Below are 70,273 nucleotides of genomic sequence, written 5' to 3'. Positions count from 1 at the left end.
CATCACACTCCCTCAAACCCGCAACGGCAAGCGCCACGTACTTACAATGGTGGAAGCAACCACCGGATGGCTGGAAACATATCCTGTGCCCCATGCCACCGCCCGGAACACTATCCTGGGCCTTGAAAAGCAAGTCTTATGGCGACATGGCACCCCAGAGAGAATTGAGTCAGACAACGGGACTCATTTCCGAAACAACCTTATAGACACTTGGGCCAAAGAACATGGTATTGAGTGGGTGTATCACATCCCCTATCATGCACCAGCCTCTGGAAAAGTTGAACGATACAATGGACTGTTGAAGACTACACTGAAAGCAATGGGTGCTGGGACATTCAAAAATTGGGATACACATTTGGCAAAGGCCACCTGGTTAGTCAATACCAGGGGATCTGCCAACCGAGCTGGACCTGCCCAATCAAACCTGTTACGCACTGTAGAAGGGGATAAAGTTCCTGTAGTGCACGTAAGAAACATGCTGGGTAAAACAGTCTGGGCTACTCCTGCCTCAGGAAAAGGCAAACCCATTCGTGGAATTGCTTTTGCTCAGGGACCTGGATGCACTTGGTGGGTAATGCAAAAGAATGGGGAGGTCCGGTGTGTACCTCAAGGGGATTTGATACTGGGTGAGAATAGCCCATGAGTTGAATTGTAGTATGTTAATTATTATATAATAATGTATGTCATCACTACCATGATTGCTATATATCATAGATGAAAATGGTGATTAATTAGAATGTATTGGACAGAGTGTAACCTGAGCATGACATAAATGGTATGGAATAAGGGGTGGATATCTGTCCTGGTTCCAGTTAGGACAGAGTTAAGTAGCTCATAGTAGCTGGTAGGGTGCTATGTTTTGGATTAGGATGAGAAGAGCGCTGATAACATGCTGATGTTTTAATTGTTGCAGAGCAGTGTTTACACCAGGCCAAGGACTTTTCGGCTTCTCGCTCTGTCCTGCCAGCGAGCAGGCTGGGGGTGCAGCAGGAGCTGGGAGGGGACAGACCCAGGACAGCTGACCCAAACTGGCCAAAGGGGTATTCCATACCATCTGACGTCATGCTAAACAATATATAGGGGTGGCTGGCCGGGGTGGGGGGGCCGGCTGCTCGGGAATAGGCTGGGCATCGGTCAGCGGGTGGTGAGCAATTGCATTGTGCATCACTTGTTTTCTTACACATTATTATTGTTAATACTATTACCATTATCACTATTATTATTATTATTGTTATTATTATTTTCCTGTCTTAATAAACTGTCTTTATCTCAACTCACAGGCTTCACTTTCCCGTTTCTCTCCCCCCATCCCAGAGAGGGAGGGGGGAGGGTGAGCGAACGGCTGTGTGGTGTTTAGCTGCCAGCCGGGTTAAACCACAACACTCGTGCTTCTATTTGTGAAACAGTATTAAACTCGGTGTCTTGGAAAATAAATTTTTGCTGACACAATAAAGTTTTGCTCACACTGTGTCAGCAAAATAAATTTAATAAAACATAGGACGGAAACCTGTTAGCACCTCATTGAAGAGATATTCAGTAAGTAAGATTTTAAAATAGTCTGACAGCAAATTAAAAGGCTTATTACCTTTTAGAAGAGTTTACCTCCTTTTTTACTCTTAAACTTAGGTTGCTTTTTAAGAGCAAAATAGTTCACATTAAGAAACAAAACAAAACAAAAACCAAGACTTTTCCTTTTAGAAAGGATAAAAAGTAGGCTTTTAGGATCTCTGGAACATAATGTCTTTCAGAGAAAAAGAAGTTCATTTTTCATCTGATACCATTTAGCCAATTTGAATCAATTTCTTAAGTGGTTTCTTGGAAGTTGCTGTTCCAGAGGAACGTTTCAGGGTAATATTTGACATCCTGTGACATTCGGCAGCACTGCTCAAGCCAGCCTAAATAACCATTTCCTCCTTCCCAGCTGTATGTTTCTATTCCTGTACTGTGCCTGCACTGTACAGCCACAAGCATTTGTGCAGCGTATGGCGAACTGAATTCGGGGAACTAAAGCAGCTGCTGAACAACCTTCTAAAATGCTGTTTATGAAGCTGGGCTCCACATAGCAGTAACCAGAGTCATAGTGAACGTAGCTGGCCCTTACTGAACAGCAGCAGTTTAATTTTTTAGTCAGGATTTCCCTCAATGTCGTTCATTTGGCACTTCATTTGGCGCTTCGTTATGAGTTGCGAAGCAATGCCAAGTCAGATCGTGTCTGGTTTAGGAATACGCTGGTGCCCACCATGCCTCCCTGTATCTAAACCAGATTTGCCAGCACCGTGATGCTGGCTGAAGAGGTGATTATTTTTAACATCACTATTGTAGTTACTCTAGCAGACACAGAAAGCCACAGCGAAACCCTGAGCGTGCCTCATTGCCACATGCACCCACTGTTTGTTCTCCAACAGATCCCATGTTTACAGAACCTCAGCGTCCGCATCAAGCTGCATTTACACTGCAGAGAACAGCAGTGTGTGAGAAAGGATTCGGGATGTATGAAGTGCTGAGGGTGACTCTGAGCCCTTTTCCCCTGAGAGCAGAATCTCTCCAGCTGCTAGGAGATGATTTAGGTCAAAAAACATTGTCAGCTTTTCCTTCATCTGTGGTTTGTGCATAAAAAGGGATGTATAAAATTTGCAGTGCTCAAGCACTTGATGCACAGTTAAGTACCATGCCAGTAATTACAATTCTTGTGACTCTCAACGGGCTAAACCAGAAGATTAAAAGAACATTATTTTCCTGAGAGATTAAATGTTCTGTGCTTAAATAACTAGCATAGATGATCATTGCTATTTACAGGCTAAAAGTGTTTATTGCTGGCTTTGCACTTCTCGTGCAATGATATGTAGGTCATTGTAAAACCTAGGGAACGAAGATAGACATGAGACTGAAAAAGAGGGCTGAAAATTGGAAAATACGAATCCTTGTTCTGTTTGTCTACCCCTGGATAAATTACTTGTCTTCCTTTTCCAAACACGACTGAAGATAATATTTCTCTACTGTGCAGAGGTGTTATAGCCTAAGTACACCGATACATGCAAAATGGTTGTAAATGAAGTTATGGAAGAGATTACAATCATAATAATTTGCAGATAAATGAAAGCTCTGTGTTCTATGGAGATAATAAGAGAGAAAAAAATATGTAAGGTGGTACCTCAGAGAAATCTGGGAAGTTCTGTATTGTTAGAGTCATTCGTGAAGGGAAATACCAGTAAGAAGCCAAGGTGAAATCAGAGCCTCACATAATGCCTGGTAACTACTAACATGCTTTTCATTTTGTTTGACATGTTAATTATGCTACAACATATATATGTATTTGTGCAATATATACACTACATATCTATGACAGCTTTATACCCTAATTCTGTGCGTGATACATCAGAGAGCTGTAGCGCTGTGACTGATAACGTAGCTACACAGATGACTCAGCTTTACCAAAAGATGTTTCTGAGAAAAAACCAAAGTCATTCCTGAAAATTTTTAGATGTCCTACAAGCTATATATACTTATATATATATATTATATTCAGTATATATATATATACTTATATATACTGAATTATCTCTTTGGGGGGAAAACAAGACAAAAAGAATTGCAAGGCACCCTTTTATTTATGAAGGCACCATAGGCCTGCCATAGACACTGCAGGAAGAAACAGATTGATCTCTGAGCAGTTACTGAAGGGAAAATGACAAGTGTGTGTTGTCATTGCAGGAGTCTACATTACGTCATGGACCTGGTAGGATCAGGTGAAGATGTGATGGCCTTGGAGTGGTAAGTACTGATCTTTGAAAACTAACAGAGGATGAGTGAGACTCCACAAGGCAGGAAAAGTATTTGGGCTTCTAATTTACCAAATGTTTTCCAACTTTGGAAAAATCAGTGCAAGTTTATAACTCTCTATATAATGCAGAATCTGCACCACCATCCGAGGGCTTAAAAAAGGGAATGAAGGAAGTCTTGGAGAATTTTAGATCAGTCAGCCTTGTTTCTTACATGACAAAAATAGAAAAAATAAATCAAAAAAAAATTCAAAGTATCTACTTTCAGGTACCTGCAAGACAATAAAGAACAGTTAACATAATAAATTTAAGATCAAATCAATACCCTTTCCTCTTATGACAGTCTAGCAGTCCTGGGCAGATTGTGTAAGTCTTGACTTAATATGACCTTTGATCCTGCCTCTTGTGATTTTCCCATCATTATATAAGGAAATATGATCCAGTTTAGGATTTTTCCTGTAGAGTGGTTGCTATTGGTTAACTGTCACCCAATGCTATGGAGGACAGGCAGGCTCTTTTAGGGGTCCTTGGCAGAATGAGGACTGGCCACAGGGTTGTGGTTATATTTAGAGACTTATTATTACATTAAAAATAATAATAATCAGTATAGCCTATTATCTGCAATTTATAGCATGAAGCATAGCTTACAGTTGCACAGAATTTTTGGAATTCTCAGTTCCAGATCATGGATTTTGCCATCCAGCAGCAACTCCAGTCCAAGTCCAACTTAGGGCTTGCTGCTGCCCGATTTTATAAATGGTGTTCCCTGTGCTTCCCTGTTCCATCATGGACATCACCACATCCTGGTGACCCAGCACCTGGGTCTTGATAATGCTAACGGCCTTAGCACCCTATTAGTGGGTGTCCCCACAAGCTGTCACCAGAGAGGAGGAGAGAGAAGCGGGGAGTGCGTTACGTGATCAGACCACTTCCTCAGTATGGATGGTTTCCTTATTGTTGCTCATGCTACCTGTATTACCAGGGGTCAGGAGCAGTGGGGACCAGTCACATTAACTCACAACTTTGGTACTCGTCTGTGTCTTTATTGATGGCTCAAATAATGGAATAAGCAGTGTATTTAGTAAATCATCAAGCTAGGAGGGCCTGAAAGCCCACCAAGTATCAGGATTCCATTATGAGATTACTGTGCCAAGTTGAAGAAATGGTTCCAAATGAATGAAATGGCAGGCAAGTGGAAAATTTTGAAAAGGAATGATCATGTGTATAAACACAAACTGAGGAACAGCTGGTTAATCAGGAGTTCTGGGGTAATCCTAGATCACAAATGGATCAACCAACCAGCAGGAAAAAAGAAAAAAAATCCAGTTATGCTAAGATGAATACACAGGAGCATTATACATAAGACCTGTGCAATAATCCTTTTGCTCCACTGCTAGCAAGGCTGCAATGGGGGTGCTATATTATTTGATGCCATCATTTCAAGAATTGTATGAATCCATTGAAAATAGGTCAAAGGATATTCTGAATTTTAGGAGATACGTTTTACGATTTGAAGAATTACAGTTCTTTAGGGATGTATGGGAAAGAGGAAAGCCTTGAAATATACAAAAAAAATGGAAAGAGGAGAAGAATAGCTGTTTTCTATGACCACTGCCACTGAATCATAGGTTGGCGGAGGCTGAAAGGCTCCGGTGGTCCAACCCTCTGCTCAGAGCATGAGAAGCTAGAGCAGGTTGCCCAGAAACATGTCTGGTGGGCTTTTGAGTATTTCCAAAGATGGACACTCAACAGCCTCTCTGGGCAAGCTGTGCCAGGGTTTGACCACCCTCATAATGAAAAAGCTTTCTCTTATCCTCATGTGGAGTTTCCTGTATTTCGGTTTGTGCCCGTTGCCTCCTGTCCTGTCACTGGGTATCACTGTGAAGACTCTGGCCCCACCTTCTTTTCTGCCTCCCATCAGACACTTAAACACATTGATAAAGTCTCCGCCAAGCCATTTTTTTTTTTGAGGCTAAACAATCCCAACTCTTAGCCCAGATAATACAAAAAGTAGTAATTGCAGGAAGGATGAGTTAGATTAGGCAGAAAGTGAGAGCTTGGATAAATAAGCACAGGAATAGACTGCTCACTAATATGAGCCATGCAATATTCACCACTAGTGGGTTTTAGGTACAGGTTGAGCAAGATGGGAATGAGGTAATGTGATCGCTTCCTTTTCACAATTTCGTATGATTTGTTGCAACCATATATATATATATAAAATCTTAATCTCTTTACCCATCTACACATTTCCTTAACCTTCTTCATGTCCATCCCATTCTGTCTGTCTTCTCTTGTGCGTATATCTATAAAGTACTAGCAGTGGCTCCTGTCAAAGTATACCACCACCACCGAACTGCAAATGGTTAGTCAACGGGAAATTGCAACGTTCATGCTACCTTACCCTCCTCGCCTGCTGCTCTTCTCCCAGCTGGCTTCTGAGTTTTCAGAATGATGGTTTTAGTGTCATGTTCTCACCTCAGGTCTTGTGAGGTTATTTAACTTAAACCTGCCTCATTGTCTATAATGTGCAAACTGAACTTCAGCATCCAGATTCTGCTTAGCAGTGGTATAACTGGCAAATTTCAGGACAATGAGTGCCTCTTTCCCAAGAGTTTTATTTCTTTCTGGGCTGGCTACTCATGCTGTCTTTCTAGGCATCTGTAGTCCATGCATCCTTTAAAACCTTTTCCAAAGTTTACCAAAAAAAAAAAAAAAAAAAGCTATGTAAAGAAAAAAATCACATACAGAATGGGAAAAAAAAGACAAAAAGTTGGCATTCCATGTTTTCCCGCTCAGCCACACTTAGTCCTTTACAGAACCAATCGCTCTGAATGTGCGGAGGAACAAAAAAAAAAAAAAAAGAAAAAGAGGAAGAGAAAATAAATGTGACCAAGTCCCCAAGTAACTGTTCAACAAAAATGGTTTCAAATGAGGTTTCTGAGTCCAGCTAATGCATTATGCATGCAATTGTTCTGTTTGGTTGATTTGATTTGCCTCAAGCCCTAATGTTAACTGTTGTGAAAAAGATAAATACAGACTCTGTATTTAAAATTTGCTAACAATCTTAAAATAGATGATACTACCCTGCTTTTAATCAAACATAGCATCCACAGGCAAATGCAATTTAACACTAGCAACACTAAATGTGGTCACAGATTTGATTCTCACTTGGAATATATCATTTTATGTAGCTATGTATCCTTCAGTTTCGTTTAATTTATTTGGATTCTGCTTATGGAAGATAAAATAGAAAATGATGCCCTGTCACAGCAGTATTATAATGCCTGTAGTAACAGGATTCAGAAAGGACTGGGAATCAACACCACTGGCTTACCACTCAACACCTACCAATACTGCAAATAATTTACTCCAACGCTTGTAAACCAGGATAATAGGTACATTTGTTATCCCTGGGGAATATCTTGGAGTATTTTTTGACTGGAAAGCACGTTGGAATCATATAATTAAAATACTAGCTAAATACAAATTAGAACATACGAAGTTGCCTCCTGAGAGGGAAATTCAGTGAAAAATAATCACCAGTCATTGCGATAATGGGATGAATTTGTGTAGACAGTACTCCATTATACACAGTCCGTATTTTTGCTCTGTGCTTGAATGTCCTTTGCTTACAGCCCAACTTATTTAAGAGAAGGCTGTATCACCTATTGTATCCAAAGGTTGGAGCAACCTGCAGAGTCAGATGATTTCTGACTTCTTGGCAGCTTTTGTTGCTGATATATATCACTGTGATTGTATGCTTTAAAATAGGATGTGCAAGCACTCCATTTCAGGGAAAAAAGTGGCTTATATGAATCCTGGCCTGGCCTGGCCTTGAGCTATAGCAACCTTGGAAAAAAGAAAGGCTTATTGAATAATTTATTGTGATTTTAATGTCTTGCTCTTTTAAAATAAGTTCTTTGGAAATCAAAATGTGGATATAGCAGTTGGGGTTGGAAAGGACCCCTGAAGGTCATGTAGTCCAGCCTCCCACTTGAAGCTGCGCTTTGTTAAAAAGCAGAGCTGAAAGTTTGCATTCTGCTAGTCTGCAGAAGCCTCACAGCACAGCTCCCCCTTGCCTCGTCAGGAAAAATTGCTCTGATACAGAGTGCTGGAACTACTTAACACCTGCTTATGTTTCGTAGTTTGAAGGATTGAAAGGTTTCAGTGATGTCTTGCTGATGTATGCTTGTACCAACACCACCTGTACTGAACTGAAAATGATGCTTACATGCCATAACAAAGACTGACATAAAGATTACCTGCTCTGGCATGGAAATGCAGACCCCAGTGCCAACCCCTGTTTCTTGTGCTGCTCTCAGGAAGGGATTTTTGCATGCCATAAAACTGCTAAGGTGGAACTAGAACCTGTATTTCTTAGGGACACAGTGGACATGAATGAAATCAAGAAAAGGTGTCTTGTTTCTTTCATAGAAATTTCTTGTTATTGACAGTAGGTACTGTAAAAAGCTGTCAGGAGGTGGGACTGCTGGCACATTTCTGCCGTGTGAGCTACGAGCTAGCTGTTGTGGCACGGAGCGCGTCGGGTTGGGTCATGGCGGTGCTCGCCATCCCGTGCAGTTCGGCTCGGTGATCTGTGAAGGGCCCTTCCAATCAAACTATCTACCCTACCCTACCCTACCCTACCCTACCCTACCCTACCCTACCCTACCCTACCCTACCCTACCCTACCCTACCCTACCCTACTTTACTCTGCTGTGCTCTACTCTACTCTACTCTACTCTACTCCACTCCACTCTACGCTACGCTACTCCTATTCTACTTCTCTTCTCTTTGCTTCGCTTCGCTTCGCTTCCTACTTTCCTTTCCTATCCTATCCTATCCTATCCCATCCCATCCTACCCTACCCTATCCCGCCCCGCCCCGTCCCGCTCCTGGTTCCTCGCCCAGCCCGTGGCTCCCCCTGGCTTTGCGGTGCCCCCCCGGTGGCCGCGGCCATCCGCGGTTGCGAGTTGCCCTCTGCCGGCCACCGGCGGCCGCTCGCCTCCCGGTGCGACGTCACGCTGCTGTGACGTCATAGGTGAAGCTGGGACACCGACGTAAGGGCGAGGGGCGGCTGGAGGGGCGAAGACCCCGCTATCCCCTCCCCGTAATGCCGCGGGACCGCCTGGCCCAGAGGAAGAGAGCTCTGTGACCAGGTAAAGTCACTCGGCGCACACTGGATCTCGTGGCAGTGCCGTACCAGCACGTTTTCTTCAGGTAACTGTGCACGACGAGTCTTAAATTATCACATACCGACATCTTTAGGTTCTTCCACTGACTGGAGTTTGCCGTTATCAGAGCAACGCGGAGCAAATTAAGTCGGTGGGAAACGCGTTTGTTGGCTCAAGCCCAAGGAACGTCAGTTCTTTAGATTTCACATCTGAAAGCTTGGCTTTGCCAAGACCTGCCTGCTGCACGGGACCTGCTGGAATCACACACTGAACCGGCCATGCGAACCAGTACAAAAGCTGGTGTTTTCTTCCTCTGCCCTTTACACAAATATATTCGGGATCTGTTCCAACTCCTGGCAACAAAGGCAGCTTCAGCTATGCGGTCCTTGAGAGTGAAAATACGCCGGGGAAAATCCTAAGCACAAAAAACTCCCTGGCTTTCCTGCCCCCGTGTGAGGGGAGTGTTACACGAGAGGGTGCCTCAGAAGTGGGTGGATCGGGCTCTGACAGCAACTGCTGGGGACTCTTGGAGAGTTCCCAGCAGTGAATTTATGGGGAAAAAGCAAAAACATCACCTCACGACACTGGGAGAATTTCACTGTCTGGAAGAAAGAGCTTGGATGGTAGAAAACTCGTGTTGCCTCAGCTGAGACAGGTGTCTGGAAACACCTATGTAAGTTACACATCAGTGCATTTTTTTAAAAAATGATGAAGATAAAAATGCATGACATGAGAAAGAAATAAAGTACAGGTTTATCAGAGGAAAGTTCAATACAAATTCACAAATAATAAAGATGTGGTTAATTCCACACTCTTCATTCAATAAAAGCACAAATCCAAATGAGAGGCTGCAAAACCTTACCTCGAAGAATATAGATATAGAGCCTGATTTTGTAATGCATTGATTATTTTCCTCCTATTGAAAAGTCAAGCCTGCCCCATAAATGCTAACCTGCTAAATAAGCTCAGAAGGAAGTATCACCAAGAATAAGCTGTCTGAGACTCCACCGTCGCTCAGCGTTGCTGCCCTTTCACTTACCCTCCTTTCCCTCAGTTAGGTTTGTGTCAGATTCAAGCCTGCAGGAAATTAAGAGCTGCTGCTAGCGTTCAGCCCAGCCGTGCTGCCAGGAAAATGCAAGGCTTTTTCTGCCGGAGCCCGTAGGCTTGTATGTCTTTTGAGGCAGGTAGAGGTTGATCGGCTAGGACTGTCAGGGGAGTTAAGATGGGCTTAGGGAGGAAAGAGCCACAGAAAAGAGTTAATGGCTCTCTTTTTGGTTTACAGATTGTAAACCAAACTCTCACCCATCTGCCAGGGGATTACTGTCTTCATTTAGATCCCAAACTGGACACGGTTATCGGTTTTATGTGAAGCTTCAAGCGTGCCATGTGCAAGTAGGGTTCTGTAACACCACATTTGGAAGCCAAATCTGAAAGCGCCCCGTCTTTTAAAATTCTGGCTATTTCAGAGTTGTCTCTTATAGATAGCTAGGACTGCAGGAACCCGAGGCTTCCAACAGCCCCAAACCTGCATTAACCTGACACCTTTTACAAGCTTTAAAAAAAATCACAGGAATGTAGGCATCTACCAGAGCCTGCCACCACAGAGTGTGAGCATCCTGCCAACATGTTTACTCACTGCTGTAATGAACACATGCAAGATTAGAAAGTTTGTTTAAGTATTACTGGAAACCATTTTCCATCACAATCCTTTCAGCTGTTTTACAAGGGCTGCAGGAGGAAATTCCGCCTTTGGGCTCCGAGGCTGGTGTCCACGGTGGCCCGGGAAGGCTCAGCAAAGCACCACAGGTGGCTGCGAGAGGAGCACACAGCACCTGCAGTGACGTGAACTAAACATAGGGAAGGTCACAGCCTGCACCGCTGCTTTTGTCAGTGCCATGCAACGAGCTTCAGACTACGTTTGCCCATTGCACAACTGCATCAAAAAATGGGTTGGACTTGGGTGAGTTAGGACAGTTGCAGTGCAAATCAGAGGCAGAGGATGAACCTGAACCCAGAGGTGCAGAGAGCCAGTTTCTCTGCTCTATATAACACGTGTCCTACCTATAATTTCCTAGTCATATATAGTTTCTGAGTGTAGTCAAGCATAAACTATTTAAGGCAGGGATTCCCTATGCAATTGTGTTATGCAACAATAGTGATGTGTCTAATTGTTACTGTAAAAAAGAAACACAGGTATAATAATAATGATTGCCATGATTTCTGCTTTCCCAGGTAGTGCATATTTTCTGTGAAGTAATCAGGGACTTGTTGCTAGGCAGTTAATATTTAAGGTACCTTAAATATTTTAATGTGTCTGTGCCTGCTGTTCCTAGGCACCAATATTTGTTTATGTTATCGTTACACAACCCTCTCTACCTTATATCCTTTGTTCAGCCCAATCTGATGGATCCATACAGTTCGATTTCAATCCTCGCACTTTTATTCACGGAGTAGCAGATTAAAGTAACTACTGTTAAGAATGATAAAATCTCTCTGATGCAGAAGATTTGTTCTTTGTCAGGATGTCTTTCATTGCTGCCAGTTTTTCTTTCTTTGCCCAGCCTTCAAAACTGAATGAAACTGAGTAACTCAAATAAGGCCATTTAAAAGTTGGTAGAGCTTCTGTGCACATGTCCCAAAAGCACAGAATTCAAAAGTTTGAGTAAATCACTTGATTTCGGTATTTTGGATGGAGAGGAGCCCAGTTGGGATTGAATTACAGTTACTTTCATCTTTGTCCACCTCCCAGGCACGTTCTGTTGTTGAGTTGGCATGGTGTGTAGGCATGTAGAAATGTTAATAAAGGTTTGAATTTAATGGCTGAGGATCAAGATCACCTTCAAATGGAGATGTAAACTTGGAGTTGAGCTATTGCCTTTTTTTTGACCAAGCTCTAAATTTTTAAATCGTCACATGTGAGTCTGCTGTATCTCACTCTTTCTTAGGAGATAATGGGCCGAGAGAATTAATAAGGTTTCATGGCAGTTGGGAAGGCCATTGACGTGAGCAGGGATGAGAGATAAGACAACAGCTCATCAGAAATTGTGAAACTGAGGGATGATCCTGGGGACCATGTAAGCACCGACACCTACCGAAATGTCCAACTAGGGATATGTGTTATGACTTCATCGACCCTTTGGAAGTAAAAATCTCAATATTTTGGGCAGCTCAGCAACACTGCTTTAGGTTTGTCTTGTTTTAATGCCAATTTTATTCAAATAAAATAGAGAAACTCCCACTGGGTCAAATGTTATGGCTCTTACTAACAGGTCTTATGCTCTGAGCTGTGCACTTGGGGAGGCAGGAGGGACTGTAGACTCCTCGTATTCTGGCCATAAGCAGGTGCCACAGGAAATACAGTAAGGCCAGGGAAAGTTCCATACCTTGTTGTTGCTAAAGTCGGTGTATTTTTTTTTTTTTTTTTTTAAACTAAGATACTCCACACACCTTTATTTGAAATGGATTTAAAATTCGGGCAGCTGAACAGCCCTGCAGGCAGATCCTCTGCCCACTGGATGTAGTAATGCAAGTAATGGCACTTCAAATTTCATTACATTTTCTTGCCCGCTTACCTCATTTCCTAGAAAAGGTCCCAATTCACATTAGAAGCTATTATTTTCATGTCTGTTCAGTCTCAAGCCTTTTTACCAAGACTTCCGATGATGTTATCAGTTAGTACAAGTTGTAGCTGTGCTGGTTTGGAGCACATGTTGCAGATACTGCACAGTCCTTGTACAGATGGCAAGTGATGAGGACCTCCATATTCCGTGTTTAATTCTGAAATGTGAAGCATATTTGCAGACAGGTGCTTCTTGACTTTCTTTTTGGAAGTATGCATAGCAAATGCACTTTTTTTTTTTTTTAACTTTAATTTAACGTGAAATCTTCTGCTTGCCCTGCAGTTTGTTGCTTCGGGGGTACATAGATAGGAAAGGCTGGACCTCTTCCTTCTTTTTGTGGAGATTCCCAACTTCCAGAGGCAGCAGTGGAAATTCTGGTGGGCAATAACTGAGCTACCCCCTAATTTCTACCCTCTATTTTTTGAAGTTGCCTATTTATAAATTCTGGAAGGGTATTTGACAGAGAATTGGTACATGTTCCACTGCTTTGTAACCAGCTTGTTGCCCATCTGAAAATAACTCTTGCTTTGGATGCCACTGGCTGGCATTCGATTACATTTGTATCTAGTGTTACAAAGCGTGGACAGCCCGTTCGCATTCGCATGGTGGTTCGCGGGAGTGTGGACTGATACCATGGACAATACTATGAATGCGTTGTTTGTGTGGAGCTAGGAAGTCCAAATTATCCAGTATAAAAGGGTCATTCTTTGTGCAGTAAGGCTAACGTGTCCCAGGGTCACACATTGATCTTTAAGCAAACGATTTGTCTTGAGATAAGCTGTTTAAACAGATTAGTTCGTTTGGATCTTCCCTACCATTACGAGATGCTTTTTCTCCCCATATAATTAGAGGGCAAAAGTGCCAATAAAATAATTTTATTGATGCTAAAATTTCATTATGATGTTCAAATTTCATTAATGACAGTACTGTGTCCAAAGAAACATTTGGATTTTGAACCACAATATTTATGTTAAAGCCCTAGGAAATTATATTTTTAATAATTATCATATGGCTTGTCTGTTTTCTACAGCCTGCCTGAGCTCAGGTTAACTTCTTCTAAAAACCTTTTCACCTAAGCGGCCGAAAACATTATTGCTCAATACTAGCTTCTGTAACAGACCCAAAGGTTGATCCAATATTAAATGTTTACAGCTGACGATTTGGATTTTAGTTTCATTAGACACCTACATTTTGTTACTTGGACACAGCAGGACCAAAAAACACCAAGGTTACTACCCATAATTAGTCCGTTAATCTGGGCCCCTTTGTCATGAGATGTCTGCGTACGTCTTAAAAGTTCGTGGTGCACTGGTGCCTTTTGTTTGGTTACCTGCATATTCGAAAAGATTGATACTTGCACATCTAAGGAGAGAGACGAAACACCTTGCAGATTAAAATCTTCTTGTAAATATACCTAGACTAACGTTCATCCTCTTCAGCAGCTGCATGCCAGCAACCAGGAGCTTTTTATTAGTTCAGCTATAATTTTAGAAAGTAAATCCTGACCCCCTGTAACATCCTCACTGAGGATGCTGAGCCCGATGTGCTTTCCTGGGCTGGCTTACGTCGCTGCTAGAGTTCAGGGGAGCGACCTGCCTCTATAAACCTGCCTCTATAAACTGTGCTGCATTGCTTTCCTGCGGAGTGGGTTAGTGTTTGCCTTGTTCTTTCCCTCCCCAGCTCATCTGCAGGCAGAGCTGTGCCTGAAGCTGGAAGTAACACACAGCCCAGATAAGGGGCTTGCACCTCCCACGGGAGGAAAGTCGGCACCTGGCACCAAGGGGTGCCACGGCTCTGCCTTGGGGCGCTCCTGGGGCAATGTAAGTGTCTGCTGCTCCTGCTGCAGGCTGCGGGATGATTTGGCCATGTGTAAATAGGCAAAATGCTATATTTATAGGAAACACAATGCCTCGCTGCTGTGGTAGTTTAAATATAGAGAACAGGCCACTACTGGCATTTAAAATATCACTAGCTGGACAAGATAGTGCAATCAGAAAATAGCCCAAGCTTTTACTGTGATTCTGCGTACAGGCTTCTCATGTCCCTCTTGCTACTTTTAAATGAGTTGAGGCAGTATCTTTCACTGACTTTGGGATTATTTGCTTAGTGAATAAATTAAATGCTTCAAATGATTCAAAGTGAGTAACAGGCTGCTTCATTTTTTGTTATTGAAAATCTTTGGGTTATTTTCATTTATGGAAAGGGCTACTGCAAGTGCAGCATGTGTATTTGAACAGCTTGTGTGTCCATTTGCTGTTTGTTGTGCATGGCTGTATTAGAGCAGTAATGGCGTGTCATGTCATTCTTATCGTTAGTACTAAAAACTTAATTACTTTCTACCTAGGTTTTCAAAGCCAAGTTTCCACAGCCAGCCACTCGAGGTCAATGCATTGACCAGTGAGCAGAAATGCAAGGCAGGGAAGGAGTCTTCTCCTCTCTGCCAGCTCACCGCATCGTCGGTGCCAGCACAGGGAAGCCGCAGGCTCCGCGAGGACGCCTGGTCAGAAGCTTACGGGGAGGTGGGAGGTGGGAGTCTGCACCTCACCTGCCTCCTCCTTCCCTTCTCCTCCGGCCCAGCCTGGGTGCAGGACTCGCAGCTCTGCGGATGTGTCAGGACACACATGCTGGACTGGGTGTAGTTTAGTCTTGAGCAACAGAAGAAACAAAGAGAGTCTATGACTCAGAGCAGCACTCCTCCAGCCAGGCAGCTCCAGATGCACTTTCCCTTATTAGGACAGATCGGGAAACCTTTCCTCCTTCCGAGTGGTACCTAGCCTCGCAGTACCACCACTGACTTTAAGAACCATCTCTTAAAGAACTGCTTAGCAGAATGTAGCTCTAGCATTGCTCCTTTAAAAAAAAAAAAAAAAAAAGCTGTAATTAAATTTGACTCCACCTACTGTGAGCAACGTGAATAGTCTAACATGAATCAGGCGCCATTAGCAGCAGATGACATACATCTTTTAAAAGGATAGCACCTGTTTAACTTCCTGTAAATAGTATGTTTTTATGACTGCAATCTGAATTTGTACATTGCCATCTCAGCTAATGAGGTGGGTTTGATCTGCATTACCTCAGTGGGCTACTAAGGGAAACCAGAAGGAAATGCAGCCTCACGCAGCCTTGTGCCTCCCCCAGGCCTTGCTTGGAGCTTCAGTGGGAGAAGCTACAGCTGATTTTCTTCGATTTAAGTATTTTTGTTACATGATGTCAGAGCCGTGTGTCCTCAGCTGAAATGCAATCCTGCTGGAGGAATGTGTCACTGCAGTGAGTTCATACAAGAATTATGCAGGCGGATGAACTTTCACACCTCTCCTGCTGGAATGCCTACAATGCTGCTCCAGAAGCTAGGGTAGCCAAACGGTTACAAGACATTGTGTATTTTTACATGGTGTTGTTGACTATCAAAATGAAACTAAAAGAAGCATCAACCTTCTACCTACAACTAAGCAGACAGTTCACAGTGCATTTGTTATTTAAAAACATCGATTGCATTACAGTTTAATTCTATATTCTTCTGATAAAGAGCAACAATTTTAAATGACCACTCCTGCCTCTTAAAACCAGCTTTTCAGATGGGTTTAAACCTAATTTCCAACCTAATCCCATGATTCAGAGTATGATTTCCTAAATAATCAATTGCCTTGAACATCTAAAGTTTACCTCATCTGCTGTAAACATAAGCTATCATGTAAAAAAAAGATTTATTCATTTTACAAATGAAAGCCCAGAGAAATTTCTGGAGTTCGGTTAAGGCTCCTTTCTCGTTTGCAATCATTCCACACTGGTCTGAGTCTGCTGCTTTCATTTTACATGAATGTAAGCCGAAGTACGTTTTATATTCCTTGCTTAACTGCATCTTCCTCATCACTTAGACCAACCCCGACGTAATGCTTCAACTGTTTGTGAAATGAGAGGATTACTTCTTAATTGTGCTATGAATACAAAGTGTCTCTAGCTGGAAATTAATACACAGTGTTCAAAGTGCTCTGCAAAACAAACTGTGTTTGGCTGCAAATTCAGCAGTAGCTGTTACTAAGAGGCTAATGAGTTTGCAGAACAAATTAAGATGTTCTAATTTTTCTGTAAGGCACCAGCAAATTTCTGTTGACTTCTGATTCCCACAAACACAAGATTTAAAAAAAAAAAAAAAAAGCTAAGCCAAATTCTTTCCTCGATCCACATATGTGATATAACAATGAAATTAAAAGGAAGCAAGCGAATGGAAAAAGGCATATTTTGGTCTTGATGAGAAAGCAGCTGTCAGACTTCAGCTGCAATGGTGTACCAGAAGAAATATGTATGTTTAGAAGAGTATTTGAAACCGATTGCTGCTCTTACATTTCCAGCTCATAAAATCACAAGACTAAATTAGGCTTCTATAGTATTTTATTTCCCTCTTAAAATATAGCATTGAAGTCCTGCACACATAAATATCCCTACAGTTTCTTACACACTTTCTATCCATCATTAAAGTGCCCAACTGTGAACATTAAAAATAAAAACATTACTGTTAGAGTGGCTACACTTATAGAAGGACTGGTATTCTGACAATGCAGGCCACTGATTTTACAAAAATCACCTGCAGAAGAATACACCCTAACCAACATGCATCAATATTAACCCTGAAGTCATTCCTTTTTTTGTTCCCCTCCTCCCCCCCAACTCAGCTGACCTAAAAGAGTAATTTACAGGGTTTATTTTTGAGACATGTCTTTTACATAGTGTAAGAATAAAGGATAAATGCATTACTTTCTTTCTAACTCCCTCCTTCCCCCACAAAGTGTTTACTGTGTCCCAAGCTGCTATGTTGATTAAAAACCAGTTGAAAAGAGCTCTGGAAATGCATGCAACTTAAAATTCACTTAAACACACTTTAAGTTATGAAGTCTTTTGAGAGATTTTTTTAATTTCAGCAGGTGACTAGGGTTCGGTTGGATTATTAGGTGTGTTTGTCGTGGTGGCCAGATTGGTAAACACTTCTTCCTTTGTTTCGGGCGGATGCCTTTCCATTTCGGTTTGCTCTTTACCATCTTTATTACTGGTATCTCCCTTGCTCTTGACTACCACAGGTTCAATCTCCATGATTTCCTGTGGTGGCTTAGGCTCTGGCAAGGTAGGTTGAAGTCCATCAATTTGAACTGGTTCTGGGACATCTTCTGCTTTCTGTTCAAGTCTTTCCAAAATGTTCTGGACCTTCCTTACACCATCTCTCCTGGCCTGGCGCACATCCGCACGACCCTCGGGGTCCACTGAGTCTAGGGCTAGCAACTCTTTGGTCAAATACTCTTCAATCATCAAGTACTTTTTGTCAGTTTTCTTGCCTTCAAAGGAGTCGACTGCCTGCTCAAGCATTTGTACTTTCTCCAGAATTGCCTCCACTTTCAAAACACCGGGATGCTTTTGAGGTTCTCCTGTTTCCATTGTCTTCGGTGGTGCAGCTTCTTCAGGAGCAGGCCTTTCCTGGGGGGGAACCACCTTAGCTGGGCAGGGAACCTTTTTATCAGCTTTCTCTGCCACAACTGGAGGCTTCTGGGGCGGTACTTTAGAATCTGGTTCTTGGTGGGTGACCTGAATTGGGATGTATGATGAAGGCACCTCGGGTTCGGGTGGTGGGACTGCCTTGGTTTCCATTTTGATTTCAGGTGGTGGAGATGGTCTTGGTAGCTCTTGAGGTGGGGCTTGCTGCTGAGAAACCTGGTGAGGAAGACAAAATTGTGTTGAAACAAAATAAACCATGTTCCTTACTCTATTTAAAAAGTAACAAAATTGACAAAAGCCAAAGATTAGTCAAAGATTTTTTTTTGTTTTTATTATTATTATATTTTTTTTTTTTAGGAAAGATTCCTAACTGTGGGTACCTCATTTGAAATCTCCTAGAAAAAACACCTCAATTGTCAGAAAATACCAGTACCTTTTCTTCTGAAATCCAGGCCAAACTGTTTCAAATTGGAATACCCATAACAGCCACCAGGTGCTCTTAAGAAAAATAAAGGCCTCAGCACTTAAACATGGAAAATGCATTCATTATAGGTTGTTGCCAAGCATTAGGCAAAGGTGCTCCCAAGCTCCTTTTCCCCCTTCCCTTAACTCTTAGAGTGGTCTTGGCTCCTATCACTTTGCAATGGCAGAGTAAGAACAAGGCAAGTGAAAAAGCTAGGAAATAGGAATGAGCAGAAGGAACAGAGAGAGGAAAGTTTCCCCTTCTCCTCTTTCTGTTACAATCTACAGCTTTGCCCGTCCAACCCTCAGCTGTGGCAGGCATAAGCAAGCTGTGAGCCTCCCCTTCTGCTCCATAAAGTGCAGTCCAAACTGTGGGGACTTCAACAGAGCCACATGGCCTTTGAGCCCAACAGGAGTCTTGTTCCACACTGCTCTTGCTATCCTCAATTAGCAGTGAATTTTAGTTACTTTCCCTCATGCCTGGTGATGAATTTAAACCAAGTTTGAAATAACAACCCATTTTCAGTACTTCCAGAAAGGAAATTTCAGCACACTCCAAATGATTACTCTTCCCTGTTTGTTGCTGTATTTCAGTGTTCTAAAACACAAAAAGCCCTGCGCTGAAGAGTTCACACAGTTACTGTTTTTAAGCTATTACAGCGAGTACTAATACCAAAAACATTAAATTTTGACCCACCAACTCATTAAAATTAGCCTTACAAGCAGTTTTGTAAGATAGGACATTACAGCAAAGTCCCAGCCTGACTGAAGTCAGTAGGATTTCTGCAGCTGACTTCGGCATCAACATTTCATCCTTAGTGTGTCAGCAACTAAGAGCTAGTATTTCTTGAAAAGCTAGCAGTACTTTGCTGGGTTTTAATCATCTTTTGGGCTACTCTCATCCCATTCCTGTTTAAGGTATTAATTTTTTGCTAATGCTTATTTTTGCTGATTTTATCTTTAGAGTATTGACAAAGTAACTTCTGCATGCAAATCTTATTACACCATAGCTACTAGAGACAATCCTTGGGATCATTATGGATGTAACAGTCAGTCATCAAATTAGAAATCTCTTAAAATTGATCGAATTTTGAAATCTTATCTCATGAATTCCAATTTTCCAATATGTGTTTTCCTTGATCTGCCACCCCCTTCATTATTCATGCACATATAAGGTTTTTTTTTGGAAGGGTAGTAGATCTCTCTCTCGTGGATTTAGATAGCTGAAGTAAAATACCTACATTTATATTTAAGCCAGATAAATAAATAGCCCACACTGACAGTGTTACTATTTACCTATTAAACATATAATTCAGTTATGGAGCTTAAATTCTCAACCCTATAAATAAACTAACATTTTAACTTATGTGCCACTAATGAAGTTTTTACTGTTTTGTCCTAACACCCAATTTTCAAAAATCCTAAACTAATTCCGCTCCTGTCATTTTCCATGTGAAGTCTCTGAAGGGAGGAAATGAGAATTGTTGGGTGTTGTACACTCACTTGTCAAATTCCTAGTAAAAGGTAATTTTGTGTTGAAGAATTCTTGACACTTGACAACTAGCATCAAGCATTCCAGAAAAGGAGATTTACAACTCGTCCTTCTCAGAAAGTTATCTGTATTTACAATTTGAAACAAGATTTAGTTCTTCCCTCCTGTTATGGAGACTATTTACAAACAGAATATTCCTAAAATAGGAGGTGTGTGAAGTTTGTCTCAAACAGTCTGATTTTTTTGTTTGTTTGTTTTGAGTATGAAGTACTCTTGGTATACATTTGGGGAAAGCTGAACAGCCTACAGGAGTCCTGTAACGTCAGTTTCAACAAACAAAACAACTAGCACTTTTAAAGTCTAAATATCCGTTTTTAAAATCTCTGAATCAAGAACCCCAAGTGTTATTACATGCAATACGGGATGCTAGATATTGGCACTTAGTGGCAGAACTAGGGAAGAGGAAAGGCAGTCATACTCACTGTGAAATTTATTAGTTCATTAGACAGGCGAAGGTTTGTTTGAGATATTGAAATGCCAGGATAGCATACACACAGAGCAATCAAGTACGAGCCTAGTCCTAAATTATTTAAAGAGTCATTACAAAGGTAGGACTTGTCTGCTCTGAGGAAGTTAGAAAATTGTTCCAGGATATTTATCTATGAGCAAGAGGATGCCTCATGTAGGAAGAATAAAAAGCTTCAAGACTAGATTTTGATGATCCTCTTTCTCCATAAGAAAATTACTCTGTGTATCTGATGCTCTCCTCAGTGGTTCTGAGACATTAATGAGGTGTATTTACATAGTTGCCACAAATCTCATGGACCTGATTTGCTTTCACAAACACAATGCGGTATCAATGACCTCAGAATAATTACACCAAATTATACTCTGACGAGAAGAAAAACAAACTGTGTTAGAAGTGATTTGCTTAACATATTTCAGTGATCAGGCTTCGGAATCCTGATAGGTTGAGAGGCAGCTTGCTGCCACCATTATCTCAGGATCTCCGTGTGTTTAAGAAATGGAGAATGCTTTCTATGCCTTCATGTACCTGTTGGCATGAGCCAATTTTTCAGCTCGAGCCCAGTGTGGCTAACCGAGGTAAGTGGCAGGTGAGAACCTTCCCCACTCTACATACCTGGGGTCTGTCTACAACTGTCTGTACTCTGATGGGAGCTGGGGACTGTATCTGGGTGGTAACTCTGGCAGGTGAACTTTCACGGCTTGATGAACCTCTCTGAGACACTCTGAATGGAGACTGCGCTCGTGTTGTCTTAGGCTCCCTGTCATCTGGTTGAATTTTGTGAAACACTGGTTGGTGGGCTTGGTATTCACTCTGCTGGGCAGGGTAGTGTGTCTTCTGGGCCTGATGGTAGACTTGCGATGGTTGCCTTTGGATATTTTCGTGGATCACAGGAATTGAAATATAACCACGAGGAAGCTGATGGCTTCCTGCGTTGGATCTGCCAGACGACTGAGAGGAAACCGTTGGAGAATCAGGAGCTCCAGGAGACTGAGGCTGCCATGAAAACAAAATCCATTATTAAGTTTTAACCATTTTGGCTTGTAGTACTTTTCATTTCCAAAGCGAGAGGGAGATGGTCATGGAATTTGAACTAGTGTTTCCGGCATGCAAAGGATCCACTTCCTCGGTCTCTTTCTTTGCCTCACTAGACAAACCACAGTTGTGAGAGAGCATCATTATAACAAGTAGAAACCTGAGCTACAGCATTCCCAGCCCTCAAATAAGCAGGGAGTGGATGCTCAGTCAGAATGTTTGCTGCTTTTACATGGCTGTTCCTGTCTAAACCTGTTAAATTTGAGGCAAACTGAAGTTAAGCAAACAAATTATATGCTGCAGACAAAAACAAACCACTAATAGAGGCACACAAAGTTTACACTTCTGATCCAGATCACGCTAACAGATTTATTTATTTTTTAAGCATGTGCTTTGGTAGCAGGCTTTGGCAATGCGCATGTGGCTAATGCTCCCTTTCTCCCCGCTGTAAGACCTTCCAACATGCTAGCCCCCTTGGTACCAGCGATGATAGCTGCGCTAGCTTAGACCTGCTGCTAGCAGGAGCAAGCACTGGAGATGCTGCAGAATTCATCTGCTAGCGTGTTTCAGGTTATGGGTCTACAGAATTTGGGGAAAGGCAGTTCGTTTGCTCACAGCTCCCTCCCTCCTCCTGCTATGCCAGTCCATCACCTACTTTGCCCCAACTCCAGCAGCTATCAGACTATTCTCTGACCACTTTAAGTCATTAAGAATGAGGAAAAAAAGAATATTTCCTGATGTGTTTGTTACACGGCTCAGTGAAAGGCCAGGTAAGACTGGAGGTGGCACAGAGGAGAGCACAGGACAACGCAGCTGGAAGCAAGAGAAGGGCACACAAGGCAGGAGAGGATGGGGAACAAGACCTCTTTTGGTGCTGCCTATGATGCAGGGACCTTAAATAAATGCTGCTTTTTATTGTTGTACATATCACTGGCAATACTGGCAGCCTTGTCGATGTTGGATTTAAGAGAAAGGTGACAGGCTCTGCTCAGTTAGTGTCCATGCCACCTAAAGTTTGTAACAGCGAGTTCTCTGCTCCTCAGCAGTTGTCTGAGCACACAAGGCACAGCAGACAGGTTGTTCCTGAAGTAATTCTGCTTGTAACACAAAGCACAGTCTCAGCTGCATGGTGTTGAGAGAAGGAAAAATTGAGCCTCTTGTCCTGGTACTGCATGGGCAAAGCGTCGATAGCTGAGACTGCTGGGGAAACTGCTAGCAGAATTTTAATTATGTTGTTCAGACTCAAAACAGGTTTTAGAGGAAAATCTGCCACTGCTGACATGCCGAATTGAGTATATGTTTTCAGATTGATAAAGGCTGAGCTTTCTGCTCATCTTACTTCGAATAGAAGAGAAGCAAATATTTCAGTATGTTACATGAATCCCGATTCCGCTAATTAGAGAGAACAGGCAAACCAAAATCCTACCTTCTGAAATGCAAAGCAAGCAGGGTGACTCTTTTTAAAGGAGTTTGTGGTTTTAAAGCATTTTAACATACAACTGAAGGACAGAAGTATTTCACCATTCACTTTTAGAGCTGTATGTAAGTAAGTCTACACACTTAATAAAGCTGGAGCACTAAGCTGGAAAGCAGAACCGTGCAATTTCTGAAGTGGCCCTGACTGTTAGTTAACTGACACTTGTATTTGTGTCTCTCACTCAGTTCACCTCACAGTTCCTCACTGTGCAGAGCACAAGAGACTTGCCTGTGTTCCCAGTGCGGGGTAACCGGTATAAGCTGTAAAACAATCCTCATCTGCTGTAGGAGGACCTGCACCACTCAGAGGCCATTTACATACACTTGTTTCTGCAGAAATCACTTGAGAACAAAAGCTGGCGATGCCAGAAAAATGTTGAATCCTTCTGCTGAAATGACTCTGCACTTTTGCATTTTAATACCCGGGAAGTATTGGGAAAATGTAATCCTGTGGCAGGTTTGGCTTTCTGAGGGATAAACTACCCGTGTGACATTCAGGTCATACATGCTGCAAAGACCTCTGCAAACACACCCTAGCAGTACTGACAAGTTACCTCAGGTCCGTGTGTGGCCGGAGCTTGGGCTGCTGCAGCTGCCGTTGTCTGTCCACATTGTTTATCTGCCTGAGAAGCCTCGGCCGGTCCCCTTGGAGGGGACTCGGGGCCGGCGTAGGCCCCCCTTAGCGGTGTCTGCGCCTGCGCCGCGGTGGGCACAGCCTCTGTCTTGAATCGCTGCGCGCCAGGCTGCTGAGCGGAGAAGCAGGGGTGCTGCTGCCTGCCGTCGATGCCCTCGTGGATGACCGGGATGGGGATGTAGCCAGCCCGGAGCTTGGGGTACACCACATTGCCTTCTCGTGCTGGCAGCTGCTTGGGACTATCGCGAGACGGACCGTTTGCCGACGACTGGCCATCCTGGAAGTTAAAAACATCACATAGCATTCACTGGTAGCTCAGCTCAATACCTCACGTAAGATAAAGCAGCCCTAGAGGTCTGCCCTAAGCACAGCTCGGCACGAGAAGTTCGGTCGCTCTCGGGCCCATCCCAGCACTTTCTGCAGGTGCTGGCAGATCTGCAGGCATGACAGAAAGCTGAGCAGCCTGCTCAGCAATGGGTTGTTCTCCCCCACTCCTGGCAGCACCAGCTCAGGCTTTAGAAGCCCTGCCACCTTACAGCAGGTTTCTTCTTCAGCATGCCCTACCTGCATACAGCCACCAGCCCGGCCGCCTCAGCAGTGCCACGCTCATTTACATAGGTGCTTGTGGGACAGCAGAGCTGTTTCCTCATAGCATCTCTCCAAATCCACCCCATGCTACAGATAAGACTGGAAAGAAACTTCCAAGGAAGCCTAATCTTATCAGAAGAGCAATATCTGTTGGTATGGCCTCATTCAGAAGACTACATTCACTTGCAGCTAAGAGAGGATCTACTTCAGTAATTAAGGAGAGGGGAAGGCGGGATAGCATAATAAGGAAGAAAATGCTGGAAAGCAACATAGAATAAGTCCCTGTGTTGCCCAAGTACGCTCACTGGACAATGTCAAAGCCCTGGCAAGGGTGGAAGTGGTTTGTACCAAGATCCCTCACAAGTCCTCTAGTAAGTTCTTCCTGCTCCGGTCATTCTATTTTGAGGCCCCGCTAGGGCCAAGTTCCAGATGTATCTCTAAGTCAGATCATGTAACAAGCACCTCTGTCATTCAGAGGGTAATGTCATTATTCAGTAAGAGGAGAATTTAATAAGGGGACATATGGTGCAAGTGTTAGAAACCCTATTTTTAAAGAGGTGTTTAAACAGCAAAAATATTTCGTTTATGCGGCTTCTGTACACATTAGTATACTGATTCATTAAGAACTACTTTAACAGTAGGATTTTGACTATTCCTCCTCTTTGACACTGTCCCTTTAAAAGGGATTTCTGACAAATTCTGTCAGCAGTGAAGCAGAGAATAAATGCTATTATTTACATAAGTCAATAAAATAAAGACAACGAGTACAGAAAGGAAGAAGTTTAAAGCCACAAGCACTCCCTTTGGCTGATTAAAACCCCTCCACGAGCGAAGGAAAAGCCCTGGAGAAGGCACGGAGGAGAGGCAGGCCTAGAAAGTTCGCCGGCAGAAGCGAGGCGGTTGGCGTTTCCAGCCACAGCACGGGATGATCTCATGCCCAGCGCGGCACCGTGGCAGATGACTCATTTTCAGTTCACTCCGCCGGGAAGCTGCCTGCGCCCGCCGAGAGCCGACGGCCTGGGGGCCTCGGGACCCCGATGACTGATCGCCCGTTCTGCTTGACCGGCGAAGCCCCTAGCTGCTATAAAAAGGGGATGTGCTCACGCCGGGCACTGCCAGACCCTGCAGCAACACCCGCCCGTGCCCTAACAAGAGAAGGGTTTGCGGCGTTTTGAGCTGCTCCGTTTGGAGACGAGCCCTTCGGTCTCCTGGAGCTGTGCTAAGCCATAAATCCCTGTCAAGGCTTCAGCACTCTCGGTGTATCGCTGTCGCGGCCTCCATGAGACTCCTCCTAGGAGCCTGGCCCCCCCTTATCTCCGTTTCCAGCCCCTTCAGGCTGCCCTTGCTTTGAACCATTGCAGCAACCTGACAGGTCTGCCTCTGCAGCTCCAGAGTGGGTGAAAAAAAAGCAAGTGGCCTAAAACTGACGAAAAATCAGGTTGGACTGCTTTTTGAAACTGTTCAGTTCATGTCTGAAGCAAATTTTTTGGCAAGTTTCACTGCCCCCTCTTTAAGAGCCACAGCGTCAACTATACCCTTGTAATTCCTCATTTATTCTTACAGCAGAGCTGGTTCCAGGCTTTTCCTCCCCTGTATTTGAGGGGTTTTCTGTCACTTAGCAGTAGTCAGATGGGAGCAGTCCATAATTCGGGAACAAACACAGCTTTGCCCTGTCTCCCAGCACCACAGCGCTGCGGCAGGCAGATCGGACAGGGGGAAGGCGCCCTCCTCCTCACCGCTCCTCTCCCCGATCCACGCTGTTCTCCTCAGCACGTAATTAATGCCGAACTCCATAAACGGCTGCTGATGTTAGCCAGTTCGTATCGCCACATTCTCCACATTCCTCCTCCTTTCCTGTTCCCTTTCTCCCCCTGGTTTCACACATCCGTGAGCACACAGAACTGGTGTGTGGTGAAACGCCCTGCGCGGGGAACAGCGCTGGGATGTGGGGACGGGGCTGACGAGGCCTTGGGGCAGGCGGCTGAGGGGGCTCCAAGAGAGTCAGGCTCACTCTTAATGACGAGCACAACAGCACAAGCACACAGCTCCCGATATGCCCACATATGCTTTCAGCCCCTCCAAAAAATAAGGAATAAAGTTGTTTTTGTGCAGGAGAGCCTCTTTCCAACCCTGACAAACAGGTTGGGGAAGAGCTCAGGAGAAACTCGGGTGTGTCTGGGCACAGCGTGAGGGAGCGGGACCAGGCCCTGGAGAACTCTCCTTGCAGCGCTGGGGACGAGGCGTTTGTGGATCCTCTCTGAATGCTTCAATTCCCAAATTTCACAGCACAGCCAGCTCAGAGAGCAAAACCTTCCATTTTTGGTTTCTACTTGCCCTCTCACAAAGATGGCTTTTGCTTGCTAAGTTCACAAGCACATTATCTGAAACAGTCCAGGAGCAAAACCGAATGCAAATCACCATAAAAGATATCACCGGTTGAAATCTATTTGTTTTTGCTTTAGAAGTCTTAGTCTACCATCCTTCCTGGTGGAAATACAACCAGCAAGAACACAGCTTCTGTTACTGCATTAAGAAAATTCCTCTTCCCCTCACCCAAGGAAACAAGGAGTACTTTTTACAATGAAATGGAGTAATTATAAGCAACAGCATATTGAGGAAGGTCCCCATAACCGGCAGAACCCTACAGTGATCACAAGACCCCACAGTGATCACAAACTCTCTTTGTATTTAAGAGACAGAATCCCCAAGAAAGGAGGGAGCACAGAATTAACAAAAACTCCCCCAGGAAGCTCAGAAATTTTAACCAGCCCCAGCCTACGCCTCGGGTAGCTCAGAGAGCCACAGAAACTCAGCTGCACCGCGCCATTGCAGGAGCTGCTCCACACAGGCCAAGGCATGGAGAAGATGAGCTCGGGAGCGATCCTACCTCGTGGGAAGGGGACAGGCAGTTCTGTCCTGAGGTCATCACCACAGCACGGGGAGGTGCAGCCAGCACGAGTTGTGCAACTGGAAAAAACGCTTCATACCCCCACATCCTACACTTGGCTTCCCATGGGAAGGGCACAGCCAGGAGCGACGCTAAAATCCTCAAACTCACTCACGGATTAAGCGAGCTCTGACGCTGTGCCACTGGGGAAAAGCACAGGAGAGAGAACCTTGCCACCAAGCTCCCTGCACAGCTGTACTGTCCATCCGGACAGACAGTGACCTAATGCCCAACGTGCTCCAAGGACTGACCAAGTATTATTACAGAATCACAGAAACCTGCAGCGTCCCTCTCTGCTTATGCTAGCAAACCACCGTGAAGTCATCCAGGTGGCTGTGCCAACGTCAGGAAGCTCGTCAGTATTCTGCACACAAACCAGGTTACTTGAAAGGTTGTATCAAGCTGGGAATCTCCCTTTTGAAACTGCTGGTAAAATACATTTTTAATTCCTCTTAGGCCAGAATGTCCTACAGAAAGAGAAGTGATTTTGCTACCGTCACACAGTAGCATTTTTCTTAAACTGTACAGGTATTACCTGCAGTACAGTAAATCCAGTTTTCCAAAGCATACATACATATAGCATCTCCATACCTGTTGCAGAGCAAAAGTTCAAATATTTAAGTTATACTTGTTTTGTAAATATTATCCAGCAAAGGAACGTGAGTTTTATGAACGTTACCAAGTGATAAAGTGTCTTTCTGTATGCAAGCAGGTCTCTTGACTTCAGTACGGTTCTGAACTTTTAAGCTGCTGCTTTAAGGAGTATCAAGCAAATTAAAGTACCCTGGTTGCTCCAGTGACTGAGAAAGTGCCAGCAGCTGACAAATTCTGACCGGACAGCACACACCCTGTGTGATTTTAAGCCCAGATCCTGTATTTTCAGAAAGCAAGTAGTACTATCATGTTCTTTTGGAACAGAACAAGTAACTACAGTAAGTGACTGAAATACAACAACCAAGTTTTCTCTCATTAGTACTTCTTGGGGAATTACCCACGTGGCACAGTGGACAGCGATTTGCTCTCGGCGCTGACCCGTAACTTCCTGCTGCTGTTTCAGGCACCGAAGGCTTCTGCATTCTCATTCTTTTACTCACAATTTGTGCTCAAATAAATACACTGAGCACACAGGCATTTCAGCAAGATATCATTAGCTAATGACTGAAGGAAACCATGAATAAGCTTAGCCTCATGAGCTGTCTCAGTAGACCTTCGTGTCGGTCACATCATGCAACTTATTTATACACTGAGCTGCTTTTGATGTTTTATTTGCTGAATGCTGCCTTTTATTTCACAACATACACCTGTGTAGGCAAATAGGCCTTTTGTTCTCTCTTGTAATTATCGTGTTGTATTATACAGGTAGTACATTAATGGATGATCTAACTGATGGGACACAATGATGTCATTAGAAACGAACAATTACTAGTAAAAATCGAAGGAGAAATCTAAACTTAAGCTTTTCGGAGCCGACAGCCTTACTGGAGCAAACCTGTCAGCTATCTTTGAGCGAGACCTATCTTGTTTCAGGAACTGCAACTGCTCTTTTTTGATCACAAAGATGACTCTTCCTCAGGCTACAATGCCATCTTGGCGTGGCAGGAAGATGTTTCACCTTCATGCCTGCGAGTGGGAGCTGGCCCACACACAGGGGCCAACCCAAACATGTCCCAAGAGGGCAGGAGCACTGAGCTCTCGGACAACTGGTGTCACCCATCCTGACGGCTTCCATGCACAGGTTTGAGGGAAAGCCCTCTGAAGGGCTGGCAGACAAGTCCTTGTCCAGGCCCATGAGCATGACGTTGCCTGTTTCCCAATTTCTGCTCACTGCCGGCTTACCTACGGAGCAGGTGGCCAAGCTATCGCTTTCCTGCCGTCAGCTGTGAGCCAGAGTTCGGAACACAGAAGGAAGGATAAGCCTCAAGAAGCAGCAAAACAGTGCCCCCATAAAAAAAGAGTAAGTTGTTAGCTGAAAAGTCAGTCATGAGTTCCATAGGTTATAGCGAGGGTCTACATTTTCATCTGGATGTCATGTGGCACCCAGCAGTTTTCAGGCTTCACTTCCCTGAGCAGCAATTTTCCAACACTATAAAAGCACTTGCTGCGCTGCACCCTATTTATCAAATAAGGCTTTGCCATCAGCCATAAAAATATGTTTTTGTGCTACCTGACCTACTGGGTGATGTCAGCAAGTTGCTTCACCACCCTGCGTCTCATTTTCCTGCTTCTAAAACCAAGGAGATAAAAAGGTTTAAAACAGCTTCTGCACAATACTTGAAGATACATTTTTCATCTTTAATTAAGTAGTGTAATTTGTGAACAAGCCGTTTCTTCTGTTAAAGATTTCTATTTAGCTTGGCACAACGAGAGGCATATCTGCCGCAGAAAGAGGTGGAGACAGCGCTTACCTAGAGAATGATCCTGTCTGTATACCCCAGAGCATATTGGATTGTTATCTGCCTTATCATGGTTCAAGTGCGAACAATTCTATTTTTGCCATGTGGTTATGGAAAAGTCATGCCTGTGTATACGTTATAGGTGTTAAAAAATGATTCCTAGCTAAGAAAGCTGGCACAAGAACTCTTCCTTTCTCCTTCATCTAAAAGGCACGCCGTGTTGGGACTTGAGCAGAACCGAGAATTAAGGTCTTTCCTACTTTTCCTCTTGCATGGTATCCCAAACACTGCCACGTTATTTCTAGTTTAATTTCAATTCCTTTTCCTTATTTCTGATCTGACCTACCCCTCATTTTCATTTAATTGTTATCTCCGTAAGTTATTTCGCTGTTTACCATGTTCTATCAAGTCAGGTTTAAAATAGGTACATAAAGCAGCTTCAGGGAGCTTGGACAAAGCTGGCACACAACCCTCCAGAAGTCTCCTACTGGTAATTATCCAAGTTCTCTATATCGTACATTTTATATATACATTTCTAACCTGGTAACTAATTTATTAAGGAATGGGTGAACTGTAAACCTGACTGTAACAGAATGCGTATCAGCATAAGTAATATACAAAAAAAAAAAGACAGTGCAGGTAAAACGGAGTTAAAATGTTATTTTTTCTGACATTCCCTTCCACTGATGTGAACCACTGCAAAAGATGCAGAGGTTCAGAGAGGCTCTACTGAAATTTCAATGCAATTTCTAATTTGGTCTACCAAGAATTTTTCAGTCAAGTTGAACATGACAAGTCAGCACTCAAAAATAAGTTCACTGCTAAAGAGATGGGAATCGAGTGACTTAAGACTTATTTGGGGAAGCAGAGAGAAAAGAGATGCAACAGTCATGAATTAACAGCAAGGGTGAGGACAGGAACTGAGCCGTAGCGAGCTGTTCCATGAACACTACAGCATCCATCAGTAATAGATTAAGATGCCTTTCCCCCGCTTTGTTTAGGCCGATGCGCCACTTGCAGCCAATAAATATACCGCTTTTATGACTGTTCCCAGACATAAAGGCTCTTCCAGCCAGCCAGGCTCAAACCTACGGCGTTAGCAAGCTATCGATCACCATCAGTGCCTTCAGTGAAGCTCAGCACAGTCAATTCCTTCGGTCTATTTTTAGTCACAGCATTTCCCATTGGGTTTACTGCATGTGGGAACATTACACGGAACGGGCATCAATACATATTTATACAAGCCTTGCTATGTTTTCATTCTTAAAACATAGCCTCCTTTGATCAACACTTTGGGGAACACCAAGTAACAATTTAACATGAGACAGCCTCAAGGAAAGTATGCTGCTGTAGGTCAGCGTAACTTAGCACAGGAAAAACAGACAAACATACAAAAATCAATAATCCTAGCAAAGAAATTATAGGAGAAACAGTGATGCTGCTAGTAAAAAAATAAGCATATACACACACTTCGTGATATTGATTGTACCTTTAAGATGACTTGCTATTAACTAATTAGACACTTGAAAGAAAATCATTAGTCTACCAAGAGGTTTGGATAGTAAATGTTTTGCAGTCATCTGCAAAGTCATGGCTTATTTCTCATTGGAGTACGTACGGTAAGAGATTTTCTATTCTTTCTCAGTAAGGCCTCCCTAGTCCAGCCTGATACTGCAGTGATTTCATACAAATAGCTGGGATAAACGTGCACAAGGACACACAACCTTTGCACGGTTAAATAAAAGGCCAAACTGAACAAGAAAAATGAAAGAAAGCCACCTGAATCTCAATGATGTATGGAAACTACATACTTAAATGTAAAGTTAAGATCCAGCTCCATTTAAAATGGCTCTGTCATGGGTTAAAATTTTAAGAGAGCCATTTCTTGTTTTACCCAATAATATATATGGTACAATTACTGCAGTCAGCATAGTTACACGTGTTAAACCTAGAGTAAGTAAGGAGACCAGGATCAATGATTAGTTAAAGATGGCACTGTTATTAACGCTGCCTCAGCTGGATCACTCGGCTAAAAAAAGCTCAGTTAGCTTCAGACCCGTGCTCCATTCATTGCCCACCTGCAGGGTGATAGCTCATTTCTGTACCTAGGTCTCCTTAAAAAGGGAATGACTATTCAGCAGAGAAAGCAAGGAGAAACACGTTGTAAAGGTTTAAGGACCATCACAAAGGGGATCAAAACCACACTTGTTTCACTAACGAAAGCAATGCATCAGAGTCAGTACCAGTTTTGTCTCTGCATCATCATCCTTGAAAAGACATGGTCTGACACATCCTCAGCTTTTGCAATTCTCTGATCGCTCTTAAACCCCCTAAATTCTCATTTAAAGTAGACTAAGAATTAGGAAACTGAGAAAGATAGTAATACCTTGTGCCTACATCTGTAATTTTATCCTTGTTCAGGTAAAAAAAGAATCAAATGCATTTAAAAACCACCACTGGATGGGAAATTCAGAGTCACTGGCTAATCTGTCTTCTTTGGCACCATTTAGCTAAGAAAATATTATTTAGGAAGAGAAGTACTTCCTTTGGGTCTGATTCTGAGATTCTTTTGCTTAGTATCCCTACTCGTGAAATAAACTGGTACTGCGAGGAACGGAAGATTTCAGAGGCCATTCATTAATTCAAACAGACGCTCTTAACTCTAGGCTGTAACAAACGGCCTTACCACATCACCATTACCCACTACTTCTGTCACCAGAAGTCGCAACAATTTTCTATGACCACCTCTGGAAGCATTTCCCTCCCTCTGAACAGTCCCAAAGCATACAAGTTCCTGCTTACAGCGAGCAATAATAGATTTTGCTGTTTGGAAAAAGAAGTGTATTCCACAAAACCAGTTCAAAAGCAGGTGCAACTTTCTCTGTAACAACCCTTGCAAGTTGGCAGGAGAGGAGGCGCTTTTCATTACCACAGATTTTACAGCAGATAGGGCTGAAAATGTTTTGTTTCAGGCACCCACTCAAAAAGAGCACTGATCCATTAGAGCACTTCAAATCCTGTTTTCATACAGTTATCAAATGCAGCTTAAAAGTGACTTTTCTCCTAAATGGGTTAGTTTCAAGTGGTATTTCCATAACAAAAGCCTTTGAGTAAATAGCATGCTTTTCTGCTCAAGTATGCTTTATGGTTATGAAAAGCATGCTATTTACTGTTTTTATTGCCGTAACAGCCAGTGTTAGTAGGTACCTCATTACACCAGGAAGACAGCAGCTCCAAAAAGGAGTTAAAGCACTTTTCCTTATGCCAGTCTCACTACTCACATTATCAAGTTAAGTTTTTCTAAGATTTTTGCATTATTACTAGAATTATGTAGTTCAGAATTCAGATGAAAATGGGGTAAGGGATATGTTTCGTCAATTACAACTCACTTCCTCAATTTCAAAGAGCACTTTGTGACTGCAGCTGCACCAAGTTACCTGGCTTTAGCTGCAGGATGCTAGAAAACCACAGCCCCTTCATTTCTTTTAAGTCTGCACTCATAAAATGGGCAATTAGTGTTTTAACAAATATTACGTTCTTTTATTTCTTTAGTGCTTTGATCCTCGTGTTTTATACGTGGCTACAGGGGAAAAAAAATCAAGTTGTAACAGTTATGTTGAAGACACGTTTTGAAGTTACCGGGTGCCTTCCAAAGGCTGTACGCGAGATGTTTGACACACAATACGTCTTGGGGGGAGGCTTATTTTTAAAATGGCAGCCCAGGCAGCGCTTCTCCCCCCACACCAAGCAGCCTCGAGGTTCTCCTTGCCCAAAACACCGATGCGAGGGCCGCTGTCAGCGTTAGCCCGGCCACGAGCCGTGTCACGATGATCAAAGCCCTTTTGCTGCCGGGCTGCGGGCTGCCAGCTCCTCGGGCTCCACACGCGCCACGTCCAGGCGGCGGCCGGCTCCTTCCAGCGGGCCCGGAGCCGCGGCTGGCAGCTGAGGGAGGCGGCTGCGGGCTCCTGGCCAGACGGGGCTCCACACAGCCCTCGGCCAGCACCGCGGTCCCGGGGGAGCGATCCTCCTGGGCACGGCAGGGCCTCGTCCTGACAGCGGTGACGGGCGACATTTTAGGTGGTGAGGACGGCCGAAGGGTGCTGGGCTGTGGTTCTTCGCCACTGCCCGCGTTGTGGGGTGGCAAGAGCTAAGGCGAGGCTGCCGAGTCGGGCGCACTCGGGGCGAAAGCGACGTTACTCGCGGAGAAACGCGAGAGAAGCCCACGGGAATTGGTTTTCCACCAGGCTGGCAACTTCTCCTCCGGCTCAAGTTTCCAGCACTTTCTGTCTAGTCATCGCATTAGGAAGGCGCTAGCGCAGGTCAAGCGGCTGTTAACTTCCGAAAACTCGGGAGTTTGGCTCGAAAAAGCCGTGTCTGAGGGCCCTGGTGGATCCCAGCCCCGCTCCCCTCAGCCATGGACATATTTGGACTCGGATGGGATTTTCCCCAAGCACACCCGCAGACAAAACTGAACCAGAGAGTGAAGTGACTGGGACGGTTTATAACCAGACCAAAAGAAAAATAAAAAAATAAAAAGGAATAAAAATCTTGACGAGCCCAGGTCGGGTTGCTCTGAAACGCTCTTCGCCGCTCGGGCTTTATTCGCAGCCAAGAAAAAAAAACAAAAAAAAACCAACCAACCAACAAATGCTGGGCGGACTTGACCAACTTTAAATAAACATTACAGGGCCGAGGTATCGGGTGATTTAATGCACAAAAAAGGGCCTGCAGTGCGTCAGAGACAAAAGGCAGCTCCCGGCCTCACCGCACCGCCCTGCGCTCGGCGGGGACCCCCCGGCCCGGCCCCGACCCGCGCCCCCCCCCCCCCAGCCCAGCCCCGGCGCCCCCCGCCCTACCTTGGCCGCCTCCCCCCGGCGGCGGGGGTCGTTCCAGGTGGTGGTGCGGCTGTTGTGGTCCACGAAGAAAGGCCAGCCGGTCTGGGGGTCCACCTTGATCTCCCAGCCGGGGGGCAGCGGGTCGGAGCCGCCCTCGGTTTGGAGCAGCGGGGAGTGAGCGGCGGCGCTCATGGTGCGGCCGGGCCATGCGCCGAGTGCCGGGCGGGGAGCGCGGCCCCGCCGCTTTATCCGCCGCGGGGCGGGGGGCGGGCGGGGGAACGGGGCTGGAAGTGTCTGGAAATCGCCGCCGGCCGGCGGAGGAGGGGAAAGGGGAGGGGACGGAGACGACGAGGAGGAGGAGGAGGAGGGAGGCGGCCGCCGAGCTGCCCGGCTGGAAACTTCTGGTGGCCTCCAGCACGGCGCGCCGGCGGCTGGGGGTGCCCCGGCACCGCGGGGCGAGCGCTGAGGGGCAGCCCCCCGTGCCCGGTGGGTGAAGGGTTTGGGTGACAAAAGGAAGAAATAAGGTCCGCTGCGGGTCAGGGAGCGCACAGGCGTTGCTCTTCAGGATCGGCTCTTTTATCGTCCTGGTGAGCCGCGGCCTGCGGCTCGCTTTCGGCACAGGAGCCGTCGCAGGTGCCCGTCGGAGGTTGCTTGAAGCAGAGCGAAGAGTGAGCGCCGTGTCCCTCAAGCGCAGGCATTACCTGCTGCAAAGCTTCAAGGAATTGGAGGCACGCATTCCTCTGAGATAGATGCTCATTACCAAAGTATCTCTTGCTTTGGAACATGCCGCCTGCGCGCACCCCTGGGGCAGCCAGGACCTCGTCCTGCTTGGGGCAGGACCACAGATCTCTTGATACGCCTTGACGCTGATACTCCCGCGTGCCCTGACACTGAGTGTAGTTTATCACGCCGCCAGACCCAGCCCTTGCTCAACCCTGATCCGTCATTCCCCCAGCCCTTCATCCTGCACACTCCCCTGGATCCACGCAGCAGGCCGTCAGGGACTGCTTTTTCTATCATTGCTGTGTGCTTTTGACTCAGAAGTATCATAAACAGATCGTGTTTTTCAGTCTTCACTTTCAGATGCCAGCATTATCATCATCATTAGTGACTTACCCATTTCCTGTGGGTACCTGGCTTGGTACCCACACGTCTTGCAGCCAGTCCAGGAGCGTGGTGCCAAGCCCTCGACATGCCTGCTACCTGTCCTGCGCTCTCGGTGCCGTAAGATCTCCACTCAGCCTCACCAATGTCAGCATTTGTCTCAGAACACTTCATATCAGAGATCTGCCCCGCTTCCGATCTGTAAAAATCTGCAGAGAAATTTCACTGTCTCGTAACAGAAAGAGGCACGCTCTGACCATATGTTCTCTGTAGCATTTGGGAGTCCTCGCCAAGTCAACAGAAGCAGCTGATTCAGGCGTGGGGGACACAGATGTTAAAAGGTCTTGCAGGAGAATGATTCGTGTAAGCTGAGGAAGTAATACAGATGGGTTTTGTATCTGATAGCATGTAAATAGAGAAGTCAATGGGTTTCTTTGTTTTGCTGCAGCTGATTGCTAACCATACACTTAGAGTTAATAATAAAGGTCAGCAAGTAGGTGGAAATAAAAGGAAAATGCTAGGGAGTATCTAAGAGGCATAAGATACATGTTTTTGTGTGTAACTTGCAGAGATGAGGATGTTTCACAGAAATTAGCATGGGCTGATAGGTCAGGATCATCCTGAGCTTCTGCAGGAGCGAAACCCATGGGTGGACAAGCGTCCAGCTGGAGAGAGATGAGTGTGGACTGAGAAGGGAAAGCCTCTGAGTGACTGATGTTAGTAGGCTAGATCTCATACTCTCCCTGTTAATTAAATTCTTGTCCGTGACAGGTAGATTTTAGCTAAAAAAGCTTTAACTTTAAAGCTAAAGCTGCAAGGACTCCCAGGTAGGTGGTATATTTCAGGGCAGAATAATTTATGGAGATGTAAGGAGTACTACTCAGCAAAAAATCCTGGGTTCAGGAAAATTTCTTTTAAGCTATGTAAATTTATGTAGTCTCTGGCTAATTTCAGATGAGACTTCAGGCTGAGGATCTATAATATATTCCATTTCAGAAGGGACAACAATCAAGAAGCATTTCCTATTTTCTGCAGAGACTGCTGTCTTCTTCATATAGGTGCCAACACAGCACTCCTGATGTCTCCAGGTGCATACCTGCTTTGCACACCCAGGGGTACCAGTCTCAGCTTTTGCTTCGGGGTTTGCTCCAAAATAACAAGAAACCATGTAATCAGAGTTGCCCGGAGTTAATATACTTTACAGGGTCTTCACAAATCTTGAAAATGGGCTCGTTTTAGACCAAATGGAAAAATGATTAGACTCGTGCGAAATTGGATTTCTAAGGAAGAATCCAGGACCCCCAAGCCAAGCCAAGCCATCCCTTCCTCAAGCCATCCCTTGCATCATTTCTCAGTTTGGACCTTACTTATAACAATGGAGAGAATTTGCCTCAGCTTCTGCGTTGGCCTGTGGCTGCCTGAGCCTTCAGGGGCAGCTCCCTTCCAGACACCTCCGGCCAGCACAGCAGCTGGGCAGGGTACAGGCCAACCTGGGGAAATTCTTCCCCGCAACCCATCACACCGCTGTCGGTGGATGGTCTGCAGAGGTGATCTTGACTCGAGGACACTGGTGACAGATCTGTCCGAGGTGGTCTGGCGTGCTCGTGTGGACTGCCCCTGGCTGCAGAGCCCCCTCCTCGCGCCGCGCCGCTGGCTGGGGTTGTTGAAGCAGCTGCGTGGTAGCGAAGCAATGGTTACTCACTGTATAAACAAGCAGCTATCTCTGGTGTATCAGGAAATAACATGTCTTGTGGTAAGCTCTAAATTGGCTTTCCAATTTATCTTCTGAGTACCTGTGACACTTTAGCAGATCACCTGAACAGAAAGGCACTTAATCAGGTTTATGAGCTGGAATGTTTGTTCTGGATCAGGTATTCCAGAAGGCTGTTGCTGATGAAGCTGTGGGTAGGCAGTGGGTAGGCAATGCACATGGCACGTGCCTCGTGCTGTATTTCTGAGCAGGAGTCAGTCCAAGTTCTCTGCTGGAGTCATCTCAGACTGATTCATAAGAAAGCTCTGTCAATAAATGCAGCGGGCACATGAAGTCTCTCAATACTCACATTGAAACATCGTATGATGAATCTACCACTATGACTTCCACAGCCTGGTGTTTCATCCAAATCCAGAGTCTCAGCACCGAACACCCCAGAAGTTCGCTGTCTGAACGCACTGCTCCAGGTGCACGGAACACTGCAGATAAAAGCAAAAAGATCTCAAGCAAGGATTCTCTGCTTAGGAGATGGAGGTGTTCGGCTTCATGGTTTGTTCAGAATGATGATTTTTTTTTTCATCTACAGCACACACGCACACACAAAAAGAGCCACTAATACAGTTGGGCCCCATATTTCAGAAAATTAAAAATGCAAAGCTTTTAAAAAAAGCGCTGTGTATCCATCCACAGTCTGAGCTCGTGCTGACTGCTCTGTTGGTGCAGACGTTGTATGGTGCATACAGCTCGGTCACGTCATCTGCTCACTGGAGTTACAGTAATAACATGGGAATTATTTGATATATACATATAGTTCCTGTGGACTTTAATAGAAAGCACAAAGCATTAATAAGGAAGTAGACGGCTCAGTGTACCGGCTAAATGGAGAAAAGCTTTTAAAACCTCCATGTTGAAATCACAGTGCAAGTCTGGGCATTCACAAAGCACATACTCAGATTTATAAATTTCAGATTTTTTTAAACCTGAAAAAGACTCCAGAAGCTAGTTCCAGTACTCTTTTTTTTTTTTTTTTTCCTTTTTATTTCCATGGGGAATGCTCCCCTGCCTTAAGTCAGGGAGTGAATTTGTGAACACACCAAAACCAGCTTTAATGTCTGTGATTTGTATGCAGAGAAGAGGAAATTTCACTGCAGAAGATAGGCAGCAGAAAACAGCTTGGGTTTTTAGAACTCCTAATTTTCCTAATACGTTATGCATGGCATGAGTAAGCTAAATTATTTACAAAATGGGCATTTTTGGTTGATCATCTGCTGTTTTTCCTGAGGCAGTTAGGCAGAACTCTAAGTAGAGATCTCTTTGGTGTAAGACTTATCTGGATCCGTCCAGGGAGCAGGACAACCTTGCCTTACCTCGTCAGAAATCAGGCGAATGAATCAGAGTCCATCACAGCCTCTCCCTTGCTCTTTTTTTTTTTTTTGAATTGCTGCAGTGGTCATCATCCATTAGTATTTAGAGGCCTCCCCCTAGTGGATGAACTGCCGCTCTGTGCTCGAGGCTGCGGTGACCTAAATGCCTAGACATCTCTTTCACTTTTTCAAGGTTTACTAGCAAATCAAAAAAATAGGAGAGAGAGAGAGAGAGAGAGAAGCGTTGCCAGAACTGAGTGTGCCCAGCAGCAGGCACCGTGCAGTCAATGAGAAAAGCGGCTGAAAACGGAGCTTGAAACCCGTCTTTCATGAGTAAAACGATCCTTTGAAGAGCAGTAGCGGGGTACGCCACATGGAGAGACGGAAGTTTTGGTCCATTTTCTGTGGGTACTGCAGGGGATTTAATAGTGTCAGAGAATCGTGGAATCGTTCGGGTTGGAAAAGGACCTCTGAGATCACCCAGCCCAGCCTCGGAGCGACCTCATAGCGGTGCTCTGTCCGTCATCACTGCTCCGAAATACTTTTATCCCCTTGGACTGGAGGAGGTGCGCAGCTGACAGCATCTCTGTCCCTGGCAGGCAGGGAGGGATGCAGGAGCTCGTGTCCGGCTCCTCCTGGCTCTCCTGCTGGCAGCACCGTCCGCCGGGGAGCCCGCAGCAGCTCCCGACAGGCAGAGCAGGAGCAGCTGGAGAAGCGCGAGCGTTTTTTAGCCGTACAAAGAGCTCCCTGGGCCAGCTCCAGGAACGCGATCCCCCCGCTTGTAGGAGGTTAGCTGGCTGCTCGAGGCCAGCTCGCTGCTAAGAGCAGATGTGAGGAAAGGGCTGGAAGGTGCCCCGCTGCAGGGAGCTGCTGCAGGCTGCGCCCTGGCTCCAGGCCCCAGCAGGGCCGCGCTGCCCCAGCGCACCCACGCAGCGCCCGTCGGGGACCGGCCGCCGTCCCTGCTGTCGGCAGGGTGGGCAGGGGTGAGATGGAGAGTTTCTGGGCAGCGTTATTAGTTTCAGCAGCTCTCTGATGAGCGTTGACGTGGGCATATTTCTGCGAGGCTGCAGAAAGGGAGTAGGTGAAACTAAACCTCCTAGGTGGCACAGAACGCGTGTTTGATGGATAACTTCAGCTTTATGCTGAGCTGCGAACTAGCCAAGGAGCCTGGACAAATCTCCACTTGCACAGTAGCCTTCAGAAGATGAAAAATAAACCAACGCCAAGAGACTGATAGAAAACCACACTTTATAAAACCATAATTGTGGGTATACTCATGAAAAACTGAGTATTGTCAAGGTCAGTTTTAACAGAGACTTAAGCACTAAGGAAGTCAAAGCAGAAAATCTTGGTCTATGTGCTCCTGGAAAAAAAGAAAGAAGAAAAGGAAAAGGAAAAGGAAAAGGAAAAGGAAAAGGAAAAGGAAAAGGAAAAGGAAAAGGAAGAAAGAAAAAAGGAAAAAGAAAAAAGAAAAAAGGTAAAGAGGGAAAATGAAAAAGAAAAAAAAAGGAAAAATAAAAAGGGTAAAAAAGAAAAGGGAAAAAAGAAAAAGGAAAAAGAAAAAGGAAAAAAAAAAAGAACATTCAGAGCAGGCATTTACAAGTCTCCTGATCAGAGGAGTGAATCCTACTCATTATGATCATTTTCTAATTATAATCTAATTTCCTTGCTGATGGAATATATGATGACAGAGTAGGCCAGGTAAACACCCCACCTCTAGCAGCCGCTCTGACTCACGTTCACATGTGAATTTGGACAGGCTGGCTGAAGCGATTGCTGCTTCTGTCTGTTAACTTTGTCTTCTGCAGCCCCTGCAGCAGGGGCGCAGAAGGAAACATCTCCACTACGCTGCAGCCCGCAGCCTGCAGATGGATGATTTTCCCTTTTAAATTCGAACAGAGGACAATAATCTGCAGCTCTTGATCAGACGTATCTTCTTCAGCCATGCTGCTGAAGGATCAATAATGCCTGATAGGCAGCGGGGTAACCTGGGACTTCTGCTCAGCTGGCTGAGGCAGAACCGCGTCTCCAGGGTTTCAGAGGAAGACTGAAACCTGGATAATGCCCAAAACCTGTTCAATGCAGCGCTAGGGGAATATTTCTTTCCAAACTTAATCCATTTGCTGAAATACAAGATGATGCTGTGCTTATACTTGACATACACTTTAGAGTTTGCGTAACTGCTGTTAATTCTAAGCGGTGGTAACAGTCTGTTTCCCCCCTAAATTCTTGACTGTAGTAGATCTTGACTGTGAAAAGATCATTTCCAATCTTTAGCTGTTTTAAACCAGAACAAGACTTTTTACCTTTCCCGTTGTTTATATTTCTAAATAGTCCAGGGCACTGGAGAACTAGATTTTTGTCTCTTAAGTGCATATTACACATTTTCTCATCTCCTTCTGTATTCTCATATTTTATTTTATTTTTGGCAGGTCATCTCTTCTGTGTGCTTTAGTGGTTTAAATATCAAGTCTACTAAACAAATTACAGACTGTGCAAAGCAGAAGGGCAGTGGATCTGATTTCCAGAGGCACAGAAAGATCCTTGCTACGCCTCAGGACAGCAAGGCCCTCCTTTTGTTCCCCAGAGCTAGATTGTGGCTGGGCAATCCACTGGAATAGATCACTTCAGCAGCTTCTTCAGCAGCTCCACAGCTGCCAAAAGAGCTGGTTTTAGCAAGGCGAGGGTGCCAGAGGCTTAGGACAAGTCAGCTGCCCAGGTCTCTCTTTCCATCCCACAAAACCTGTTGAGATTTCTTAACTGTCAGAGATCTTCATCAAAAATCTTTATTTTTTTTTTTCTTCTTTGCCTATAAAAACTGGAGTATCATCCTGGAATAACCCCGTGCTTAGGGCTCTTGGCTCTTGGTTCAGGTCTCTTGGTTCAAGTCTCTTGGCTCTTACCCAACTCAGAGATTTAACCACTATCTCTTATAGCCCAGTAAGAGATCACTTCCATACCACGAGGTCACTGCGTGTGCATTTTCTGTGTCTCCCCTCGTCTGAGAACTTTCCTATCACGCAGTGTGGCATTTTTGCCCAGTGAAGATGTCAGCAGCAGCTTGGGAGAGGAAAAGAGACTAGAAATGACCAACTAATTCTTGTCATTGGTGAAATCAGGCACAGCTGTATTTTTAAAGTTAATGGTGTTTGTGAGGGTTATCTCCTGTAAGTGTGCTCCGTGTGTAAATTTGATGAGTTTACTTTTGAGACATTAAAACACGTTGATGAAAATATAGTTTCCATCCCAAATAAGGTATAATTAAAGGTAAAATAAATATAAGTCCATCCCAAATAAGGTATAATTTTTTTCTTTTGAAAATTATTTATTAAGCCTTTACCCTCCACTTCTTTAATCAATGGGAGCAGAAAGTTCTGGGACTGAAGTTCTCCATATCTTACCACGCTTTTTAGCTCTGCATCTTCACTGGGAGCGATGCCAACACTAAACACCCAGGAAGAACTTGCAAGAAAGGGAGCTAAGTGCACAGAGATGGCAGTAATGCCCAGCGGGCAGCAAGACCTGGTACTACAAGGCACTGGGCATTTTAGATCCCAGAAAAGCCATAAACAGTTCAAAAATTGGGCTCCTGCACGGCTGAGCCCTGCTGGGCCCAGGTTCCCTCAGACTGAACACACGCTCAGTGTGGGATACTGTCATCTGGTAGAGTCTGGCCAAGTGCACGTTGTATCATTTTCTTTCTTTGACATGAAAGCAGCTAGATTTCCCAAATACATTTAGAGAATTTGAGGTTGCAGGATTACACATGCTTGCTTGCTCGTCAAAGACTGTCTGGGTGAATTTTGCACAGAATCCCCGTCCTGCTTTGATAATCACACCCGTCTATGCATGCAGTTCCTCCTTTTGCCTGTTCCGGGACTGAAGTCTTAGAAACAAAATCTCTGTTGGATTTTTTGATGCAAGGTTGATGAGATGAGAATGCAGCCCTCTCTGGTACCCTCTTAGCACAGCGCGTTCGTATGACATGTTTTAACTGCACAATTAATGAGAGTATAGAGGAGACACAGGAACCTAATACAGTATTGTTTGTCATCATTTATCATAATTAACAAAAACGTTGAATGGTTATGAAAAATACATAATGAAAAAAAAAAGCATTTAAAAATAAATCAAGTCTTATGTTTGGAATAACTTGTCTTTGGGTTCTGAACAGGCAAAGAAAGGCTGATCATAGAATCAAAGAACCATGGAACCAGAGAACCAGAGAACCAGAGAATCATAGAATCCTAGAATCACAGAATGGCTTGGGTTGGAAGGGACCTTAAAGATCATCCAACTCCAACCCCTCTGCCATGGGCAGGGATGCCACCCACCAGATCGGGTTGGCCAAAGCCCCGTCCAGCCTGGCCTTGAGCACCTCCAGGGATGGGGCATCCACAGCTTCTCTGGGCAGCCTGGGCCAGGGCCTCACCACCCTTACAGTGAAGAATTTCCTCCTAATGTCAGCTCTGCATTGTCTGATTACACGATACAATATCCTCTGCAACTGCAAGAATAAAAGCTGGGGGTAATTTTGGTACGCAGATTTAAGAAAATCATGCGGTCCAGGTGGTGGGGAATCTGCAACAGATGGAAGTTACAGCAGCTATGTGTTTTATGGTTTGCTTTGCAAAAATAACGCAACGGTTGTCAGTACATCTGGCAAGAACCTGCTGGAACTTGAGTCCTGTAATCTCACGTTCAGTGATGTCCTGGGCAAAAAAAGTGCATTGGAATTGGCTCCTCTCATTAAGATTGCCCTTGTTGCACAGGAACAAAAGGGACATTGGGATCTTGTCCTTCTGCACATCATGCAGATGTCTTCTGGTGAGATGTCCAGGGAACCGTATTCTCCCAGATCATTTTCGCTCAGTTTAACGCAACTCCAATTTAGTCAAAGATAAGGTCTTCAAAGTTCCTTTTTGTCAGCTTCAGGAAAGCAAGGCTACATCAGTCCATTTATGCATTTAGCTCACTGATTTTGTCAGATCACATTTTGCTCCTGTTAGCCCCGTGGGATCACATCCCATGTTTTTTTCAGAGTTTAGACTATGATCAAATAGGAACAGTGTGGCATAACAGAAGGTTGTATTTTATTTTAGGATACGTGTGTGTTTTCTCATTGCAAACTTAGAGTTGACAAATAGATGACAAATTCTGGATGGCATTTGAACTAAACTTTCATTAAGCTGGCAGCATCTTTATGTTTATTTTTGGTGGAATGACCTTTAGATGTGTAAGGGCTCTAGATGCTTCCTGATTAAGTTATACGTCCACGTAAGAAACACTTTCAGCTCTGAGGAATTACGTGGGAGCGATTGATTAAGGTATCTTCTACTTTCTCACAGCCTCCTGCTCAAATTGTGAGGTAACTGGGCTGTAGGGGGGAGCATTTATATAAAACAGAAGGCTGAAATGTCGGGGGCCCTTTCTTAGTTGCAGCTCCTAGTGCTGTCTGTCTTTACAACCAGGTGTTTAAGCACAGCTGATTGGGTCGATGAGCTACACGAAAAAACAAGGCCGACTCTTCCGGTTTTGACCTGTAGTAAGATTTCTTCCTCTTAGAAAAAAAGTAACTGATGTTAAAATAAAAGAGCATTTCAGTACAGCTAAAATAAAAGGCCATTTCAATGCAGCAAACTGAGCCCTCTTTGTGTTTTCTCTCTTTTTTTTTTTTTTAATTTTATTTTGAATCATTTGACTGTTCCATTTCCATGTTCTTATGCGCTACTGTTAATTAGCTTACGTAATGCAGTTCTCATCCTGACCTGGCTCTGAGCTCCTGCGTGTCTGCTGTGAGGAGAGAGGCTGGTGAATGCTTATGTATGTATGCTCATCAGCTGCAAAATTCAAATAGCTTGGACTATTAGCCTTGTAGATGTCGGCCTTAAAGCTGAGTCAGATAAAATAAATACATCTCATTTACATTTCATTCATGAAGGATTAGGACTTTGGGGAAGAATTCAAAGGAAAAGAAAACAAGAAGGAGGTCAGGAGTGGAAAGCACGTTCTCGGGCCATGATGTAAGTTCAGACTTCTTTCCTGGTTTTACTTCTTAACTCTGTGCTCAACTCCAGGCTGGGAGTCTGCCTGACCAAGGGCTGGGTGTCAGTCACGAGGAGCCCTCCGAATGTTGCTCCTGGTGTTTCTGCTACACATCCGGAGCTTCCGTGTTTACAATTGTTTTAAGTGTCACTGCACAGGCTGTGCAGGGTAATTCGATCGGCAAAGGAAGGCAAATGAAAGCGACTAGATTTAAAAGAGGTTGGATTCTCAAGACTAACCCTCCTGCTGCTGAAGTGAGGATGTCAGAGAGAGAGAAAAGACTGCATGAAGGCACATTTGCTTCCTTCTGATTCTGACCCAGGCTCTGAGCGGGGTTGCCCCATGTCTTGCGGTGTGGTGCCACCGCTGCTCTTTGCTGTGCAGGATGGCACAGCCTCACAAAGTTGCTTGCACTGCCTGAGCAGAGAGAGCCACCCTCCCTGGGCAGCTCCTTCTACCATGCAGGGAACAGCAGTGGTGTAAGGGAATGGTTAGGAACCTGGAAATTTGCTGTTTTCATTTCTTCCATAAATCTGTAAAATGCAGTTCCGTAGAACTAAAAAACAGACGAGGTGAAAACAAGTTAGCAAAGCGTCTCTGCAAAATTTCACTGCCACCGTATAGCTTCCAGACTTGCTGTATGTAATTAAGAATAAGGTATGCAAGCCAACGAGTTCTATAAGATAAGCTGTACTTACAAAGAGATAAATGAAGAGGCTAGTCCCAAACAAATCCTTGCTAGAGTCTACAGTTAGTGAAAGCCGCTTGCAGGGAATGTTCTTGTACCATTGGCTGTCCACTGGAATAAGCAGAGTGTTGCTGGAAAACAGAGATAATTGGCTGACCACAGGTTATAAATGCTGTCTTAATTTCTCATTTGGCTGTGTTATCATTTGATAACTTCTTCATTTCATTCCTAATGCTTTGAGCCCTTTCTCGGTCATAGGTTTGTTGCAACAGAGGGGTGCTGACTTGGAGCATCCTTGAAATTTCCTGTGCTAGCAGCTGCAGGTAAGAATTGCTGTATCTCACTTGAAAATATCATGATGAATCACATAACTTTACGTCCATCAACTAAATATCATCTGTAAATAAATTAACAAAAAGACCGCATAGGATTCAGTGCCTAAGAAGTAGTTATATGGAAAATAAGTCTGCTCGCTAGACCTTAGTTTGTTTTCAAGGAGATTGCTGCTTTGGCAGGTAGAAATAGTTGCAGATGTAAAATGGGCCATTGTACTTAATGAATGATTGTCTTTACACAATACTAAATGACATTCTGTTTAGCAAATTAGAGCTACATAGAGGCATCAAGGTACATAACAAATAGATTAAGACACGCTAATTAACAAATCTCAAAAAGTAATTGTTAATGGGAAAATGTAATTGAATAATGGTGTTTCCAGAGAAGTTCTCAGTGCTATCCGACGTTTTGAATATCGAGTCAGTCTTTAAACCTACTAGACTACATACTACATACTAGTTTCTAGTATGTACTTTGAGAAGGCATCTAAGTCAGCTCCTAAGTGCCTTATAAAGTGCTTCTCTCCTTGAATGTGGATGTAATTAAGTCTCATGCAATACAGCAAGTTGCCAGGACCTTACATGTCTCTGAAGCTGAAATGAGCCTATCTCTTTTTAAACTCACGTTAAGAAGACAACTTTTGTGTCACTTGATGTTCCATTTTCTAGTGGATTGTACCTAGCCATTTCCCTGACCTTGTCCTCAGCCTTGGTGAAGGTTTTTTGCAACACACTGGTCTGGTGTAAGAACTAATGCTGGTTCCTTGCAAAAGCCTCTTTGGTTTCACAGATGAAAGGCCTAAGAACCTTCTTAAGCATTTCTGTAGTGGGTCATTTTGGAGTCATTTGTCTCAAATTAACTCCGTGGTCAGCTCTTCATACTATGCCTACAGTCCTTCCAGTGTAACCAAGTGGTTACAGCACCAGTGCTGTAAAGTTAGTTTCTGGGGATGCCTAAGTTTGATTTCTAGAATTCACATTATTTTGTCATGTCTTTCAAGTTAAATGACAGTATTACCAAAACTCATGTATATAAAGTGGCCAAACACTGACAGAAAGGTAGAATAAAAGCAAACAAACTTTGAGTTATTTCTGCAAATGGAATGGCTTGATCTGGCACAACTACAGCACTCTGGCAGGTTTCAGTTCAAGTGGGTCCTGCCCACCTTGTTACGTGCCTCTCACCACCTCTGAATAAATCTTACATCCTTCTCCACAGAACGGTATTCGAATACTCACTGTTCCGTGGCCTCTGCCAGACTAATACAAACTTGGAAGCTTGAACTCAGGAAATAATTTTTTCCTCAAAGTTTTTTATTATTATGATTATTTATTGCTGCATTTAACAATAATGCTTGCACTGTCAGGGACACGGCAGTTGTGATGGGGATGCAGATTATTGATGCTAGTCGGTAATGGGCAGTCCAATGCCATTTCTATGTCTTGCAGCAACTCATCTCTCATGCTGCATCGTTTCGTGTAGCAATAAACACTGCAAACCATCATAACATCCAGAGAATGCCCATGATTTACAGATTATAGCCCAAATAACCAAACACATGAAATAAATAATTGCACTCTTCAATCTGGATATATGTATATAGCTCTATATATCATCTGTATATCCAGACCTGGATATCTTCTGGCATGACCTTTCTCATGTTACTTTTCAAAAGGAATTTTCTTTAACTAAAAAAATGGACAATGCAGGGAAACAAAACAAAACAAAAAAGGCAAAAAACAAGGTTTAAAGGGCAAAAAATGAGGAGAGTTTGTGTGAAGTTTCATTAGTGCAAGGTATTTTTAAGTGAAGAGGTATTTTTAAGTTTTGAGTGTTGTTTTGATTGGGTTTGGAGATAGCTGGTCATTTTGCATATGACAGAATATTTAAAACATTTTGGTAATGTAATATTTAAAAAAATATCTATCTCTGAACGAGAAGATTTCTGTTTCGCATTGCTGCTGTAAATGAAGTGGCTCTTCTCAGAGAAATGTTTGTGATCACATTTATAGATGCGTATTCTAGTTTCATTCACTTTTTTAGCCCACAGACTTTACTAGGAGGCATTGCTGATCTGCGTATGTTGTGCCAAGGTTTCAGTCTATCAGGTGTGGATCACACAGACATGGTGTCAATTTTACAGGACATACAGAGCAGTGCGAACTCCTGGTGAGCTGCCAGTTACTTTGCAGCTTCCCATACAGGCAACCCTCGATGCCACACAGACGGCTTGCATCAGGAGTCGTTTTTGCCCGTGCTATAGAAATATGTCTTCTATCAGGTCTTCGGCTTGGGTATATGCAGGGCACTATGCAAGCCACTTCAGCGTGACACGGTGCCCCCAGCAGTGGGCACAACGCTGGAATTTGCCCCCACCACTGGTATCCAGCACCTCTGCCCATGCCTCCTGCTGCTGCCAGCGGCTGTGCTGACCATGAAGAGCTTGGTTCCTGCCGGGTACATGGGTTCTTGATGTGAAGGTCTTTGACTATACCAATCCCACAGCTGGACTCTTCCAGTGATTCCCAAGGTATTCAACCTTCTGTGTTTTCCAATGCATTGTAAAAAGCTACTTGAAGCACCTATCCCGTGTATACTTCTAAAACATACACGGCATCTAGCCAGGAAAGCTGCTGCCAGAAATACGTGCCTGGCAACAGCCTTGCGTGTTTAAGTCAAAGCTGGGAAAACATTGCTGTGGGAGCAGCAGGCATGAAAATAACTAGTCTGATAAGTATATAGGCAGTTTTCTTCACAATGTTACTATTTTGGAAGAGGGAGAGCATTTAGTAGTACTTGAATATTCAATGTGTACACAAATTGAATTTCTTCCAGAATAAGTGCTATGATTATTCTGCCAGTGAGGAACTCATACTCCGCCTATACAGAGTTATTCTGATCCGTTTCCTAATTGGCAATGCCTAATTTAGCTTGTTACTAGCTAAAGAAAAATAAAAGCTACCATGAAAATTCTTCCATTAAATATTTTTTGTAATGAGACCATTTAATGGCGTTAGCAAGGATTTTTATGTTTGATGTTAAAGACGTTTTTTTCTCAGAAGTTTTGAGGGAATAACAGAAAAGCAATGCGGTAAACTGAAAATTGATTCCAGTGTGCTCAAATATTTGTAATGCACGTAACCATAGCTTGTTGGCTGTGTGTTCCCCTCAACATGAAGACTGGGTTTTGATGCACTGTTTGAACAGTTCTAGGCCGTTTTTGTCCAGCCTAACCTGCTCTCCTTTGTCAGTGTGAATTATGTGTCGCGGTGACAATGGTGCTGGCTCTTGGAAATTTTTCCAATACTCAAGAAGTGAAGAGGGCAAATATGGTGTTTGTTTTTTTTTTTTTATACCCAAACACCAGCGCTGTGACAAAGGACAGAGCTTCCAGAGAGCTTCAGGAAACCACTGCTTAACATGCCGCTACTGAAATTGCCAAAAATTGCCTCAGGAACCAGGCTGAGGGACCTTCACCAGGCGTTTGGGCACGTGTGGTACCAGCGCTGCCGGCGGGGCCTCCCTCCCTCAGCACCAGCAGTGTTTGATGGCAATTGTGAGCTGTACACGCGCTGTGGATATATACTGAAACCTTTCCAGCCGTGACTGAGTGAAGTAAAACCAAGTAGCTGATGTAAATCACAGCCTGATTTACGTGGCCTTTTTGTGGCGTTTCTGCTATTTGTATTTCCCTCCCCGCCTCCAAGTGCCGACCAAAAGCCACCCCTAGATCCAACACCTCACTCCCCAGCCCTGTGCAAGCCAGGGTCGGGGTGTCCCAAGAGGGCGTTTTGGGGTGTCCCAGAAGGCTGGTTTGGGGCGTCCCAAAAGGACGGGTTGGGGCGTCCCAAAAGCGCAGTTTGGGGTGTCCCAAAACCACAAAGCCCGCGCTGGGGCGGAACACCCAAAAATGATTAATTTTAACCAGCGACAACAACACGCGGCGGGGACTTTTTATTCGCCGGGCGCTGCCAGGTTCAGCGCCCAGGACGCGGCGCTAATGAAGGGGGGGCAATTAGCGGGGCCGCCACGCAATCCCCCTGCCCCGCTTCCCGCGCCGCCCGCGCTCGCCCCCGCGGCGGGGCGGAACGCGCGGCGCCCGGCCTGCGGCGAGCGGGGCCCGCCCTCGCCCCTCGCGCCGGGCATGCTGGGAGCGGTAGTTCCCTCCCCGCTCCCCCCGCTGGGCCGCCCGCGGCCGCAGGACTACAGCACCCAGAAGGCCCGCGGGAGGCCGAGGGCAGCCCGTCCGTCCCGCCGAGCTGTGCCCGGCCGCGACTACGATCCCCAGAGCGCCCCGCGGCGCGGCGGAGCGGCGCGGGCAGGAGCGGCCGGGCCGGCAGGGAGCGGGGCCGGCGGGGCGCGGCTGCGCGGAGCGCGGCTTCCTGAGCGGCTGGCGGCGGCGGCCATTTTGTGGTGCCTCTTCCCTCCGCCGAGCGGGCCGCGCCGTCGGGACCTGGCGAGGGGGCGAGAGACGGAGCGAGGGCAGCCGGGGCCCTCAGCCTCACCTTCCCTTCGGCTCCCTGCGCCGCGGAGCCGCCCCCCCCGTCCCCGTCCGGCGCTGCCCCCGGCTGCGGCTGCGAGCGGCGCTCACGCACCATTATGGAAGACGACGGGCAGCCCCGGACCCTGTGAGTGGGGACGGGGCTGAGGGGACGGGGGTGAGGGGACGGCGGCGAGGGAGCGGGCTGTGAGGGGACGGGGCGTGAGGGGAGCGGGCTGTGAGGGGACGGGCGCTGAGGGGACGGGGCGTGAGGGGACGGCGCTGAGGGGAGCGGGCTGTGAGGGGGAGGTGGAGAACTGGGGGGAAGCCGAGGGGCCGCGGCGGTGCCCCGGGGTTTGGCCGGGTGTTTGCGGGGCGGGGGGGGGGTCCCTGAGCCCCGTGTCGGGGTCCCCTTGGGGCCGGACCTGCCCCCCGTGAGGGCGGCCGCTGGTTCTGTAGGGCCGTGCGAGGGGCTGGCTGCGTGGTGGTGTCTCGGAACAGCGTGCAGTAACTTGGGGGCTGCCATCTGCTCGCTGTTCAAACACACACATTTGAGCTTTTTGTTGTTGCCGGCGAGTTGCGTGCCGCTCTGCTGGTGTGGCTTTGTTGCGCGCTGCGAACTTGTAGCGGGGGGCCCGTCTGCCTGAGCAGGCGTGAGCGCACAGGCTGCCGGGCGAGGTGGTTTCAGTCATCTCCTGCGTTTCCAGCTGCCGGGGCTGTGTGCTGTGCGAGCAGCACGGCGGCCGGGCTGTCCGGGTGAGAAAGGCACTCCAACACTCAACCCCCCGACAGTACGGCGCTCAGGCCGCCCGTATGTGAAACACAGCTCGGGACAGTGCCAACGCAATCTTTGTCTGTTTAGTTTTAGGGACAGTGGTTTTCAGAAAGGCTCTCAAAGATGTTCTGGATTGAAGGCCGCTTTGAAGAAACTACTGAAAACGGAGCAAAATAGCTCTGAATTGCTTAATTTGGTTTCCAGTACCAAAATGATGACTTGGCATTTGAGGCTTTCCGAGGCAATTTGTGTTGTTTTTTTTTCTCCTTCCTATGTCTCCAAAAGTTCTGTTAACTTGCTCATGATGTAGTAGGAGTACTTGCTTAGTCTTTGCTCGTGGAGATACTTAGTTTGAATAAATGCATCTTAAATACTCTCACTTTTTATGCTGACTGCTCTAGTGGTCTGACTTTGCTTGGCCCAAAGAGTGGAAGTGGTTCCCAGAGCGCCGCTTGAGAATGAGCGGGGAGAAAAGGGCAAAGGTGCTCCATGTTTTACTCGGGGCTCTTTTCTGGTACTGATCGGTTCCTCCTCCTTTTTTCTTTTGTTTAAAGAGCTATATCTAGACTAAACTTTAAAACGTTCCCTTACCGCTCACAAGTTTTGGCGCTGCGCTTGAAGTGGGTTCATCTTCCCCAAAGCATCCACCAATGGCCTGACTTAGCCTGTGGTCACTTGACATGGAAAAAAATTACATTTGTGCTAAGATGTCTGAAATGCCATCGCTACAGCTGCCCAGGATGTTTTATTGCACACATGTGACTCCCCATATAATTTGTCAAACTAATAACGAGCATATACATTCAGTTCCCAGTAGTTTTGTAGTAACCACAGTCATGCAGGGTTACTTTCCTAAAATTCTTTTAGGGCTGTTTTCATAAAACACAAACATTTTGCTGTAGCGTTGTTTCTTACGCCTCCCTCTTCTCCCTACTCGTATCTGAAATATATTTAAATTTGTAATCGCAAGTTCATATTTAAAGATTATTGTGCTGGGTAATAGTTCTCCCTTATATCTGTTATGATCTTCCGTAGAAATAAAAGATGTACTGTCCTCAAGAGCAACTAATAATATTGTGAGTTGAACTCTTTCATTTAGTTTGTTTTTACAGGAGAAAGCCTAAGTAAAGAATAAATTGTTTGTGTAGCTGCTTGACCATGTGCATAAGCACTTGGCTGATAAGTGAAGCTTTATGGATGTATTTGCTGAAGGAATAAATGAAATACTAAAGAAAAACCTGTAGGGATTGCGTTGTTGTTCTCAGTTGTGGTAGGTCAGTGACGAACCTCTAAGAATTCAAAATATCTTCTGAGGCTTAATATAGAAAATAGACACCAGTTCCATTTTTTCTCATGTTTCATAACTAATAGGCCTTTATGGAGACGTGGAGAACAACATCCAGTGTTTTCTGCCAAAAACTTCTCCTTACTGCTTTGAACAATTTGCAGATAACTTGGGAAAGGTGGACTTCTGTGTCATGATTTTTGCTGGTGGCATGAGATCTTGGTCAGCACCCTTCAAGTCAAACATGGTACAGAAAATCAACAATGTGTAATTTTTTACCTTTTTTTTTTTTTATGCGGGCTGTGAAATAAGCTACGGGCTTCTGAGTTCTTTGTGTAGAACTCTTGAAAGCTCTGTTTTCCATGGGCTTTGCTGGGTCTGTTTCCATCGTGAGCTGTGTCAAAGTCCTGTTTCTACTTCAGAGTGGAAACTAGGCTATCAGAAACTTCTTCTGGTGCTGGTGTTTTCAGCTGCCAGGGACAACGGGAAGAAAAGTTCCCAATTTGCATGTTCTTATTAATGCTATCCAAAAAAGTGTCAGGAGCAGTCACTAAATACCTGTAAGTTGTTGCAGGTGTTGCCTTGCCGTGTTGTGCAGCAAGTACTGTGCACTTTAGACAGGATGCACAAGTCAGACCCTTCAGCTCTGAACCCAAAGCTGGATTCGCTTTTCTTGTGCACTTTCTTTCAGTTCAATCCTCTTGTAGAGGGGTATTGTCTGTTAGTAGTCTACGGACTAGATTTTTCTTATTATTTTATTTCCTGTAGCTCACTAGCACTACTCGGAGAGATGCTGCTAGAATTCGTAGGGATTTTTCACCCCAGCAGCGGCATTAGTCCTTATAATACTTTCTTCAGTAGCGCCTGCCATTTCTTGCATGTTGTCTGCATGAGTGTGAAGGCTTTTTTACTGTCTTTCATCAAAGTAGTATGTAGGGGAGCTTTTGTGGACCTAAAAGTGATGGCTGTAAATGTCCCTTTCTTCCTTACCCTAAGAGTTGAATTCTAAACTAATTGCTGCTATTTGCATCTCTTATTTTTTTGTACAATTTTACAAGATCTCCAAACTTGAAATGCAGTTTCTTATTCTTTGTCTTGTCAGCAGCATTCAAGTATAGTATATTGAAACTTGTATCAGGGTATATTTGTGTGTGTGTGTGTTGTGTTTTTTTTGGTATGTGCTTATTAATTGGTATTTAAGTGCTTCAAACTTGCAGAAGGGAACAAACACGATTGCCTGTATGCAAAAAGCCACAACTTTTGCTGCCCTGTCACATTAACCAAGACAACAGCCTATAAAAGTATAGTAAGTGCTTCTTCTCTGTTGGGTTTGATTTTTATTTATTTATTTATTTTAAGTCTGAATAATATATCCTGTAGGATGTAACAAACCAAAAGTATTGAAATACCTGGAAGAGCCTTTTGAAGGCCATGTGTTTTCTTTAGGTGTATTTCTGCTTACTTTGTTTTCACAAAGTAGAATAGAAAGTACTGTGTTATATCATGCATAAGTGGAGGTTAAAAGGGGGAAATTTGGGTGCCCCAGTAGTCTGGCGGTATGTGCCAGGGGATTAGCATCAGCTGAGATGTTTTGTGTTTTCAGAAAGGTAAGGTTTCCGTTCCTAACGTGTTGAATATATTTCTTTCCTTAGAGATACACTGTTCAAACAAGGTACCTGGAGCTGTTTACTTGTGTGTTTTTTTCAGTAATCTTTAACTGTACTGCAGGAGGTAATGTTACTGCAATCTACTAAGTTAAAGACATGAAAGCAACCATCAAGTCCTGACCTTTAGTGTATTGTTTCAAATTTGTAGTGGTGTGTGTTCATGTGTTTTACACGCACCTGAAGAGATTTAGGTCTCTGTGGATGCTGTCATTGTCACACGAGCCTTTTATTGTGAAGTATTCTCAGTGTATTCAAGTTTCTGAGCATTAGCAAATTGTGAAAGGTATTGATGCTTTCTGATTATGGTAATGGTGAACATCAAGGCAGTATTTATCATATACATACAGAGAATTAAGGGACCATTAGGACTTTACGTCCCCTTTGAATCTAGCAATCAGCTGGTCCAAAATTACTCTGCTCATTTGGTTTTTTATGCAGCCTGTTTCATAGCTGAAGGTTACGATGTGGCATCTTGCAGAAGACACGGTGGGATTGGAAAGCCACCTGGTATCTCTTCCAACAGTTAGCACAGCTTAGATTGATTAAATGGGTTTAGAAGGAACGGTTTTCCTGGCATTTTTGGTCAGGAATTCCAAAAGGAATTGTGCAGATTGTACTTCGGAAATGTAAGAACTCTGAAAAAGGTACTAATATGTAGAAGGTGCTGAGACTTTGGCTTCCTGTATCGTTACTGTGTTCTTTGCTGTGCCTGACTTGGCAGTAGGGGTGAAGTTAAAAGGACTGCCCTGTGTTTCCTTCCCTGTCAGTGCTCCAGCTGTAGGGGTGCTGCTCAGGCACGCAGGTAGCTAGCCCTGCTCCACAACGTACGGGGCAGCAGCCGCAGGTGACAGGTTCCTGTCGGTACTGACACTTCCCGGAGCAGCTCTTGAAACCAGATCTTTCCATCGGATTGTAATAATATCTGCAAATGGTAGTGTTTCCACTTAAAACTGTTAGTGATTGGAAATTTTAACTTGGTGAATGATTAACGAGCTTAGTTAAGATTTCAGGTAGCAGTTAAACACTTAGCCAGATCTTCTACATTTTCAGAACAGGGAGTTGAAAAGTCCATGAGGCAGGCAGGTTGTCTTACACGGGGTCTTCCTCACTTTGGCAGGTCTTAACTTTACCAAAATGCTTCCTAACAATGCAGTCTACAAATGCAGCTTCCATTAGTGATGTCTCCTAATTCATGCATGTTTAGTAGGAAAGTAAAAATACACGAATGCATTTAAGGGACGTTTGTGTGTCCAGGTGGCATCCTGTAGGAAGCTCGCTCTGGATCTGGTGCAGCACTTCTCTCCTGACTCCGAGTTCGGAGCTGAGCTTTTGAGAGCATCAGCATAAAACCCTGTGAATTTCGTTGTGTGGTGTTCAAATGAAAACAAGTGGTGTCAGTTGTCATTTTGCTCGAGCTAAGCGGAAGTCCAGTTGTGGAGCACAGAAGCAGCTTTTAAGACTTTTACTCGGAGGGACGCCCATTAAGCGCAAGAAGCGCGCACAGCGCTGCACGGAGACGCGCTGGGCTTACGCATGGACTGAGAGCTGCTGGCTCGCGTTGGAGCTCACCGAAGTGCGTTAGCAGCTCCCACTGACTTTTTGTTAGGGGATTCTATAGTGGATCAGAGTGTAATGAATAAAATGTGTATCTTCTTTCAACAGATAAATACAGACGTTGCGTTCTTGTTACTGGTTGTATTTGCGTACCGTATACCTTGACGGGCTTATTTTTGTAAAGAACGAATGCTCCTGGGCTGCCGATGTGGAGTTGTGCTGACATGACGTGCCTTTCCCTTACCAACTGAGTTTGATTCCAAATTGGGCATGCTTTTTTTAAAGGAGTTCTGTTTTGTATGTTTGACTTTTTCTGAGCCATCTCTGTGACCTGGTTTCACTTTTTGTGAGTGTTAAAACATAGCAGAGTATCTAGGAATGGTTCTAGAACTCAGCTATTGTGTGTGTTTGGTTGGTTTGGTTTTTTACTATTTGTGTAATTGTGGGACTCTATCTAAACTTCACAAAAACAATTCCAAGTTTTGGAATTTCTAAGGCTTTATAAATTAAAAAAAAATTAAGAAGTGTGGGTGATATTAAAATAACATTGCTAAAATTGGGGGGGTTTTTTGCAGAGGTGGCATCTGTTGAGCTAGATGGCATGGGGAGTGGTCCTGTGTTGCGGTGCTGCACAGATTGCCTTGCCTGTTGCTGAGCGGCCAGGTTTCCCACTTCAGGAAAACAGAAGAATTGAGGTGGTTGCTTGCAAGGCACAGCACGGTCTGTGTCCAACAGCTACTGTTGAAATAGGAGGCGTTAGCTGTGGGTTCATACCCAAATTAAAGTGGGCTTGATTAGATGCTCAGTGGGAAGTGAAGCTTAAAACATCTTTGCCCAGTTGGTCGCTTGTTCTATCCGACATTCCTGAGCAGCTTTCTTCCTGCTTGTGACACTTCTTTGAAGAAAGGGTTGGTGCTAGATATCGATGTCCAGTACTCTGTCTGTTTCATGCTTCACATTCTCAGTTGTGCTGCCAACTTTTTAATTTAAAAAACACATGGATGTCGCGTTAAAGCTCTGTCATAAAATCATTTGTAAATAATGTCTTTCAATTTAAGATGCCTGGGATTCTAAAGGGAGATTTTTTCATAGTCATTTAAGGATTAAAAAAATTAACACTTTAAAAGGTGAAAATTTCTGGTTTAATTCTTTTGTTTGTTTCCTTGTGTAGCTATGTAGGAAACCTCTCCAGAGATGTGACTGAAGTCCTTATACTTCAGTTATTCAGCCAGATTGGACCATGCAAAAGCTGTAAAATGATAACAGAGGTAAGGCCTTTCACATCCAGAGGGGTAGCAACAATAATGTAATTTAGGGTAAAATTGTGGGGGCTTCTTTTGACATTACTGGTAATCTGTTTTTCTGGGGTCGATCTTGTTTATATTTTCTGATACCTTTTTGCAGAAGAGATCTGTTGTTGAGCACAGTCCTGTACTTTTGCTGGTGGCCCTGCCATATCTGCTCTGTCAACTGATGAGATTCTGCTTTAATGTAAAGGATTGTTGTGCTCTCTTTTCAGAACTGTCTTGTTCTGATAATCAAAAAACTTTCTTGTTTCCAGTGTTATTCATGGCTATTTTTTCCATTTTAGACTTTATCTGAACATGAACAGTCAAAAATTCTTCTAAATAAGTTCTTCTATTCCTGAGCCTCTTCTTCTTTAAATTGGAGTAGGTCTTGTCTGCACTAGCCTGTTCTTAAATGAAATTTTTCTTAGAACAAAATTTCCTTAGTATCCCAGATACGGTTTTTATATAAAGTGTTGGTAAGTATTAATACTTTCTTCTCTCACGTTTGTAAACACTCTGATACATTTAGGGTTGGTAGCCATTTCTGTGATCTTCCTGACATATCCTAGGCAACTTCTTGCTGCCTAATGTTCTTCCCTCTTTCTTCATTTATAACCTACAAGCTTCTAGCAGGCAGGGACTGATCAGAACTTTTGCTAGGTTTAATTTTTGGTTCTGTTTTTTTTTTTTTTTGCGTGCTCTTGTGGTTCCTACTAACTTGTTATTACAGATTTCTGAGTACAGTCACCTTTTTTTTATCAGGAACATTAATAAAAATATTAAGTATGCCTGGTTGCAAGACTCATCCTCTTAGAAACACCACGATAGTAACTCTTCAGTTATCTGCTTTTCCTTTCAATGTGGCATGCTGCTTTTTTGTTTTTAGCCACAAATTAACTTGATGCTTGTTTAATCACTCTCATCTTTGTCTTAACTAGTAATTTCTCACGTGGCACCTTTATTAAAGCTTTCTAGGAAGGTAAGAGTTCTGCCATGGTTGTTGGAGAAAGAAGAGAAGAAAATAGCGTGTTACAGAACACTCTTGGTAGTTTTGCTCTAGAGAAATGGTGATTGTCACATACCCTTCAGAAATAGGGTACTGCCACTGGCTGGGTGAGAGATGTTGGCATCACTCTGATTTGCTACGAAGTGGATGAGAAGTTCCAGTGCTTATTTTATTTTGTATAACCACAGAAATCAGTGAGACAGCTTTATGAAATAAATGTGTAAACAAAAAGCCACTTGCAGCTTGGTTCAGGTGTTAGGAGGTGAATGTACTCGGCTGACCTTAGCACCTGTCACCAAGCAGGGTACCATGAGTGCAATGTTGAGAAGTTCAGCACCCATTTACTCAGTGCGCTGTCTGCCCTCACTGCCCCAAAGCCACCTGATAGACTTCACAAAGAAGGGAGGGTAGGAGAAAGATCTTAATAAGAGGGGAATTCATATTTGAAGATAGAAAGGGCAGCGTTTTTCACCTCCGGAGTACCTAGGAGGGGTGTTTTGTTGCATCCTTTAGGGTGTGTTTGCATTTCAGAGGTACTGTAAACTGTGTATTTATACTACTGGAAACGGGTTTTGATATGGAGCAATGCCCTATAATTACTCTCCGGTTCAAAGAGTGAATACATGGAGAAAATAAAAGGGAGGACAGGATCTTTTTCAGGTAGAGTTGTAAACCTGTCAAAGTGATAACCATAAACAGTGTGAACTACAAATGTTAGGTATGCCTTTACCTGTGTACTTTGAAGGTTTTAAACATTTTTGTATAGTGTGTTAGTTGTTCAGGTATTTAAAAAAACAAAACAACAAGTTGTTTACAGTCACACAAAGGAATATGCTTACACCTTGAAACTGACTACCCAGGTAACTTCAAGTGGTTGGATTCTAGACTGGAATTGGCCTGCAGCTGTTGTGCTTGTAACTGTCGAAGTGCCTGTTGACATTGTTCATCCTTCTAATCCCTGCATTTTAAACTTTTCACAGATGCTGTTACATTTAAGCAGTTCTTACCTGTCCATTGTTACTACTTCAGTCAGTCGAGTTTATACCTGAGTGTTTTCCTTTTGTGTTTTTTTTTCCTCTTCAGCTGTTTGCATCAACTGTTTTTTTTCACTCACTTTTTCCCTTCCCTCATTTGCAGAAGATGTGGCATGGACATACTAAGTGGCTAGAGTTTTCAAGTGTTTATTCTGGGAGCACATATAGTCAGCGGGTGGTGTGACAAGCATTTGCAGGTATCTTGAACACCTAAAGATCTGGGCCTCTAAAACAGAGGCTCTTATGTTCAGACCAGTTCTTAGAGCAAAGAACACCTCCTCCCAATCTGAAAGTAACGTTGGATGCACTTCAGTTGAAGCATGAAGTGCACTAACTTGTAGTTTCCTAAATCTTGTGTTCAGCGCAGCAGGAATGTAGTATGAGAAGAGGGGTGAATTAAGGCTCACTGTTTTGGGGCAGCTGGGATCGAGGTACTTTCAGAGTACTTCAGGGCTCTCCTGACTTAAACTCCTGTTTATAGTCTCAGATACATAGTCTGTCACCGCCTGTTACTTTGCATGTTAGAACACCCAGTACTGCAAGTGTTTAGAAGGATGACTTCGGACTGCTTTATCATTTTAGGTGTATAAAGGCCTCGTGAGCAGTTTGGCTATTAGATCTTCATAGCTTCCCTTGTTCAGATCTAGACAGAGCTGTGTTTGAGGAAGTACAGTCCAGTTTTACAGGACAGAATTTGGTTTTCTTTATCCATATATGCTTGTATGAATCTTCAGTAGTTAAATAGTAAAAACTGATGAAGGTCTACTGGTCTACTCTTCAGTTAGTGCTGTGATCTGACACTGGTGAAAGTTGATGTGGAGGAATAATGATGCCAAAACAGTTGTTAGACCCTTCCTTGTCCATGCAAGACATAAGTTTAGTTTTATACTCGTTTATTGTCTTCTGGTCTGTGTACACGTAGCATAGTTATTGCAGATATTTTGATATAAGGCCCTAGCTCTTGTACTTCTGACATTTGGGGGGGGTGGGGGTTGGGAATTAAAGTCCAGTGTCTCGTAGTTGTGTCTACTTGATCAACTGTTCTGAAGGCTTTCGTGTTCTTTGCTTTTCATATCCTGGTTTAGGGAGCTTTATTTGTTAGTTTTTTTTAAAGAAGATATAAGTCAGCCTACAAAAGCAGGTTATATCCAAGATGCAAGAGAATAGCAATCAGTTAAGTAGTATCTTCCCCCCTTGATCATTAATTATTTTGACCCCTTTTTAAGGGATGTTTCCCACTTGTTAGGTGTAACGTTTTTCACTTGAGGCCAAGAATATGCAACCTCTGGGTTGCGGTCTACTAATGATTTTCAGGCAAATAAGAGGAAAGACTTCTTAAGCATGAGGAGAGAGAAAATTGGTGAAAGTGTATGTGGGGAACAAACCTTTCAAGCTATGAGTATGTATTAGAGGCAGAAGACTATATTTGTTCTTCTCTCTACTCTTCCCCTTTTCCCTCCTCTCCATCCAGTCTGCAGATCACCTTTCTGGTAGTTGAATTATTTTTAGTTCAGTACTGAGACCCCATATAAAGTAAACAATGCTTCAGAAATTGTTAGACCACTAAGAAGCCCATCTTAAGAATTCTTACATTTAAGTGTAATTTCAAAGGCTATTTCATGAATCTAATGCAAATCATTCTTAACGTTTCTAGCTATAAGTAATATATTTTCCTGGATTTTCTTCTCAGCAACCCGATAGCAGAAGGGTCAACTCTTCTGTTGGATTTTCTGTTTTGCAGCATACAAGCAATGACCCTTATTGCTTTGTGGAATTTTATGAACACAGAGATGCAGCTGCTGCATTAGCTGCTATGAATGGGAGAAAGATTTTGGGAAAGGTAAGTTGTTTACCTTGTAATCTTAATTTTAAGGGAAATAAGTTCTTGTAAATAAATAAACCTATGGGAATTTTTTGTTAGAGATGTTGACAATGATTAAATATTATTAGAATAAAATACTATTGATTTAAAAATAAAAAAAAAATCTTATTTAGGAAGTATTCTTTACTTTTTTTAAAGTGCTACAGTCTTTTATATTGAGCGATGATTTTTAAACATTGACAGTTGTAACCAACCCTTAAATTAACTTATAAAATGTAAGAGTTTTATGAATTTATACTAAATCTTATACTTGTTTTCAGGAGGTCAAAGTAAACTGGGCAACAACACCAAGTAGCCAGAAAAAAGATACATCCAGTAAGTAAAGTAATGGCACAGTATTACTTCTACACAAATACTTAATAACATGTGGTAGTAATTGCCATAAACGCATTTAAACATAACTTTTCTCCTTCCCATCTTGTGTTTAATAGAACTTTGCAAACTAATTCTTCTGTTTTCTGCTTTACAACTGGGGAAACTGGAGTGGACACGTTTAGTTGCTGCTGCTCATCGAGTGGAATCGTGGGCGTTCCTGGTTCCCAGTGCTGTACGCAGAGCATCACTTTCTCAGGAGTTAAAACTGTAGATAGCAGTGAAATATTTGATTAGTAAATTATTTATTTTCAGATCACTTCCATGTGTTCGTTGGGGATTTAAGTCCAGAAATAACAACAGAAGACATCAAGTCAGCATTTGCTCCTTTTGGTAAAATATCGTAAGTATCATAATAAACATTGCCAATATTAGTTAGAAAATCTGACAGTAAAAATGTGGTTCTGATTTGAAATGTTACTTCTTATCTTTTAGATATTTTTTCTGATGTTAATTTCTTTGTGTTGGGTGGGCAGTAAAGAGGGATTGTCTTTTTATCTTGGTATTCATATCACTTGATGTATATACAATAATGTAATTGTGCTCCAGTTTTGCTGAAAGGGATATGCTTTTAACTTTATATACTAATATCTTTCAACTTTTTATTAGAATTTAATTACTGTTTCTAAGTGTGATTTTTTTTTATTGTTCACAATGTGTACAGAATAGTGACTTTATAAGTGGTATATGTTGCACCTTTGGCATATTTTATATGCATTCATACTGCGTTTTATAGGCAGTATCGAACGCTAGGCAATTAAATAATTTTATGAAGCAGATTGTTGTAGAACTTATGAAAATCTGAAAAAAGCTAATATTGAAATTTCAATTACTTTTTTAGATATGATGAATTAAGATTATAATATTTAAATTAAGAAATGTTGGATTTATAATATGTGCACACTTCTGCCAGTTGAGAGAGTTTCTTTACACTTCTCTCAGAAAATTCAGGTGATAACAAATCATCTGGAGTTTCAATTGAACATATTTAACATTAAAAGAATGCTTGTGAGTTCTAAAGTATATATTTAAGAGCACTGCTACAAAAAAATTTGTTAATCTGTTACCAGCTTATTTTATAGAAATCCTTTAAAGTTGCACATGAACTTTTTTGTACGATTTTACAGGAATATATTTCTAAGAACAAAATTTTTATTTTTCTCTTGTTCTGTACGCATATTTTTAAATGAATCGTAAATCTTACCTCTGCTATTTTGTTTACTTTGCTTTTTGTCTCTTAATGTGGTAAGTAGTACTGTTTAAAAATCGATATAAAGAGAATAATTCAGGTTTCTGTTTCTCAATCTATATTTATACCTGAGACCTGCAGTTTTTCTAAAGTCCAAGTCACAATTAAAAGTAATAGCATTCTGGTTATTTTGCAGAATTGCTCATAAGAATGGACAGGATCTTGAAGGCTAACTGCAAGGAACTGTGCACACTGGAACTCAGTTGTAGATTTTTTCTCATTTCTATTTATTCTTATTATACATTATTTATATATACATATTTTAGTATTTACATTTTAACATTCTATATTCAGTGCAGTTCTATATTTCCAATCATTTTAACTTACTCACTAAAATTTCTGTGTAAATTTGTTGTTTTCGTACTGGTGTGCTTAGCATTGTTGTTAGTTTTATTCTCCTTTCTTAAATTTCTGAAAATGTCAATTTTTCAAAATTTACAGCTGCCCAAACTCCAAAATGATGGTAGAGAATTGACCAAGAAAAATAAAGAAATCTGTTAACAGGCCATGTATGCCTTTTAATTCCTATTTTTTCCTCTTTTTCGATTTTTTTAATATTTCATATATTTTGTATCACTAGGCAGAAGACATTTAACTATTTAGAAAATGCATGGTAAATTAGATAGAATTGTTACAGTAATTTATAGAACAGTAAACCTTAGTGGACCCTAGCCAATAGAATATTAGAAAAGGAAATTCTGTTTCTCTTATACTTCCAATTTGAACATTCTAGTCTTAGCCAGTATAGGTTATGTGGATAGGTTGCATGTCTATTACATGTTATTTTTTTTGTCCTACTGCTTTTTTCTAACAGGTAAAGAAGCAATAGGGAGAGTTCAGGAATGACTAGTTTTAGGGCTAACTGAATTTATAAGAAAAATTATGCTCACAATACAGTGTGTGTGGTTCCTTTTAGTTTTTATTTCGCTGGTTGTTAATATTGCCCTCATATAGCTGTGCTTCTTTTCACAGGGATGCACGGGTAGTTAAAGATATGGCAACTGGAAAGTCAAAAGGCTATGGTTTTGTATCTTTTTATAACAAACTGGTGAGTAATCACAATGTAAATTTAAAATAATTGCAGATTTTTCCTCTTTTAGTTTTTCCTGTTTATATATTCACTACGTAACAGACTTTCTCAGGGGAAATTTGGGTTTAGGAGACAGTTTAATCAAACTTCCATTATTTGTGGTAAGGGATGAAAGAATTATGAAAGAATTTAGATGACTGCAATGGGGCAAGAACGTTCTGAAGAAAGATTCCAGAATGTAGAAAGCTTGTTTGGGTGTGTTAGAGTTTGGCTTAGTCTGTTGAGCCATCTCTTGTAGAGCGAGTGGAGTGTCTAGTCCTGGGTCTAGCGCTTTGGGATGCTGCACTTTGGGTCTGCTAGCTGAGGCACCGCACCTCGTCCACTGTCGTTTGGTGTGGTAGGGTAGAAGCCCCGCAAAGTGAAGCTCTGGAGCCCTCAGTCCCAAGCTGTGCACGCAGTTACGCAGCAGGGCTTGGTGTTCGGCAGGCTTAGGTTCACACCAAAGCTCAGTCTTGCTGGGGACCTAATGCTGCCGCGTGCGTGGCGTACACTAAAGTATAGCTGAACTTGCTTCCTTGAGCTCTGCAGCTCAGTAAAATGTCCTACTACTTATAGCAATACAAGAGCCTCAGCAAATCATTCTTGGTAATTCTGAAGTTAATTAAATAAATGTATGGAAATGATTTGGAAAACTGAGTTGTGTTTATTCAGAGATATGTTTAGGACAGCATGAGGTGGTTTTCCTTACCCATTAAGGTCTTAATGCACACCACAGTTATGAGAAAATTAAACTGCTGCATTGGACTGGAACAGTTACGGCATGGTCTCGGTTCCATTTTTGTTGTAGCTATGATCATCAAGACTAGCAGTGAGATGAGTTTGAGCTGGTTTGATTTCCTAGTCAAGTTGGAAGTTACTGTGTCTTGGGAGCAAGGGTGCAAGTTTTTTTTATTGGTGTTCTCATAAATCCATCATTGTATTTATGTATTGTCTTCAAAATGACCACTGTGCATTAGTAAAAGAGGAAGATCAAGGTCCTGAGTCATTTGTATTTGAGATAAGTCTGTCCTGAAAGCAGTCAGTGTGGGGCAGGGAGCTGCAAGCCATTCACCTTTAAATTGTCTCTGTGTTCCCTTGGTCCCTTGTGCTTTACTTCCTTTCTTAAGCTTTGTGCCCTTGGAAAAGCATTTCAAGCATATGTACTATTTGCTCTGCCTCTCTTCTTTCAAAAGAGTTGGGGGGGAAATAAAAACGATTGCTTCTTGCAGAGTTAGCAAACGTTTCCTTTTTTACAATGTGAGCTTAGAGATTGTCTTTTAGCTTATATTCAAGATAAGGTGTTAAGCCATGTGGGCCGTGGACTCTTTGTTTTTTCTGGGTGTTTGTGTGTTGCATACATACAATGACTTTAACACTTACAGAAGGTATGTCTGAGCGTAGACTGCTTTGTAAATTGCATACCTTCAAAGGGCAGAAGAGAGGAAGGGGTGGGGGTGGAGGGGCAAATAACAGGAAACTGCAAGCTCAGTGGATTTCTATCCCAGCATTAGTGTGTTTTATTAACATATCATTCAGCCTTCCCTGAACTTACAACTTTTCTCCCTAAATCTACCCAAACTTGGCCTATTACATTGAGTGCCTGTTAAGGTTCTAGAAGGCCACACTCAGGCATTTTTATTTTATATCGTGTCTTCTGCAGCATGTACTTTGTTGTATAAACTTTAGTTGGGTTACAGCCAAGAAATTTCTCAGTGAGGGATTTTGATGATTAAAAAGTCTTTCTTCACTTTTCATCTGTTACTATCAGATATGCTTTTGTGTGTTATGTTCTTGGTGATATAGTCAATTGGCAAAATCATTTGATTTTCCATAATTAAAACTGTAGTCCTTTCATTTAAATAGTTGCTTCTGGCATCTGTATGACCCTTGCACTTTTTTGGGGCAGCCATCAAAGACTGATACACTACCTTTACACAAGTATCTGTGTGTATGTGACTGTAGTTGGCTTTGGTTCTGTGTAAAGAACATGGAAGAGGGGGAGGGCTTTACTAAGTTGCTTGTCAGGGCCTTCCTATGTAACACTTGTCTTGATGTTACTTGATTTTGTCTGCTTACTAGGTAGTTTTTTCAGAATTTCATGTACTTTTTAGCAGTTGGTGGAATTAACTGACAACTAAATCTTATACACAGGCTTATACGTACTTCTTATTTGTATGTATTAGTAGTCTTTATTTTCATCTCTTTAGGATGCAGAAAACGCTATTGTACACATGGGAGGCCAGTGGCTGGGAGGCCGTCAGATCAGAACTAACTGGGCAACACGGAAACCACCAGCCCCCAAAAGTACACAAGAAAGTAAGACCTTTCTGTAAAGTTATGTTGCATTTGCTCTTCTGCATGGCACTGTTAAATGGAGGAGTGAAACAGCGTTGCCACAATCATGTCACTTAATTGAATATCTAGTTTGGCTTCCAGATCGTAAAGAATAGATTTTTCTGCTATGTTAAGTCAACATAGTGGTGGCACTGCTGCTCTATCATAAAATATTGGATGTTTATTAAATGCATAATTCGCACATCTGTACGAGGTAAGTATCTGGGACTCTGGTTACTGCTAGCCTGATGCTTAAAAGCAGCCTTCTCTCTTTCTAGATAATACAAAACAATTGAGATTTGAAGATGTAGTAAATCAGTCGAGTCCAAAAAATTGTACTGTTTACTGTGGAGGAATCGCTTCTGGGCTCACAGGTATGATTTGTTTTACTGCTTCTTTAATTGCTGAAACTTTCTGGACACCAAGATGGCTACTAATTCAGAAACGTTCCGTCTTGTAGATCAACTTATGAGACAGACTTTTTCACCGTTTGGACAGATTATGGAAATCAGAGTGTTTCCTGAAAAAGGTTACTCTTTTGTCAGGTATGGATAAAGGACAAGAAAATCTGTGATTTTAAGGTAGTACTGTTTCATCTTTCTCTAATTTTACTTGAATGAACTTCAGCTGATGCCTTAAAAGCTGTTGCCTTATGTTCATAGAAAAATTTGGAACTTTTAAGCAGCCACCAATCTTTTTACTTGTAAAGATGAAAATCTGTTAAAGCAGATCTTCTTCTCTGGATTTTCCTGTATGTATGGAGTCACTTTTTTAACAACCCACTGAAGGGACTATGAAGCATAACACTAGTTTGTTTTTACCTTCTTTAGATTTTCAACCCATGAAAGTGCAGCACATGCTATTGTTTCAGTTAATGGAACCACAATTGAAGGACATGTTGTTAAATGTTATTGGGGTAAAGAATCCCCTGATATGACTAAAAACTTCCAACAGGTAATGGCATTTTAACCTTTTTGTGTGTTCTTATATTTGTATCACAAAAGCAATCAATTATCTGTAATGCATCCCAACTATAATAGCTCGATGTTGTAGTAGCATTCTTATGAAATTCCGTGTTCTGTCTCAGTTATGTTCCAGTTGTTCATCAAATTGGGCTAGTGATTTTGGTGGAATATCTGGTACTGTCTGCTGGATATGATTCAAGATAGGGAGAAACTTGGAGGTAATTCTGGTTCATGCTAGCCCTCTTACCGCGGACTAGCTGACCATCCAACCAAACATCCCTTGGTATTTAAAAACACGTGTGTGTGCACACTCTCAGTATGAGGATCTAATTAGGTCGCAGTGCTGTCTCACTTTTCTGATTTTACTATGACTAAATAGCCAGCGTGACTGACAGTCAAAAGTGTTGCCTCTAGCAGCTGAAAAGGAATATAATCCACCTCTAGAACCTGAAGTGCTAAGAATTTTTCTCTCCTTAGGTGGATTACAGTCAGTGGGGGCAATGGAGCCAAGTATACGGAAATCCCCAACAGTACGGGCAATACATGGCTAACGGGTGGCAAGTACCGTCATACGGAATGTACGGCCAGGCGTGGAATCAGCAGGGGTTTGGAGTAGAGTGAGTAATTGTACTTAACGTTTTTTTTTGTAGAGCGTTGCAGTAATGTTGTGTCTGAGCTTCAGGCTCATTTGATTCAAGGATTGCACAAGGTGTCAAGCCTTGTTACGTGCTAAAGCTTATGTTTAATGATTACCATGGACCAAATAGTGGGGTGAGTCACTCTGGCTTGTTCATGATAAGACATTTTGTGCACATGGGTGTCTTGAGACTCAAAGTTAACAAAAACTGCCTCTGTGTTAGAGTTTCAGGTGGTGGTCTTGTCTGTTACCTAAAAATTTGAGATTCTGACTTGTGGTGGTGAATACTGGAGAAGTCTAAACCGTGGAGCCCTAGTGTTTACCAAAGGGTTTGTGACTGAGGAGAAAAGAAACTACATAACGACATTTTAACTTTTGCGGTTTCAGAATTTGACTGGACTCTTAATACCTGAAACCTTCACCAGAGTTCACCAGAATTTTTTTTGTTTTAATACACTTCTAAAATAACTTCTTTTGTTTAATTTCTCATAATGTTTAATTGGCAAGAGATGAAGCCCTGATAAACTTATCAGTGGTACTTATGCCAATTAGGTGTTGGGGATTTTTTGCATTTCTGCATCACTGGTGTGGAATTACAGACGCATGCCTGTGTTCGTGCCTTTTGGAGGTGGTGGTTCTGTGTAACTAGTATCCAATACTCCCCCCCCCCCTTAAAGCTTAAGGCGTTTTCAGAAACCACATGTTGCAGCATTGTAGCCTGGTATAAAAGGCTTCTGAATTACTCATAGAAGAATAAAATGTTCTATTTTGGTATAAATGGTAGCGTAGGAAGTGTGTTTTATGTTCTTTTTTTAGTCTGTTGACTTGTAAATAACTTGACTAGCTTGCATGATTTTTTTCTTTTATTTTTTCTTTTCCTGTTCCTTTTTAAGCCAATCTCCATCTGCTGCCTGGATGGGTGGATTTGGTGCTCAGCCTGCACAGGGACAAGGTGCTCCTGTAATACCTAACCAAGCTGGATATGGTATGGCAAGCTACCAAACGCAGTGAGCTGGGACTCTGTTTAAAAGTGTGTATTTCATGATAGGCTGCAGTTTCCAGTGATGCTCTGAAGACTGGAATGTAGACAATGAAAAAAAGAAAATATTTATTTTAAAAATGGAAATGTTTGGAACCTTTAGCACAGCTTTGCTTTGGTGAAGGACACAAATGTCTTCTAGTTCTGCCTTTTTAAGTTTTTGTTCATGATGGATATGAACATGTTTTTCTTTGTGTACAAAAAATTAAAAATAAAGTCAATAAAGACAATTCTGACTACAAATTTTGATATAGTAGGAGAAATGGCTAATGAATTTGATCCTTAGGTTACCATTCCATTTTTTTTGTTCTGTCTTCAGCGTTTTATATCACTGTGCTTTTTAAGAGAAATGACGTTGAAAAACAGCAAGTTGCTTTTAGTTGAACACACATCCTGAAATAAACTGTGGACCAATCGTTACAACCTGCTAGACAGTATTGGTTTTTCAAGAAACCTATGGACATCGCTCTGAAAGCATACGTAGGTCTTGGAATAATTTTTTTAAAAAAATATTTAATTTTTCTACATGCTTAAAGAAAACAGAGTATGATACAAAGAATAGTTCGGTCTGAAATGAAAAACAGTACTGTCTGAGTTATTTCACATAACTTCTGTCCACATTCAGGCACATATTAGAACTTTTCAGAGCTGGTTTGCTTATTAAGATTGTAGGAATTTGCATTTAATTTTGAGAATTAAAGAAGTTTTTTGCAGGTATGTTGTTTGTATTCAAATCAGACAGTCGTACTTTTACATAAAGTTTGAAGGCTACACATTGTAAATATTTCATAATTACAGTGTTTCAAAAGCATGCTCAAACATAGAAGTAGCAATGTAATTATTCTAAGTAATACTTAATATACTCTACTGCTTTAAATGCAGTAGATTGACAAGAATGTGCAAGACTGACATTTCCAAAGTTGGCTATTATGTAAAGTTACATAAAGAACTATAACAAAGAGCCTTAATTTTAATTTCATAAATCTTCAATGCATCACCTTTTTGTCATTAGAAATACGATTTTTTTGCTTTACATTATTTGGTATGTAAATACCTTGGTTAACAACCTTGTAAACCTATTTCAAGGTTATTATAAGTTGTATAGTATCTTGAGTGTTTTGAAAAATCTTGATGTTTTTTAAGTCTAGAAATATTTTGCCCAAGAATTTTTTAACAAGATTGTTAAAAACATCTTATTTTAGAGAATATTCAATGTGCCATTTGGTAAATGGAGATGCAGTTGAAACAGTACACTGAGTTGTGACTTATTTTTAATTAAAGTTTTTGTCTTTATGGGTGGTTTGCATGTGATGAACCTGTACAGAGGCTGGGTTGTTTGTGTACTGAGTGTGTAAATGGATAAATCATGAAGATGTTTAAATGGTATACTTGGGTTATTTCTGAATAATTTTATGGATACATTGATATAAACTGCCTCAATAAATTTGAAGTTGAAAATGAATGTAAGTTAGATATAAGTACTGTCTCTTACCTATGACAGCTAGGGGGTGCAAATGTTTCAGCTGTATTCAGAAATACACAGAGGCAGCACAGTTAAATGTAGGATTTGCAGTGGTAGTCCAGTGAAGCAAACTTGCATTTTGAAAAAAATTGAATGTTTGATTTTTAGATGCTGTAGTTCTAAAGGAGTGTTTGAGAAGCTGCATATTTTATCTTTTCTGTTTCTTTCCGTGCAGGTGTTGCAAGTTGGAATTGATTTTGAAATAGAAACTTGCAGTTTTGTTAAACCCAGCCAGGTTGTGCAATTAACAACACTTAATGCTGTAGCAAATGACATGAGTTTTTTTCTTCCTCTCCTACTTGACGTGTTTAATAGTACCTTGAATTTTAGATCAGGTTGAAAGTGAGATATTTTGGAAGAGCGATTTAGTCAGTTGAACCAACTGTACTCAGAGATACTTGCAACTCCAGGCTTCTAATGC

The 70,273-nt window shown here is 43.0% G+C and overlaps 3 protein-coding genes and 1 long non-coding RNA gene across 8 annotated transcripts in view; 3 read left to right on the top strand and 1 right to left on the bottom strand.

Annotated features, from left to right (window-relative positions):
- The window catches only part of LOC308197241 (uncharacterized protein), a 3,920-nt gene extending 2,541 nt beyond the window's left edge, over positions 1 to 1,379 (top strand). The window contains exons 1-2 of the mRNA XM_080597408.1: positions 1 to 1,040; positions 1,281 to 1,379. The exon at positions 1 to 1,040 is cut by the window's left edge and continues 2,541 nt beyond it. Of these exons, the coding sequence (XP_080453534.1) occupies positions 1 to 643 (643 nt within the window). The 3' untranslated portion in view covers positions 644 to 1,040; positions 1,281 to 1,379. The remainder of the gene's footprint in view (positions 1,041 to 1,280) is intronic.
- Positions 1 to 9,715, top strand: part of LOC308197254 — a 26,517-nt gene extending 16,802 nt beyond the window's left edge. For both annotated transcript variants that reach the window (XR_013952696.1, XR_013952697.1), the window contains 2 exons: positions 3,712 to 3,771; positions 9,051 to 9,715. This is a non-coding gene — a long non-coding RNA (uncharacterized lncRNA). The remainder of the gene's footprint in view (positions 1 to 3,711; positions 3,772 to 9,050) is intronic.
- A 7,232-nt stretch (positions 9,716 to 16,947) lies between these two features.
- BAG3 (BAG cochaperone 3) lies at positions 16,948 to 34,747 on the bottom strand. 2 transcript variants are annotated; one of them, XM_080597416.1, is made up of 4 exons: positions 34,467 to 34,745; positions 23,603 to 23,959; positions 21,153 to 21,533; positions 16,948 to 18,273 (listed from the first exon to the last, which is right to left on the bottom strand). In XM_080597416.1, the coding sequence occupies exons 1-4, from the start codon at positions 34,635 to 34,637 to the stop codon at positions 17,500 to 17,502; spliced, it is 1,683 nt and encodes a 560-aa protein (XP_080453542.1). In that variant the 5' UTR covers positions 34,638 to 34,745; the 3' UTR covers positions 16,948 to 17,499. The 2 variants fall into 2 exon arrangements, with proteins under 2 accessions (XP_080453542.1, XP_080453543.1); XM_080597417.1 differs by lacking the exon at positions 21,153 to 21,533 and having other exon boundaries at positions 34,467 to 34,747.
- Positions 34,748 to 49,994: 15,247 nt separating this feature from the next.
- On the top strand, positions 49,995 to 69,793 carry TIAL1 (TIA1 cytotoxic granule associated RNA binding protein like 1). Of its 3 annotated transcripts, none has more exons than XM_080597420.1 (12): positions 49,995 to 50,321; positions 56,626 to 56,722; positions 60,474 to 60,623; positions 60,926 to 60,980; positions 61,293 to 61,380; positions 63,259 to 63,334; positions 65,563 to 65,671; positions 65,968 to 66,063; positions 66,150 to 66,234; positions 66,520 to 66,643; positions 67,132 to 67,271; positions 68,185 to 69,793. In XM_080597420.1, exons 1-12 carry the CDS (start codon positions 50,293 to 50,295, stop codon positions 68,300 to 68,302), a joined length of 1,167 nt encoding a protein of 388 aa, XP_080453546.1. In that variant the 5' UTR covers positions 49,995 to 50,292; the 3' UTR covers positions 68,303 to 69,793. The 3 variants fall into 3 exon arrangements, with proteins under 3 accessions (XP_080453546.1, XP_080453547.1, XP_080453548.1); XM_080597421.1 differs by having other exon boundaries at positions 50,003 to 50,321; positions 60,525 to 60,623; XM_080597422.1 differs by lacking the exons at positions 49,995 to 50,321; positions 56,626 to 56,722; positions 60,474 to 60,623; positions 60,926 to 60,980; positions 61,293 to 61,380 and adding an exon at positions 62,470 to 62,795.
- Positions 69,794 to 70,273: the final 480 nt, after the last annotated feature.

This window comes from Anser brachyrhynchus, assembly GCF_964034855.1.
Source record: "Anser brachyrhynchus genome assembly, chromosome: 6".
Taxonomy (NCBI): domain Eukaryota; kingdom Metazoa; phylum Chordata; class Aves; order Anseriformes; family Anatidae; genus Anser; species Anser brachyrhynchus.
Note: the sequence above shows the minus strand (reverse complement) of the source record. Positions and strands in the feature narration are given on the sequence as shown.

Bases quoted from the DNA above. Each gene is read 5' to 3' on its own strand.
- BAG3 (XM_080597416.1), bottom strand. From the start codon at position 34,637: ATGAGCGCCGCCGCTCACTCCCCGCTGCTCCAAACCGAGGGCGGCTCC. The intron at 23,960-34,466 runs GTAGGGCGGGGG...TTTAACTTCCAG, and splicing joins GCCGGGGGGAGGCGGCCAAG to GATGGCCAGTCGTCGGCAAA. The intron at 18,274-21,152 runs GTATGTAGAGTG...CTTCCTCACCAG, and splicing joins CAGTTGTAGACAGACCCCAG to GTTTCTCAGCAGCAAGCCCC.
- TIAL1 (XM_080597420.1), top strand. From the start codon at position 50,293: ATGGAAGACGACGGGCAGCCCCGGACCCT. The intron at 66,235-66,519 runs GTATGGATAAAG...TACCTTCTTTAG, and splicing joins AAAGGTTACTCTTTTGTCAG to ATTTTCAACCCATGAAAGTG. The intron at 66,644-67,131 runs GTAATGGCATTT...TTCTCTCCTTAG, and splicing joins TGACTAAAAACTTCCAACAG to GTGGATTACAGTCAGTGGGG.